Raw genomic sequence first — 60948 nt, forward strand, 5'->3', positions numbered from 1 at the left:
CTGCCAAGCGCCAGAGGGAAGTGGGCAGGGGCGGTGGTCCCCTCCACACCAGCAGTCTGGGACAGGCAGTCTGAGTGCCCCAGAGCGAGGGAAAGGGGGTGGCCTGGAGCCTGGGAATGCAGATCCTGTGTGGGCACCGCTGGCTCTGCAGGAACACAGGTGGGGGCTGGCGGGTTCCTCCAGGAAAGTGCAAGCCCTCCGGCTGCTGTGTGTGTCCCTTCTGCCCTTGAGGGCTGCTTTGTGCTGGGTCTGGGGTCTGGATTCTGAGATCTGGGTTTTTTTTCCTTTGAGAGATGTGTGTGTGTGTGTGTGTGTGTGTGTGTGTGTGTGAGAGAGAGAGAGAGAGAGAGAGAGAGAGAGAGACAGTGGTGGGGGGAAGGAGGAAGGAGAGGAATTGGCGGGAGGGAGAGAATGCAGCCGAACGGTGTTCCCACCCAGGTCTGCCCGGCTCCATTGCCTTCCTTGAGGGCATTGACCTTGTCTCTAATTCAGGAAGCGGCCACCCCCAGAAATGCCTGCCCACGTGGACAGACAGACCTAAGAACGGAGCTGTCAGGGGCATCTGGCACTTTTGACAATCGCACCGGGCATATGAAGGACCATGTGGGACCTGTCCAAGGCATAGCCCAGAGCTCAGAGCTACCTACACCTGTGATCAACTTAATCCCCTTGGAGTCTTGGTGTCCTCATCTGTAAAATGGGGGTAATGATGTCGATTTCAGGGGTTACCGCAAGGATCATGTGAGGGTGTGTTTGTAAAGTACAAACCCTCAATAAATGGCACTGTTCTTATCTTTTTCTGGGAAGAGCATGTCAGGGATGACCCAGATGCACTGGGCCATAATCCACCCATCCCACCTCCTTTGCACATGCGTGCTCCCTCCTCCGCCCAGTGGGCTCCTACTCACCCTTCAGGACCCACTATGAATGGCCCCTTCCGTAAAGCCTTTCCCGGCCACAGGGCTTCCTCGCCAGGACCCCACTTTGCTCTCTACACCTCACTGTGCAGCACTCTTCACACTAGACTGTCACCGCCTGCTGGCCCGCCGGGGTCCTGCTCACTATGGGGCCTGGGGTGGGTCCATCCACCGTCTGTGCCACGCCCAGCACTGGGCTGGTTCCCAGGAGGCTTAGCACAGGAAGGCAGGGGCGTGAGGCCTCCTGACTGAAGGCGGGTCCGGGAGGAGTAAGTCTCCCGTGAAGATGGTCAGGAAGCGGACAGAAGTCTCCCGAGGGGTTGGGGTTTGAGGGAGCCTCTCAGCCTCCCTGGGACACGGCAGCAGGTTTGCCTTGCGTGGCTGAGAAAGGGCTTTGGACCCACGTGGAGGGAGACTCGGAGAATTTCTGCACAGAACAGAATGTTCTCTTCTCAGAAATCCCTTAAGCGCCTCTTTCCCAGGCCATATTTTTCACCATGAGTTATTGTCATATATATTTTCCCACCGAAGGACGGGCCAGGCAGATCGTTGTTGGATTTCCTGCTGCAGAGACTTTGCCAGGCTACTTCTGTGAATTGCGTGTTTGACAAATGCACGTGTGGGAATTTCTGTTCTGAACTACAGTACATGTCCTGGGTGGATGGTTGGAGCCGTGGCTTTTTCAGGATGAAGTACCTGCAGGGACCGTATGACCGCAGCCCCTTCTGGAAGCTGAGGCCCAGGGAGGCGACGTGGGCTGGGAAGGACAGAACCCAGGCCCAGCCTGTGGTTCCCAGCTCCCCCCGACCTGCACCCTGGGTGGCGTGTCCTGGTAACCCTGGGGTGGTCAGCACATGGGGGTGGGCTTACCCTTATGGGAAGTGGGCTGGAGCTGGAGCCTGGATGGTGTCCAGTAGGGGCTGTGAATGTCACAAATCTCCCCTCATCACCTGTGTCAGTTTCAGTGCTTTGCTTGTCTCCTTAATGGTTTATTTATTTAACTGTTGCATGAGGGCCCTTGGCCTACAGCTGGGGGAATAAAATGGCACTGCGATTCAGGGTAAAAAATTCATGGCAAGTATTATTTGCCTATTGGTCAGGCTTAAAATGTAGCTATAATCTCAAGGAGGCTGGGAAGGCCCTGAGGACAGGTAGTGGGTTGAATAGCATCCCCCAAACTCAGGTCCACACGGAACCTCAGAATGTGACCTTGTTTGGAACTCGGGTTTTTGCAGGTGTAATTAGTTAAGGACCTGAAGATGAGATCATCCTGCATGATGCAGATGGGCCCTACATCCAAAGACCAGTCCTCATAAGAGATAGAAGAGGTGGTGACAGACGTGGAGGTTGGGGTGATGCGGCCACAGCCCAGGAACTTCTGGAGCCACCAGGAGCTGGAAGAGGCAGGAAGGATCCTCCCCTGGAGCCTTAGGAGGGAGCGGCCCTGCCAGGACGTTGATTTAGACTTCTGGCCTCCAGAACTGCGAAAGCAAACGAGTTCTAAGCCCCCAGTCCGTGATACTTTGTCTTGGCAAACAGTGAGGGCGATAGCTGTGTCCAATCTACCTTGACTCTCGGGGCCGGTAAGCCCCGCCCTGGCTTCAGTAGCCGAGAAGCCACAGGCGGCGAACAGGGGGGAGGTAACCGCCCGCCATCCTGACAGCAGGAGGGATGGCGGAGCTGGTCCTGCACCCGCCTCGGTGGTCCCCGCACGTCTGCTTCCTGGCCTCCTCAGCAAGGGAGGTATCAGAGTCGAAGCAGTGGTCCTGGAGCAGAAATAACTTTGGGGAACTTTCATATTGTTATCATGCTTTTTAAGAGGTGCTTATGGCTTTACATGTTGGACTGCGGTGCCCTCACCAGGTAGGGGCACGAGGGGCCCCTAGGGCTGGTCGCCACCTGCTTCTTGACCTGGTGGGGTGATACGGGAGTGTTGTCTGTGAAAATCCATCCAGCTATCCACCTAGGCCCTGTGCCCTTGGCCGCAGCGCGATGCTGCACTTCAGTGAGAAGACGTAAAATTGCTTCTCACTTCCCTGCAACTCACACGCCCCTCCTTGTCAAACATGGGCCCCTCCCTCTTCTGAGCCTCGGTTTAAACACCAGCCACACGGGAAGAGAAACAACGGCCCCCCGCCCCAGGGTGTGGGAGACCAGAAGTCTGAACTCCAGGTTCAGCGAGTCGTGATTGGAACTTGGGGGGGTGTTTGTCGACTGCCTCTCGTGGGCGCCCCCAAGCTCTGACAGCCTCTGACTCAAAGCCCAGCCTCCCCTACTCCCATGGGGGCTCTTTCAGTCCAGGGACATCCAGCCCGGTGTCCCCTGCACAGAATCACAACCTCCTGCAGCTGGCAGGACCCGGGGAGGGCACTCTGGCCTAACCTCAGGTTGGAGAGACACCTGCCAGCTGTGGGCCGGGGGACCAGCCACTCCCCTCTTGGACCCCGGGTTCTCATCTATAAAATGGTGATGGGAGAAGGGGTGAACACGTTTCAGAGCGACAGGAAGCGGGCGGGATGCAAACAGTGTACCTGAGAGACCTGGGTCCCATCAGTGAGGTGAGGGGTTCACGGAGCCGCTGCCGGGTGGGTGCTGGGTCTGGGGTCCTCTTGCAGCCGCTGGGAGGAACGATGCAGCACACGCTGGGGGTAAAGGCAGATGCTCCTTCCTCTCGCCATCAGACGAGGCAGACAGAAAGCAGGAAGTGGGCGCAGAGAAGGGGCTGGAAATCCCGCCTGGGGACAGGGGAGGGTTCCACAGAGGGGAAGCATTCAGGGGCCTGACTCTGTGTGACAGCCAATGTCTCCAGCTCTCAGTGCTGTCTGTGCGTCCCCAGGATGCCGTGTGTGGATGGGTGAGTGGGCGTGAGGCGGCAGCAGGTAGAGGGGCGTCCAGGGCGATTCCAGGAAGAGCCACGCCAGGGCCAGGGCCGGGCCTGCAGGGTGTGGCCGAGGGCAGGTCTGGAGGGAGGGCCCAGCCGGCAGCCGTCAGGGGGGAGGGTCTCGAGGTGAGCGGCTGCCGGCCAGACCCCAGGGGTCATCCCCGAGCACAGGCGGCTCTCCGGCCTTCCGTGCAGGACACCCTCCCCGTCACCTTCCGGGGACACTCCTCGGGCAGCAGGAACTGGGCTGTAGGGGTACCGCGCGCAGCAAATATTCTTTTAGAGGTAAGACTCCAGGATGGCAAAGGTGTGCCAAGACGGGCCCTCCTGCTGGAGGAGGGATGAACCAGTAGAACCTTTCTAGAAAGCAAGTTGGCTCTCCGTGCCAAGTCTTAAGGGAGTTTATAGCCGTGACCCCGTGACGACTCCTACAGGACTCCACCCCAAAGACACCATCACGATGCCCACAAACATTCACGCCCGGGACGTTCACCCTGGCGTCATCAGTGGCAGCGCACCGTGCGAGGAGGCGGGGTTGACTGAACAGATGACAGCACCCACCCGGCTAGGTGACACGTGGCCAGCGAAAGCATGCTTTTGAGAAGGTTTAACGAAGGGGGAGGTGGCTGCTCTGTGATGTGAGTCGATACACGTGGCGCACAGCCATGATGGGAGAGTCCAGTACGCACACCCTGCTATTCACTGACCCGGGCTTCCCCAGCGTCCCTTTATCTTCCTTATCCACCCTATGTCTGGGGGAGAAACTCCTTCAGGGCTGCCAGCCGGCTTCCAGCTGGGCTCAGCTCCCGGGAGAGTCAGGGAGGGACAGGGATCCCCAGATCTCCCCCAGCTCCGGCCAGGGGACCCCAGAGCTTGGGAACCCCCCTCCTTCCTCTGGCCCCAGGGGTGGAGGTGGCTTCGTGCACTGTTGCAGCTTTTCTGTGCCTCCATTGCTGTCCCATGACCAGTGCCTGTTCTTCATCACCTGTTTGAAATGCCGAGACTGGTGTCTGTTTTCCCAGGAGGATTTTTTTAACATTTCATTTTGAAATCATTATTGATTTGCAAGAAGTAGCAAAGATAGCACAGAGAGGTCCCACGTACCCTTCACCCAGCTGATTGCATCTTATGTAACAACGGCACAGAAACTGGCGTTAGAAGGTGTGTGTATGTGTGTGTCTGTGTCACTTTGTCACATACGCAGATTCATGCAACCACCCCGCAATCAAGACACAGAGCTAGTCCTCCCCCACGGCCATTTCCCTACGTCATGCCCTTCTCACCATCCCTAAACCCCTGCACCCACGAATCTGTTCTTCGTCTCTGATTTTGTCTTTCCAAGAAGTTTACATAAATGGATCACACAGTATGTGAAGCTGTGACACTGACTTTTTCCCTCCACATGATGTCCTGGAGGCCACCCAAGTCGTTGTGTTTATCAGTGGGTTCCTCCTTTGTGTTGGGAGTGGCGTCCACGGTGCAGATGGGATGGACGGACATACACGGTTGGCTTAACCATTCATGTAAGTCGTCGCTTTGGGCCACTACCCAGAAAGCGGCTCTGAAGGATTATGTGCAGGTTTTGTGAACACGAGTCTTCATTTCTCTGGGATGAACACCCAGGAATGCGATAGCTGAGTCCTACGTATATGTTTAGTTTAGGTTTCTTTTTTTTTTTAAGAAACTGCCGGATTATTTTCCAGAGTGGCCACACCATTTTACATGTCCTGACAAGATTTTGACCGAGGTGCACGCCTCGCAGAAAAGCACAGACATGATTATCTCTGGTTGCCATCGTCAAGTATAATGTTTATTCCTTATGTGTATATTTCTGTATCTTCCAAATTTTATGAAATACACACGTATTTTGTAATATACATTTGGTCGTCAGAAAAAAATACATTCTGTGAAAATTACTGGATAAAATGAGAAATTTTTCATGAAACTCTGTTTTTTAAAATGAAGATACTACAAAGTCTGTCAGTAAGATCTAAACTACATAACAAACTCACACACACATACACGCCCCAAGACTCAAGGCCAGAGGACAGCACCCCACCTGTCAACCAGGACCCACCCTGACTGCTGGGGTCGGAGTCAGTATTCATTTCCTGGACTTGCCATAACAAAGTACCATAAATGTGGTGATTTAAAAAGATAGAAATTGATTCTCTTACTGCCCCAGATGCCAGAAGTCCAAATAAAGGAGCCTACAGAGCCGGGCTCCCTCCAGAGGCTCTCGGGGGCTCCAGGTGTTCCTGGGTTGGGGCCCCATCACTCCAATCTCTGCCTCCCTCGGTGTGGACATCTCCCCCTCCTCCTCTGTGTGTGTTTCTTTCTTTTTTTTTTTTTTTAACACTTTTTATTATTTATTTATTTATTTATTTATTTATGGCTGTGTTGGGTCTTCGTTTCTGTGCGAGGGCTTTCTCTAGTTGCGGCAAGTGGGGGCCACTCCTCATCGCGGTGCGCGGGCCTCTCACTATCGCGGCCTCTCTTGTTGCGGAGCACAGGCTCCAGACGCGCAGGCTCAGCAGTTGTGGATCACGGGCCCAGTTGCTCCGCGGCATGTGGGATCCTCCCAGACCAGGGCTCGAACCCATGTCCCCTGCATTGGAAGGCAGACTCTCAACCACTGTGCCACCAGGGAAGCCCCTGTGTGTGTTTCTTACAAAGATACTCGTCACTGGATTTAGGGCCCTCCCAGATAACCCAGGGTGAGCTCATCTCAAGACGCTTAGCTCAATTACATCTGTAAAGACACTATTTCCTTTTTTTTCTTTTTGACTTATTTTTCGCCCCATCAAATGGCATGCAGGATCTTAGTTCCCCGACCAGGGATCAAACCCGCGCCCCCTGAATTGGAAGTGCAGAGTCTTAACCACTGGACCGCCAGGGAAGTCCTGACCTTATCTCCAAATAAGGAAGTTCACAGTCACAGGGTCTGTTGTTTTTTTTCTCTTTAATTTTTATTTTATATTGTAGTAGAGTTGAATAACAATGTTGTGTTAATTTCAGGTGTACAGCAAAGTGATTCAGTTATACATACACATATATCTATTCTTTTTCAAATTCCTTTCCCATTTAGGTTATTACAGAATATTGAGCAGAGTTCCCTGTGCTATACAGTAGGTCCTCGTTGGTTATCTACTTTATATATAGTATTGTGTGTTTGTCAATCCCAAACTCAATTTATTCCTACCGGGGTTAAGACTTGGATATATCTTTTTCAGGGCCACCATCCAACCTACTATGAGGGGGTGGCTTTAAAAACTGTCTGCTCTGGTGGCGCAGTGGTTAAGAATCCGCCTGCCAATGCAGAGGACACGGGTTCCATCCCTGGTCCGGCGGGATCCCACATGCCGTGGAGCAACTAAGCTCATGTGCCGCAACTACTAAGCCCGTGTACCACAACTGCTGAGCCTGCACTCTAGAGCCCACGAGCCACAACTACTGAAGCCCTTGCGCCTAGAGCCCCTACTCGGCAAGAAGAGAAACCACTGCAATGAGAAGGCCGCGCACCGCAACGAAGAGTAGCCCCCGCTCGCCGCAACTAGAGAAAGCCCGCACGCAGCAACGAAGACTCAACGCAGCCAAACATATATATGTACACTTACCAATAAATAAATTTTTAAAATCACTTTAAAAAATGGTCTGCCTATTCTTTGCTACTTTCTAAATGATCCACAATAATGTTTTATTATTAGACGCACCCATAGGAATCACAATACTATAAGAAATGAGTTGCATAATAATAAATTACTTTTCTCAAATTGAGAGAGAGACAGAAACAGAGAGACAGTGGAGGAGGATGGATAACAGAGGGCCAGACCCTCCCGGGTGCGCAGACATGCCCATCCCCCCCACCCCCCGGCCCTCCCGCACATGGCAGAGGGCTGGACGCTGCCTGAGCGAGTGGCTGTGTCGGCGTGCCCAGGTGACAGCATCACACAGGCATTTCCCCGGTGTGCAGGCACAGAGCGGGGGGCCCGTGGCCCGAGAGGATGGGGACATGGCGGGGGTGATGCAGGGTGTCGGGGAGTGGCAGATGGAAGGCCGTGAGCCTGTTTACTGAGCCCTGTCTGGGCAGCGCTTTGGGGAGGTCACCCTTGGCCCCACTGGGGCAGGTCAGCGTGGTCACCCCCGCTTCACAGGTGGGGACACAGCATCTCAGACAGCTGGATCGTTGCTCACGGCTGAGAGCTGGGGAGTGGCAGGGCTGCGACTTGGACAGGGCACGTGGTCTCCAGGACAATTTCCAATGCAGACTCTGGCCAAATGCAGACTGGAAACTTGTCCCTTGGCCTGTCCCGGCGGTGTACGCAGCGGTGCTCAATAAATGTTCCTGGACCTGTCTCCTCGAGGGCAGGGCTCATGTCTATTTTGTTCCCGTGCAGCCAGCGGCCAGTCTGAGGGGGAGGGACCCCTTGGGGGTGGTGGCTGAAAGGGCAGGAGCTGCAGGGCTCTGAGTCATGAGTCCTTGTGTCCCCTGTGCCGCTCACTCGCTCTCTGATTTGGGCGCAGTTCATGCCCTCCCTGGGCCTCGGTTTCCCCACTTGTACACCCCAGGTGGGTGCTTTCTGAGACCCTGCCAAGCTCTGCTCTTCTGGTCCGTGGTAACGAAGGGAAAAGCAAGTGTTTTGTCCCCGGGAAACTGACCGGCACTGCGCTCTCAGCACCCTGGCCCCCGCCCAGACCCCGCTGGAGGCCATGGGCCTCCCCGCTTCTCCTCCTCCCCTCCGGAATGAGTCCCAGGAGAGGAAGTCTGGGAAGAACTCTCTTCCTGGCCCCGGGAATGCACCTCGGGGACCAGGACTGTTTGCTGGGCGGGACACTGGCTAGAGTGTAGACGCCGACACACACCCAGGCAGAGCGTGCCCACACACGCTGCACCCAGCACACACGCCCTGCACACGCACACACATATGCATGCGTGAGCACACGTAGGTGGGCGCCTGCACACCCAAAGCAATACACACACCACATCAACACACACACACACTACACACACGTGCACGCACACACATTGCACATACGTATGCACGTGCACACATGCGCGCACACACACATCTCTATAAAACAAATATTAAAAGTTATACCCACCATACGCGTCAATGGGGAGAAAGGCAGTAAGTCAGAAAGAGAAAAATAAATATCGTATATTCACGCATATCTGTGGAATCTAGAAAAATGGTACAGATGAACCGGTTTGCAAGGCAGAAATAGAGACACAGATGGAGAGAACAAACGTACGGACACCAAGGGGGGAAAGCAGGGGTGTGGGGTATCGGGGGGTGAATTGGGGAATCGGGATTGACTAACTAATATGTATAAAGTACGTAACTAATGAGAACCCGCTGTATAGCACAGCAGGGTCCCTCCACCATGGTGCACATGTTAGAGAACTTCCTTCCAGATTTTGATAGAAAGATGTACAGGCATACATCCTGTCTAAGTTTTACCAAAATGGCATCATAGGGCGCCTCTGGGGTGTGACCTCTTTTGTCACCCTGGGAGGTAACGTGACACTGTCCACTTGCTCTGAGTGGAAGCCTGCATGCCACTGCCGTGCCCCATGGCACACCATCCCTCAGACCCCCTGCCACGTGGCGTTAAGTCACGCCTGGTTTGCAGGGTCATAAATAGCGCCGTGGGAAGCATCACAGCTCAGAATCTGTGCAAAGCCTTAACTGTTCATCTCCTCGGGATATACTCCTAGGAGCCTGCTGTGAGCAGCGTTTCGCCTGTACGAGAATCCGTCCCTGTCCATCTGTCTGTCCAGGTGTCCCCGTCCCCCGAAGGCACCCTGCACAGGTTCAGAACACAGAGGGCGCTCCCAGACGAAGCGGGCGCTCCACTTGGAGGGAAAGCAGTGTGGGCAGAGGCCTGGGGGTGACCACTGCCAGCCAAAATCTCCCCAGGTGGCGCAGAGGCGACAGACATGGGATGGCGGGGGCTGACCCCATCACAGCATGAGGCCCTTTATTGCCAGTAAACGAGGGTTGGGTCTTTTCAATTTTGGTAAAATAGATATAACACAAAGCTCACCTTTTAGATCATTTTTAGGTGTACAGTTCAGCAGCATTAAGTAATTCATAATGTTGTGCCAACGTCACCACCATCCATCTCCAGACAGATATGTCACTGCAGGGAGCCTGGCCAAGCGGGGAGGCAGAGAAGTGGGGGCTGCAGGGCCCCAGGAGATGGAGACGAGGGGCCTGAGCCCCACCCTGAGGAGGCCCTGCAGCCCAATCCACGCACTGGAGCGCCAGGCCCGGAGCGGGGGAGGGGGAAGGGGTGCGGGCAGGGGGCATGCCTCGGAGGTGAGGTCACCCAGGACGGCTGGGCCAGAGCAGGAGCCCAAGTGCTGTGTCTGCACAAAGTCAGGGAGGGCTGGGGGGTGACCGGAGCTGGCCTAGCACTGGGGCCTCACAGGGGACAGGGAACCTCGGGCCATGAGGCTGGAGCTCCCGGCCCATCCCGCAGGGAAATTATAGGGGCCCCCGGCCGCGCGCCGGATGGGAACAGCCTGGCAGGCTTTGCACGGACCGTAACCACACAGGGTGCTGAGGTTAAAGGGGCATCGTGTCTGCAGCTCAAAGCGCCGAGCCCAATGCTGGGCACCACTGGGACGCGGCCCGGATAGGCACCATCCTCGCTCAGCCCTGCCTCGCCCCTCCTGGCCACACAGCGGCCAACGCCACCCTGCAAGGACACACGTCACCTCACCCTCCAGCCCCTGCCCCCCAGGAGCCCTGCCTGGAATCTTCGGCCAGAGCCCACCTCTCCATCCCTGCCCACGCTCTGGCCACAGAGAGCCTCCTTCAGCCTCCTCCAGGGAGTGGGACATTCCGGCTATGCTGAGTGCCGCCCGGTGGGGACGTCCACGCCACCATCAGTGCCCTCTGGCTGGGCCTGGGGGGCAGGAGCTGCGCCCAGTCCCGGGCAGCACGGCCCTGGCCATGGGCACTCGGCCCAGAATCTGGATCCTGGGAAGCAGCTGGCGCCCCCGCGCTGCGAGCAGCAGCTCCGTCCCTCTGCACCTCGACTCCCTCGCGGGACACACAACTCACAGCCACCTGGCAGCTCACACGCCAGGTGGGAAGGCAGGTGTGTGCGGTGGGGCGGGGCAGTGTGCCTGCCTGTCTGCCCAGCTGGTGGGGAGACACGCTGCAGACAGCGACACGAGCCTGCCACGGGGAGGGCGAAGAGGCTGCCTGGGTCCCAGCGCCGGGGTCAGCACCTCTGTCCCCCCCCACCCCGACCCACCCCGCCCCACCCCACCCCCATAAGCTGCAAGCCTCGAGGGCAGAGTCGCTAATGAGCCAGTGTCCCCAGGGCACTGCAGAAATGCTGTGGATTCTTCCTGGTTTCAGATGTCAGCGCTGCCCCTACCTGGGCTGGGTTCCCAGCCTCACGTCAGGCTGGACACTCAGACGGTCTGCCCTCTCACCTCACCCCGCCTTTGGTCGGGTTCCCCAGAAGCAGACCTGAGCCTTTGCTCACTGTGTTGTGGATATGCAGGGGGTGCCCCTGTGCTTAGGACACGCACGCCGAGGAATTGAAGGTAAAGGGATGTCACGTCTGCACCTCGCCCTCAAATATCCCAGGAGAAAATCTGTGCGAGAGACAGAGACAGGGAGATAGAGAGAGACAGAGGTAGAGAGACAAAGAGAGACAGAGACAGAGAGCGAAGAGGAGAGAATAGGCTTTGCGAGGACTTCTTGAGGAATGGACACTAAGATCAGAGCCGCCCAAGGAAGGGAGAGGGAAATCCCCAGGACGATGGCTGACTCCAGAAAACGGGAAAGGTCAGGCCTGGTCGTCTCCAGGGGGTCTGGGACTCAGAACTGTAGCAGAGGGGCACGTGAGCAGGATAGGCGATGGACAAAGTGCTGTAAATCAGAGTGGGGAAGGGGAGAGGGTGTCAAGACCACTCAGTGGGGAGAGTATAGCCTTTTAAACAAATGGTGCTGGGACCACAGCATCCCACATGCAAATGAATGAAGTTGGGTCCCTACTTCACCCCATATACAGAAATTAACTCAAAATGGATCATAGTCCTAAATGGAAGAGCCAAAGCTATAAAACTCTTAGAAGAAAATGCAGGAATAAATCTTTGTGACCTTGGGTTACAAAGGCTTCTTAGATATGTCAGGGTTAGGCAGAGGCTTCTTAGATATGTCACCAAAAGCACAAGCAACAAAAGAGAAAATAGACAAATTGGACTCCATGTTAAAATTAAAGTCTTGTGCTTCAAAGGATACCAGTGAAAAGACAACTCACAGAATGGGAGAAAACATTTGCAAATTATATATTTCATAAAGGGATTTTATCCAGAATATATAAAGAACCCTTATAACTCAATAACAAAAAGGCATGTAACCCAGTTTAAAGTTGGGCAAATAATCTGAATAGACATTTCTCCAAAGAAAATATTCAAATGGCCAATAAGCACATGAAAAGATGCCCACAGCTGATGGGAACGTGAAATGGTGCAGTCACTCTGGAAAACAGTTCCTCACATGGTTAAACATAGAATTACCATATGACTCAGCAATTCCACTCCTAGGTATGTACCCAAGAGAATTGTAAACTTATGGCCACACAAATTTACATATGAATGTTCACAGTGTTTTCCATAACGGAAACAAGCCAAACATCCATTAATGGATAACAATGGATTACAGATGGACATGTAATATGTGGTATATCCACACGATGGAACATTACTTAGTCATAAAAAGGAATGAAGAACTGATACATGCAACAACATGGTTGAACCTTGAAAACGTGGTGCTCAGTGAAAGAAGCCAGTCACAACAGGACCACGTGTTGTATGATTCCATTTACATGAAATGTCCAGAATAGGCAAATCCATAGAGACAGAAAATAGATTAGCAGTTACCAGGGGCTGGGTGAAGGGGAAATGGAGAGCGACAGCTGACGAGTACAGGGTTTCTTTTTAGGGTGATGGAAATGTTCTAAAATTAATTGTAGGGATGGTCGTACATACTTGTGAATATATTGAAAGACCACTGAATCGTACTCTATAAAAGGGTGAATTGTATGGCATGTGAATTATATCCCGATGAAGTTGTTATATTGTTTTAAAACCAAGGAGGGGAAATTCTATGGCAGTCCACTGGTTAGGACTCAGCCGTGACTCACTGCCGTGGCCCAGGTTCAATCCCTGGTCGGGGAACTAAGATCCCACAAGCCACATGGCACAGCCAGAATAAATAGATAAAATAAAACCAAGGGGGATGGTTAGAAACTGAGATTTCAGAGGTGGAGCAGTTTCTGGCGATATAAGAGCCGGGACCAAGGAGGGCTGGAGGAGGAATTCCCTGCGGTGAGGAGTCCTGGGAACAGGTCACCAGATGTGCTGTCACACAGTCACTCGGTGGGGCTGGGGACTGACGTCCGGGGTTTGGGAGAGAGGGGTGACGTCCGGGGTTTGGGAGAGAGGGGAGGGGTGGGCTCGGGCCAGGGGAGTGGATGAGAGTCCAAGAGATGATGGGTGGGTGAGGGGCGTGTGTTTAGGCTGGAAACCGTCATCCACAGGGCTGGGAATTGTGGGGTACATTTAGTCCTGAGGTACTTAGAGGAGGCAGTACCTAGGCTGAGAAGGGGGGACGGCGGCCCTGGTTCTTTACCTCCTGTCAGCTGGTTACCTGGCGGCAGCCGAGAGCGATGTGGTGCACAGGAGGGTGAGAGCCAAGTGTGCCCTTTTTTTTTTTTAATAAATTTACTTATTTTTATTTTTGGCTGCGTTGGGTCTTCGTTGCTGCACGCGGGCTTTCTCTAGTTGCGGCGAGTGGGGGCTACTCTTCATTGCGGTTCGCGGGCTTCTCATTGCGGTGGCTTCTCTTGTTGCGGAGCACGGGCTTCAGTAGTTGTGGCGCGCAGGCTCAGTAGTTGTGGCTCGCGGGCTCTAGAGCACAGGCTCATTAGTTGTGGCTTGCGGGCTCTAGAGCACGGGCTCAGTAGTCGTGGCTCGTGGGCTCTAGAGCGCAGGCTCAGTAGTTGTGGCGCACAGGCTTCATTGCTCCGCGGCATGTGGAATCTTCCCGGACCAGGGCTCGAACCCGTGTCCCCTGCGTTGGCAGGTGGATTCTTAACCACTGCGCCACCAGGGAAGCCCAGTGTGCCCATTTTAAGGAGGAGGAAACCGAGGGTCAGAGAGGTGAAAGAGCACTGACAGGGTCACACAGCAGGACGTGGCAGAGCCTAGAACTTGAGCTTGCAGCCCCCTGCATCCTGGAGCTGGCTCATGGCTATACCATGCGCTGCCTCCCAAAGTGCCAGGCGTAGGCCATGCCCACGCCTCCTGCAGGGATGCTCAGAGCCAGCTAGCGATTCTCCCCTGACATGTGCGGTCCAGAGAGTGCCAGTGGACTTAGCAGGCTGGCTGCGCACGGTGGGGTCCACAGGGTGGGGAGCCCCATGGCCTCCCTGGTACTGGATGTCCAGTGTGGCCAGGCTCTGGGCTCCAGCACACATGCAGTGCCTGGGGACTGCCTAGGGGCAGAGAAGGGCATGGGCTCTGGAGTCAGACAGACCCAAGTTCAAATCCTAGCCTTGGGTGAGACTCGGTGATCTCTTGGTCTCAGGTCCTCACCTGCACAAAGGGAACCTTGTCATGGGGGCATAATAGAGACAGTGCCCAGCAATGGCAGGTGCTCTGTAAGTGGCAGGTGCATAACCCCCACCACTTGTCTGAGCTCTCCTCTTGAATCTATGTTTATTGTCAGGGTCTGGCTGGGCACAGCCCCTGTACAACAACCTAAGTCGCAGGTAACTGCAGGAAACTCAAATCAAGCTGACTTCAACATTACAGAGGATTTACTGGCTCAATCGACTGATAGCTTAGAAACAACAGCTTCAGGCATGGCATGATCCAGGCTCAAGACCAGCTTGCTTTCTCTCCTTTTCTCAGTTCCACTCCTCAGTTAGCTCCATTTCAAGGCAGACTGTCTCCTCAAGGTCATCAGATGGCTGTCAGTCCCACTTTTCCTGGTTCCCACGCTGAGGGAAAGTGTCTGGGCAGAAGAAAATGTTTCTTCCTAACAGTGTCAGCGAATGGTACCTTATGTGGATTGGCTCTTGTTGGGTAAAGGACCCACCCCTGAACCAATCACCATGGAAGGGGGATGGGATATGCTGACAAGCTCAACCCATCAGGGCTCACGCTTGAATGGCACTGGGTTCAGACCCACCTGAGTTTCATGACGGAGGACAGGAAACCAGGCTCCAATTGATTGGGAAAATGGCAAGTGGTTCTCAAAAAGCGCCAGGATCTGCCTCCAGAGCTTATACTGTCACAGGGTGGGTGCTGGGAGGTCTGCCCTGGGTCCAGGCTGAGAGGCTGAGGTAGCTGCGGAGAGCCCGGCCTGGCAGGAGAAACATGGGTGTGAGGTTCTGCCAGGTCAAGGAACAAAGGGGGGCGGGCTGTCCTGGAGGGTGTGTGGGAGGGGCTCCCATCCCTGAGGGGGTGCAAGCCCATCAGGAGGACGCTCACTGGGGACTCTAGACTCTTGTGGGGCTCCCTCTGGCCCGGAGCAGGTCATCTTTGTGACTGTGTGACCTCAGTCTCCAACTGGCCACCCCACAAACCAGGCCCAGCTGTGTGGCCCACCGGTCAGCACCCAGGTCTGCCGTGCCTGGCTGTGTGGCCCTGGGTGAGTCACTGCACCTCCCTAGGCCTGAAACATGGGGATGGTAAGAGTTTCTGCACAGGGACCCCCCCCCCCGGGGGTTAAACCACACCTGGGCACAGAGCATGGTGGGAACGGGTTTGACATTAGGACCATTGACGGGGCGGGGGCCTAGGGAGCACCTGTGTCCCATTAGCGGCAGGAGAGCTCGGAGCGGAGTCCCAGCGGGCCAGCAGGCGGCCTCCTCGCCCTCAGTTCTGAAGTGCTTCCTCTCTGGCTCACCTTCAGTCTAGCAGCCCGCTGGGACCGTGTGGACACAGCTCAGGGGTCCCGAAGAGCAGTGTGGCCCAGGGGCGAGGGGAAAGGGGCGCCAGATCCCTGCCCATCACTCCCAACAAGCCTGTCCATCCTGACGCCCTGGATGGCCAGAGTGACTGTTTCTGGGCATCAACTTGCCCCCCCAGCTCCGGCGAGGATGGAGGAGGGCCTCAGGGGCTGAAAGAAAGGCTGGCGGCTCCTCAGAGGGTGGACAGAGGCCCAGCAGCCTCCAGGACAGCTGCTCCGTTGGCTGGGGGGGTGAGTCGGCTGTCCAGGAAGGGCCGCCTTGCTGGACAGCATGTACCCTTCCAGGAGTGGGGTGGGCCGCTCTGGTCCAGGGGAGGGTCACGTCCAACTCCTGTCAGCATTGAGGTGGGGCAGGGTGATTTCCAAGAAGGGCTTGGGCTGCAGACAGTCAAAGCTGAGAATTGTTGTCTTAAAAGAAGGGAAAAGGACCAAGCCCTGCTGGCCAGGCGGCTCTGATTTCATCATTTCAATCAGCCGGGACCCCTTTAAGACGTCTGCCCGCTCCTTCCTTTCAGCTTTCCTTGCCTGGCCCTCATTCAGGTCTGCTGGTTCCAAACCAGCTTTTGTAGGAGAGGCACGTTGCCTGGGTTCTAATCCCGATTCTGCAGCTCCCTTGCTCGCTGTGTGACCTTGGGCAAGTTATCGAACCTCTGTGCCCTGCTCTTTTCATCTGTGAAACGGGCATGTCAATGGGAGGATGTGGTGAGGACCAGACACAGATGCTTTGTGTTGTTACGTAGTAGAGGCTCAGTCATGTGACCTTTGGTTAACAATTAGCCTGGCATCTCTGCAACCCACCTCCCCTTCTTGGGCCTCAGTTTTCCCTTCTATAAAATGGACGTGGAACAGAAGTGTGGTGCTGGGGTAAGAGCATGAACTTTGGGGTCAGATCCAACTATTTTCTAACCCTGGGTCCATTGCCTAATGGCTTCGGGGTCTTGGGAAAGCCACTCAACCTCTCCTAGCTTGGTTTTCTGCTCCCGTGAGGTGGGTGTAACTAGTGCCCGCCTTGTGGTACTTAAAGAAACTCCCCGAGAAAGGGCAGAGCTGGGCCAGCAGGCGGGGCCCAGGAGCGGCTGTCTCCGGGGCTGGGACTTGGCCCCAAGGTCTGCCTCCCCTCCTCCAGGCTGTTGTCCCCCCACCCCTCCAGCTGCTTCCCTTGACTTGCTCCCTCTGTCCCCTCAGAGTTAACGACACACTCAGCCCTCACCTCCTGTATTCATTTTCTGTGCCGCAAAACAAATCGCCACACACCTAGTGGCTGGAAACAACGCACATGTATTGTCTCATGGTATCTGTGGGGCAAGACTCCGGCACGACTTAGCTGGTCCTCGCTCAGGGTCTCACACAGTGTTGGCTGCCTGCACCCCCGACTAGAGGCTCAGCGGGGAAGACATCTTCAGGCCCTTCAGGCTGTTGGCAGAATTCATTTCCTTGCGGTTGTAGGACTGAGGTCCCCACTGTCTTGTGGACTGTCAGCTGGGGACCACTCAGCTCCTAGAGGTCACCCCAGGTCCTTGCCTTGTGGCCCCCTCCATGGGTCCCTCACACTTCCAATCTCTCTACACTTTGAGCCTCTGCCTTCAGGAAGGGCCCAGGCCCTTTTAAGGGCTCACCTGATTAGGTCAGGCCCACCCATACTCAAGGGGCATATGAAGGGTGTGTACACCGGGGACAGGAACCTTGGGGGCCATCTTACAGCCCTACCTACTGCCTCTGTTGGTCCTTAGGAACCCCAGGAGGAAGTTTCCTTCTTTTCATTCTCTAGATAGATAGAAAACTGAGGCCCAAGGTCACAAGGCAACTAATAGAGAAGAAACATGATGACCAGCCTCTGATGTTTGCAGCCTTCTTTTTTTTCTTTATTATTATTTTAAATTTTCTTTACTATTATTTTTGTTTTTTGGCTGCGTTGGGTCTTAGTTGCAGCACACGGGATCTTCACTGAAGCTCGCGAGCTCAGTAGTTGTGGCGAATGGGCTTAGTTACCCCATGGCATGTGGGATCTCAGTTCCCCCACCAGGGATCGAACCCACAACCCCTGCATTGGAAGGCGGACTCTTTACCCCCGGACCACCAGGGAAGTCCCTGAAGCCTTCTTTTGTAGATAAGGGAACTGATGTTTTTTCCACAGTCTCCTGGGGTCCAGCAAAGTTCAGAGGTGGGAATTACAGGAGCAGCATTTAGCTCAATCGAAGGAAGAACATTCTAACAACGGGAAGGATTGCCTTGATGGGTAGTGAGCTCCCCGTCACTAGAGGTGTGCAAGCAGAGTGTCCACCTCTGTGAAGGGAATGCCCAGATCTGCTGGTCTCAGTCACTGTGTAGCTTCTTTCAGCTCAGTCTCTGAGACTTACCTTCCTGCCACCTGGGACTGTCATCTGGCTGGAAAATGCTGAGCCCAGCAGGGGGTGATCAGAGCTGGACTGCAGGCAGCTGCTCCTGACTCTGCTGCCTTCGTGGTTGGGTCAGGGATGGATGTGAGAACCATCATAAGACACGCTGAGACTTTTGCTGGGACTGCAGGGGAAGAGGCCCCTTAGAGGATGTGAGTCTGGTTCTGCTGGCAGCCATCCTGCAACCCCTAGAGCCTGAGAATGAAACCAGCGCCACGGGGAGCACAGCCCAGATGGGCCAGAGGACACTGTGAGTTCCTGGATCAGGCCATACCTGACATTAGATCACCTTGCACCTTCCAGGAAGGTGCACCGATAAGCCCTCTTTTGCTGAAGCCAGTTGGAGTGGGGCTTTCTGTCGCTTACCTGCAAACAACTTGGGGCCAAGGCATCACCTTGCACCTGGATCTCTGCAGAATCCCCCGCCAGGTCCCCTACTTTTTGCACACCCCCTTCTGGCCAATCCAGGCCCTCATGTAGCCAGAGCGAGCTGTCTCAAAACAGCTGACCTTGCTGTGCTGCCCCTTCTCCTCCTCCAGGGGTCCCCACTGCCCTAGAGAGAAGGCTTGCCTTCCCTAACCCTGCTGGCCCCCTCTGCACCCCTGCACCCTCTCCTGGGGCTCCCTGTCTTCCTGCTCTGTCCAGCAAACCCCTCCCCAGCATTCAGAGCCCACTCAGGGAAGGCCCTCCTTTCCCCTGGGCCCCAGAGTGGCCCCCGTCCAGCCCCCAGGCTTCCCTCTGTCCCAGCATCCTCCGTGCGTGCTGTCACGGTGTGGTTGCCCCGAGACAGTGCAGTGAACAGGCCGTGGGCATGCGCTCTGGAGTCATATACCCTGGGTCCATATCTTGCTCCGTCTCGGGCAGGCTCTGTGCCTTTGGCCACCTTACCCCACCTCTCTGTGCCTTGGCTGCCCCACCTGCAAAATGGGGATTACAGTAGCACCTATTCCCCAGGGTCCCCCGAGCAGTCCTGAGTGCTAGCTGGTGCCTGTCCCTCCCCCTCTGCCCCTGGAGGCCAGGGGCCAGGGAGGACACAGGGGTGAGGAGGGAAGTCTCTCTCTCAGAGAGACTCACCTCCTCCAAGTGTGGTAAGGGCCAAGGGGCTGGGGGCTGAAGACAGAGCGGGTCCCACCCACCCTGACCCCCTCCCCCCCCAACCCTGTGCCGGGGGCCCACCCTCTGAGTCACCCACTAACGTGGGCTGACGAATCTTACTGCAGGCCGAGGTGCGGCTGGGATGCAAAGTCCCCAAAGTGACCTAAGTCATGACCTCATCCAATGTGAAGCCTTAGACAAAGTTCAGGTCAAAGGGCAGAGGCTTCCCAGAGCTTGGAGAGTTCGACCCGAGGACCAAGGCCCGGCCGGCTGTCCAGCTCTGTGCAGAGACGGAGGCCTGCGGTGGAGGTCCCCCAGGGCTCCCGCCTGGATGGACTCAATTCCATTCCGATCAGTGTAAGTAACCTTGGCCAACGCCCAGCCTGGCCAGTGCTGGGGAGATGAGACACTGTCCCTCTCTGTGAGGGGCTGACAACTGGAGCAGAGTCAGGCACGACCCAGGTGGTGACCATACTATGATGGCAACCTGGAGCAAGGTCACTCTCTATAGCAGGAACCCCTACCTGCAGATGCAAGACCCTGAGCCCCACAGAAAATATCCCTTTGGCCCAAGAATTCGGGGGCGTCTCCCATAGGGCGCTTCTCCTGAGCTCACAAATGAGGCAGAGTCTGCAGGGAACACGACTGCCCTCTGCCCACCGCTCGCTGCTCTGCCGGTGGTCAGGGACGTGCCAGGCAACCCCACCGGTCTCCCCGCCTGGACCCTTGGGCGCCAGGCTATGGGGAGAACGCCTCGGTCCCCTGGGCTGTGTTTTGCTAGAGGGTCCCAGAGCAGAGTGTCTGGGGCCCTCGTTGACATGGTTCTGACGGTCTTCAGTCCTCATGGCCCGCTCCCCTCTTCTGGAACCTTCTCGCCCTGCTGTGTTGTGTGCCGAGAGTCATATGGGCTGACCCAGCCCGCGCACTGAAAGGTTCGTGGAGCTCTTTCCCTGCGGTGTAGTGTGTTACGTGGGAAGGCGTTCTCACGAGCGAGTGAGGCCAGCTCTCATCAAGTTCAGTATCACAAGCTCCTGCTTCTGAATGAGGTTCTAGGATGTCCCACCAAGCTTGGGCACTTACTGCAGAGGCCCCCTGCTCCCCCTGGGCCAGGCTGAATCCCACCTGCTAAGGAATGGAGCTTCTTGTAGGATCCCTAGGCTGGCTTGCCCCTCATTCCCACTGACAGCTATTTTCTGGGGAGCCACACGGGACCGGCTGTGGAAGGTGTCAGGCCATCCTGCAGAATCCTTTCTGAGGCTCCCTGGGGACACCTCTTTCCCCTTAGTAGGGAGAAGTCAGGCTGCTTTGGAGTAATGGCTTCTTTCTGCAACATGGACATCACGTTTCCATCTTCGCCTTGGCTACCAGGAAGCCGGGAGCCAAATTTATGGGCATGCACTCAAAAATAGCATCTTGTGACAAGAATTTGCACCTTAGCTCCACCTCTGGTTTCCCATTATTTTTCTATCACTCATTTTTGCTTTACTTGATTTCTCTTCCTTCCTTTTGATCTTGTTCTTGTTTGTAAAAGGCCTTAAGTACCAACGGTGGGGGTAACGGGGAGTCAATATAAATGAATGAATAATAAATAGGAAGAGCCTCCACCTTCCTTGAAGCACCACCTGGGAGCATCCTAGGCCTTCGAGGACGTTCACCCACAGGAGGGGAGACTCAGATCCCGCGGGAGGGGTTCCTGCAGCAGGCGGGGGGAAGCCACCGAAGGTGCCCTGCTTTGCACCCAGAGGCAGGATGGAGAGGGAGCAGCAGGGGGCGTTGCTCCCTCCGTCTCCCCGGCAGCTGCACTAACATGTGGAAACAGATTCCCTTTTTACCGGCAGAGCACTCTGGGCCTGGGGCCAGCCATGCTCACTGCAGCCTCTGTGAGAGGGGCCTGCCTATTTCAGGCAAAAACAAAGGCAACCCCAGGGAGTGCACCCCAGTTTCAGAGGGGAGAAGGGAAGCGACGGATGGGTCCTTTCACTTCGGGCCTCAGTTTCCCCATCTGTACAAGGGGAATAAATATCCCCTTCGCACGACGGTTGTAAAGGTCAGATCAGGTGACCGTTGGGGGCAGTGTGGCCTTGAGGGAAGAGCATGGACTGAGTCCCAGGCTGCCACACACCGTGACACGTGCATCCCACAGCTTCCTTCAAGGATTGCGATACCCGCCTCCCAGGGCAGCCGTGAATATGGCATCAAATCATGTAAGCAGAGCACCTGAACAGCCGCAGGGCCCAAGAACAGCAGGCGTTGTCCCGTGTAAACTGTAGAGGGCTGTGAGAGCTCTGGTCTGCAGCTGTGGCCAGCCCAGGGACCTCTCTGAGACTCAGTTTCCCCACCTGCAGACAAAAGGTTTAGAAGAAATGAGCTCTCGGTCCTACCCAGGTCTCTGCTTTTCTGTGCGCTGGAGCATCCCGGCAGGGTTGGGTGTCTGGCATGCCGAGGTCCCCCAAGGAGCCTACTCTGGGTCATGGTGCCCCCAGGACGTCCTGGGCCCATGCGCCACTCCCTCTGCCCCTCAGGCCTGCACCCTCCCTAGAGGAGAGACAAACCAGGAGCCCTGGCCAGGGTTGGGGGAGGCCCAGACCAGCCCTGTGGTCCCCCACCCCTGGCATTCTGGGTTATTCCAAGAAAGGCCTGAAATTCTCCACATCTTCAAAGCAAAATGCATGTCCAGTTTTTCGAGGCAGAAGTGCATATCCCATTGCCCTTTGTCAAAGGGCCTTTTAGAAAGGGAAGACCCAGGCTCCTCCGGCCCGTTCTCCTGCTGACCTTCAACCCTACACTCACGGCCACTGCCTCTCAGGGGCCCCAGCTCCCCTTCTGTACCCCAGCCTGAGCCACTTCCTCCAGCATGCCTGTCTGATGGGCCACATCCCGTCTGACCTCTCAGCAGTGCCCAGTCCCTCAAGGACACCAAGGCCCTCAGGGACCAGACACAGTCCCTCCCCCCCCCCCCAGCTCCCTCTCCCTCCTCTGAGCCAGAGGTTCCTAACCTGGGTGTCTGAAAACTTGGATGAAGAAAGAAAAAACGTTTATTTTCACCAACCCCTCCCCTGAAGCCCAGCATATCCTTCCATGGTGAAGCAGGCCCAAGCCACAGGGCCCCTGTGACCCTGTCACCGAGAGGAACGCAGGTATTTCCCTCCATGCTGCAGCGGCTGCGGGCACCTCTAGACCCCCTTGTGCTCTGAAATCTGGCCGGGTGTCCCACTGGTGGCCAGATCTTATTTAAGGGGTTCACAGAGAAGCCATGTACTTACCGTGGATTTATTTGCAGTTTTATACGTTTAAATAACTGGATTAATAAGAGCATTACTTCCCCTAGTAACGCCGTGCAGCTTGTTTTATGCATTTAAAAGACATTATTCCGAGCAGGGCTTTCCAGACTTCACCAGGCAGCCTAAGGGCCTGCCAGAGAGGGTACAGACCCCCAGCTCCAGGGTCTGCACCCGAGGGCTTTCTTTGCCGAATGGGTCGCCACTCTGACTTGCCTTTGCTTCTGGACCCTTGGCCTAGGTGGGGCAGAGCTCCTGGCTTGACCCTGCCAGCCCCCAGGCCCATGACCACATCCAGATCCTGCACCCTCTTATTTATTTATTTATTTGGCTGCTCCAGGTCTTAGTTACGGCATGCAGGATCTTTAGTTGCGGCATACGGGATCTGGTTCCCTGACCAGGGATCGAACCTGGGCCCCCTGCATTGGCAGCACGGAGTCTTAAACACTGGACCACCAGGGAAGTCCCAGACCCTACACCCTCTTGAAGCTCACCTCCAAAGGAGGGTTCTGCCCTCTCCTCGGATCCCCACAGCCCTTGTCATGCTGATGACATCATGGTCACCAGGCTCTGGGCCCTCGGGCGGGGCCTGGGTCTGAAGTGGCTTTTCAGAGGCCATGTGCGGAATAATCAGGATGAAGCAGCCTCCCGGTCCCGTGGGCCGACCGCATGCCACGCACAAGGTGCTTGCGGACATTCCTCCGCCATCCACTGCGTGGGACTCTCCCTACATCCTGTGAGGCAGCAAGTGCTATTCCTTCCCCTTTCGTGCAGAGGAAACTGAGGCACAGAGCTGTAAGACAACTGCCAGGGCCACAGAGCACCGAGAGCCGGGCTGCAACCGGACAGACCGTGTCCAGAGCCTGGGGGAGTACATCCTCCAAGCTCTAAAGACTGAGGACAATGGGGTGGGGGGGCACTTCCTGAAGGTTCGTCCCCAGTGGAGGTGGGGAGCCAGGAGGGGTGACATCCATCCCTCCCACCAACGTGGATTGGTCCGGGTCTGTCCGGAGGGCTTCCTGGCTGAGGCGGCCTGGGGTGCGGGAGGGGCGCCGGGGGCGGAGGAGAGGGAGGGGCGGCAGGCTGGGGAGGAGGAGCTGGGACGGTCTGGCCTTGCCCATTTCTGTGAGGGGGAGGGTGATGGGGGGAGTAGCTGAGGTCACTGGAACTCAGTCATGAACTCGGCTAGCTCAGGGATTCCCAGGGGTGCCGGAGGCCTGCACACTGGCCGGCTCCTCCTCCCCAAGGCCCCTACCCGGGGGCGGGGTCGCAGAATATCCATCACACCGGTTTCCCAGACCGGGCAGGCCCAGCTTTCGGCCGCGGGTGGGTCCAGGCCCGGAAGGCCGGGCGGGGGCGGTTGGGCCGGGGCGGAGCTGGCGGAGGGGCCGGGCCGCCCCCTTCCAGCGAGGGCGGGCGGGAGGCCGGCGCCTCTAAACGCGGAGGGGCCGGCTACCCGCAGACCGTCTGCCCAGAGGGAGCGGGCGCCTCCCCAGTCCCCCGGGTTCTCCGCGCCCCGGGCATGTCTCTGCGGTCCCGGCGCCCGCCCGCCTGAGCCGCCGGCGCGTGTGGCCGCGCTCCCGCCCGCGTTCCCTCCGTCGGCGCCCGGAGCCGCGGCCTCGGTGCGCCCCTGGCCGGTCCCCCGCGCTGCCGCCCGCCGCGGGCCCGTCCGCCATGCAGGCGCGGGCGCTGCTCCTGGCCGCCCTGGTCGCGCTGGCGCTGGCCCGGGAGCCCCTGGCCACGTCGTGCCCCGCGCGCTGCGACGTGTCACGGTGCCCGAGTCCCCGCTGTCCCGGCGGCTACGTGCCCGACCTCTGCGACTGCTGCCTGGTGTGTGCCGCCGTCGAGGGCGAGCCGTGCGGCCGCGCCGTAGACCCGCCGTGCGGGGAGAGCCTGGAGTGTGTGCGCGGCGTGTGTCGGTGTCGCTGGGCGCACGCCGTGTGCGGCACCGACGGGCACACCTACGCCAACGTGTGCGCGCTGCAGGCGGCCAGCCGCCGCGCGCTGCGGCTCTCCGGGACGCCCGTGCGCCAGCTGCAGAAGGGCGCCTGCCCATCGGGTAAGCGCTCGGTCGGGCTGCTCCGCTAGCACTGCGGGGGGGTGGAATGAAGCAGTCTCCTGGGGAAACAGGCTCAGAGCCGGGGCGGAGCCTCAAGGTCCACACTTCCCCGGCACAAGGGATGGTTTTTTTGAGAAATCATCCAACCAGCCTTCTGGTCTTCCAGGTGGGGAAACTGAGGCTGGGAGAGGTAAAGTGCTGTCCCCAGGGTCACAGAAGTAGGTGAAACCCGGTGCTCTCCTAACCACCCCGAGGGGCCTGGTCTAGCTCTACATCTCTCCAGCCTCTGGCCTCATCAAAACTTACCCATGTGGTGTCTCATTTCCCCTGGTCCCCATATCCCTCCCTGCCTGGGTGTTGTATGCAAAGCAGTCTTTCCTGGCCTTAAATATCTGGTCTGGATATTCAAGAGACACCAACTGAGTGACATGTGGTGTCTTCTTTCTTGTCTTGCACTGCGCTTAAAACGCATGTCCCCGGAGGGCTGTTTAGGAATGGGGAGCGGGCTTGTGGAGCCTCTGGACCGCTTGGAGCTCCGTGGGGACCGGCCGTCGGGGTAGGAAATTTCTCAGTCCCGTCAAACCTTAGAACAGCCTCCCGTAACCTGGCCTTGGCTCTGGGTGGCTTCTTGCCACACAGGTTGACCCTGTGGAAGAAAATGCTGGAAAACCCTTATTTGTTTGGGGCACCTCTTAGGAATGCAGGCTCCGGCGTTGGTTCCGCAGGAGCTCTGAGTGCAACCACCTGCGCTGGGCCCGGAGTTCACGGCGATGGAGTTGTCAGGCCCCGTGTGTGCCCTCAGCCCGCAGCTGCCCACCAGGAGATGCTGACCGCCAGAACAGGCTCTACCGTGGGGAGCACCGCTGCCCGGGGTGCCGGGAATCCTTCAGGGGTGAGGGGCATCTAAGCTGAATCTCCAAGGATGGGGACGCGTCTTCCAGGTAGCGGGAGGGATAGGCTTTCGGGGAAGAGAAGACAGCGTGAACACCACGTGGAGGCACGTGCATGGTGAGCCACGTAGCCCAGAGCAATTGTTGTGCAGCGGATGCGTGTGCGCGCGTGCGTGCGTAGGCTTGTGAGAGATGCCCAAGGCTGGGCAGCTTGGCTGGGACAGGACCACAAGTGGCCCATAAATGTCGTGTTTTAGGCTTCATCCTGTAGGCCAGGCTTCCCGAATCATGTCTGGGATTCTGAAAATAAGTGTCCTGTGGCCCCAAAAGTTTGGGAAAGTGAACGCCAGCCCTGCAATGGGGATTCACACTCCGCTTGAGTCTATCAGAGCTTCTGAGAACACCTACAGCAAGGAAAAAAAAAAAAAAAAAACCCACAAAATGATAAAACCCAGGGTTTCCCAAGAGAACTTCAACAGAGCTCTTTCCTGGCAGGACACACGTGACCTCCTCCTGGCACACCGGGGTTCCGGGGAGCCCGGTTTGGGAAGCGTTATGTGGGATTAGCCATGATTATACGGGAGAGCCACTGAAGGGTTTTAAGAGAAGTGAGGGTGATGAGGTCAGTCTTGTGCTTGGATTGTGCCCAGGAGACTGGGAGCATGGTGCCACTCGGCATCATGGAGATGGGCATTATCATTTCTTGAGCACCCACCGCACCTTCTGACTTGGGGCTTGGAACCAGCCACCTGGTGGGTCTGGGAGGCAGAGGGCTCAGGGTGGGCCTGGCGCCTGCCCACAGCAGCTCGGTGGTGTCTGTGGGCCCCTTCCCAGTGCCAACCCCCCCAAGTAGTGGATGCTGTTAGAATCAGGCTTCAGGGTGCCGGGGGTCAGCAGGGAGGTTGGAGGTGGTCCAGGCATTTTGAAACCTTTATTCTTGACTGAGGGAGTCCACGAATGTGAAGCACCTTCTCTGTGTGTCCCGCTGGCCGTGGGCTGGTAACAAGGCCCCCTGTAATGAGGCAGACCCCATCTGTGTCCTGGAGAACCTCAGACGGTGGGGGAAACACAGGAGGGTGAGAAGAGGACGGTAGCTCCGTGACCACAGACAGACGTCTGTCCAGCACCTGGGCTCAGTAGATGCTGTGGAATGAAAGACTGGCCCACGTGGTGGGTGTCCCTCCTTGCATACCTCCAGTGATGAGGGTTCACTACCTATCCGTGGAGCTCTTGTGTACTCCCATGTCTGTGCTAGGCAGATACTACGCGGTGTGGGTGAATATCTATCAATGGGAGAGTAAAACCCAGAGAACTGTGTGCAGAGGGTCTGAGTAGAGCAGAGGTGTCCCTTTTCACAGCCTGTCTGCCTACAACTGCAGACAAATAGGCCTTCAAGCGTGCAGTTAAATCAGAATCTCAAGCCCTGGGCGGTTCACAACGTGGCATTTAATCATCAGCTTTTATTGTTCAGCCCCAGTGCAGGTGCCAACAGAGGCTCTCGGCTCTATTTATTTAAGCGCTTTGTTGGATTTCGATTTTTAATCCTCTTAGCAGCTTCCTGGGGCCTTGTGGGTCTCAGAATTCTGCATTCAGGACTCATCAGGCATCCCCACTCCTCTCACTCCCCCTGCCCAGACAGCAGAGCTGAACTGCAGCATCTGTTGGCTCCTGAGGACTCGTGAAGAGCCAGGAGTCCAGCCAAGAGGAGCTTAAGGCCCAGGGTGCTGTGCAGCTGTCCTTTTCCCTCCAGGGCTTGGCCTGGGAAGCACCCTCGCCCTCCACACTCACTGAGCTGGTCTGGAGGTGCACTGGGATCCCACAGCACCCCGTCCAGTCTGTCTTCCCAGGCCTCTCCCCTTCCCATGCACCTCCACACAGTGGCCTGAGGGGGCGGGTATGAGACGCACATCTCCCCAGCCCAGAGCCCTGTTGTGACTCTGGGACCACTGCCTTTGGGACCAAGCAGGACTTCTGATGCAGCCTGCAGGCTCAGTACGTCCTGTTCCTGGCCTCTGCAGCCTGCCCACCATCACCACCACCAGCCGAGTCCTTGTGAAATCCCTGATCATCTGTGTTGTGAGGGACAGATGACAATGTGTGGAACTCAGGGGAGGGAGAACCCATCTCCGGGATGGGGAGAGACATAGATCAGGGAGGGCTTCCTGGAGGAGGTGGCATCTAAACAGCCATGGAGAGGTTGATGCAAAGAGAGCCTGTGCTGAGGAGGACAGCAGGAAATGCTGAGCGTAAGCTGGTGCCAGATGGAGGAGCTGTGAGGGTGACCCATCTTTTGGAGGTGAGGGACCCCTGAAGGCTTATGGGTAACAGGTGTGCAGAGTGGGTACAGGGGCCCAGCTAGTGCGAGTCTGGTGCCCTGAGGAGGAAGAACTGATGAGGCCTGAGCTAGGAGGACAGCCGAGGGGGACAGGCTCCAGAGGCATTAGTATCTCCTGACTGATGGGGATAGGGGGTTAGGGTGGGTGGCGGGGCCTCTCCTGGAGCAGCGGGTTCGGAGAGTTGTGATCAGGTTCTGGCGGGGGGCTCTGGCGTGGAGGGTGTCTAGTGGGGCACGGGGTTCCCTGACAAGAGCCTGGCTGATGCGTGGCCCTGTCCGTGTGTTGGTGGCAGTACTGCTCTGTTTGTGTCACTGAGAAGGGGTGGCCTAGGTTTGGGACAGGGTAGCAGGCTTATCACCTCTCCAGGCTTTGGGGGCCCCACCATGACCTGTGAGGCCTGTGGAGCCCCACTGCCCCCCCCCCCAGCCCAAATCCAGGTCCGTCCTTGCCTTCAAGTTCACATCCGAGGGGACCCAGCAGAGGCACCCAGCCGCTTTGGGGATGAACTGCCCTGACTTGGTCACACTGCGAGCATTGTGCTGGGTGAGCTGGAGCAAGGGTGTGCCAGGCTCAACCCACTGGCTGCGTCCACCTGGCCTGACACGTACCTCTCAGCTACCGGGAGCTCTGGGGAAAATGAGGCCAAGCAGAGATTCACTTGGCCTCCTTGGAAGCCTGGGGTTCGTGCACACTGGATGACGGAGTAGCCCTCGGCTGACCGAGTGAGCCGGCGTGTCCCGCCAGAGGGTCTGAAAGCGGCCTCCTCCTGGGCCTGCTGTGAGGGTGAGAAGCCACCAGGTTTTACCAGGGTCAAGGGCGAGACCTTGTGCTCTGGGCTAAACGCACATCGTGTCTGGGTGTTTTTGTCACGGCCCTTTAGAAGAAAAGACTCATCAAGGTGTAGTGGGCTGCCCGAGGTCACCAGGTGGGGAGGCACAGCTGTGCTGAACCCGGGTCCTCCTGACTGCATCTAGTGCCCTGTACCCCGGGCAGGCCTCCAGCACCTTGAGGAAGTGGCCTCCCTGCTTGGTTTTGATAAGGGTGTTGAATAAACAGGTTGGAAAGAGAATAAAATCACAGACCCCTTGTCGTCAGTGTAGCAAAGATGTGGCCAGGACGTGTGGGTGTGTGCGCATCCCAAACTGAATGCCCGGTCTGGTGCAGAGGGTAGCAGTGCACAACCTGCCCAACTGTATTCTCTAGCCCCTCCAGCAAATAATGGGCAGAGCCACAACCGAGACCCAGGTCTGTTCCTGGCTGCTCAGGGGTGAGTCCCAGCTCTACCACTTCCCGTGGAGAGACGCTGCAAGTCTAAGCTCTCCACGCCTCAGTTTCTTCATCTGTGAAATGGGGACAACAGATCCTCCTCACTGGGTCATTGACAATCAATGAGATAATGAATTTCAAGTGCTTTGCACGATGTAAGCATTAATTAATAGGCGTTAGTGGGAATAAACCTAAATGTTAACAAGTGGACGTATCTGACATAAGTGGAGTTTGTGAGAGGAAGGTGGGGCAGTGGAGGACGGAAAGGAGCTGGAGGGCAGTGTTTGTGGAGCGGCTGCCACGTGCCAGGCCCTGCCCACGGCGGTTCCACTGGCCTCGCTTAGTACCCACGTCACAGCTGAGGAGCCTGAACCCAGAGGAGTCAGCTGATGGACCAGTCAGGGCAGGGAGGGCTTCCTGTAAGAGGAGGAGCAGGGGCTGACCCCACCGTGGCTTCCGTGGCTTGGGCGGCCCTGTGGGCAACCCGGAGTCCTGCCTGGCCTGTGGGGCCCCTTTGACAAAGCACAAACGAGCTGATAGCCGAGCCCTCTCCTCCACAGGGTTGGCTGCAGCCCCAGTGGGATTCACAGCCAGAAAAGCCAGGCTGGCCCTAAGCTGAGGACCGGCCAAGGCTGGGCTCTCCTGGGGGCGGGACAGCCAGTCACCCTGGCTGAGGACCAGCACGGGGAGAGAGACGTGCCGGGGGTCAGGGGTCTGGGACCTGGCTGCGGGCCTTGGCGGGTCTCCTGACCTCTCTGAGCCTTTTTGCTCACCTGTAAAATGGGTGAAGATTCCTGCCCTGAAGAACTGCTGTGAGAACTCCCTGCTATCATAAGTGCCCGGAACCCCAGCTGGCGTGGCCCACGGAGAGGGAGTTCCGGCTGCAGCCCTCAGCCCTGGGTTCCAGAGACGGGAGCCGGGGGGTCGCAGACAGCAGCATCGCCCCCCGGGAGCTGTAGCCACCGTCTTTGGCTGGGGGGAGACAGTTCACTCGGGGACAGGCATGTTTTCAAGAAAAAGAAAAACACAGGCAGGGAGCCATCCTGGGAACTAATCAGACCCGGAGGGCGGCTCTTGGGGCTTCGAAGCCTGCCCCTTGTGGGTGGTGGGTGGGACCTGGGGTGAGGGCGAGAGGCTGTGGAGGAGGCCCTGGTAATTCCCCTGCTCCCCTGCTGCTCTCCGCTCACCACTGTGGGTCAGGGGCGCCCAGCCCACGGGGACAGTCTCGAAGGACAGGTCTGGGAGGGGTCGCCAGGTGCCTTGGGCCCCAGACGAGTGAGCTCGGTCACTGAGCCCACTGAGTCAGGGCAGGCTCCCCAGGGGAGGTGTGTTGGCCTGGGCCTGGGGGTGATGAGGGAGGGACTGATTACAAAGGTTTGTGGGGGGCACTTCAGAGCACGCCTGCTTGGGGCACCAGAGCCGAGGGTACCGGGTCGGGGGCGTGCGGCAGTAGCAAGGCTGCAGATGTAAATGGGACCTGGACACCCAGGTCCGTGAGCCCTGCTGAGACGTTGCCATCTGGCCTGCAGGCTGTAGTCAGCGTTATGGACAGATGGGCACAGCCTGGGACCTTGTGGGCACCTGCGGATGGCCCTTCCATTCCCAGCTCTTACCTAACTACTGGTTGACGCAGGGGCGGTGTCTTCTGATTGCAGGAGGCAATAGAAGAAGGGGCAGTGACCTCGGAGTTAGAGGAAAGAACTGGGTCTCAGTCCTGGCTCTGCCCATTGTGCGCTGGACGGGTAATGCATACGGTTGTGCAGGTTGCGCACTGCACAATTCCAAGGGAGGTAGTCACGCTGTGACGTTTGTTAAGAATGGTCCTGGAGCTGTGCAGTACACAACCCGTGCAGCAGTATCAGTGGCCCTGCGGGGTGTCTGGGCCAGTCAGTGTCCCACCCTGGGCCTCGATTTCCCCATCCATTCCATGGCAGTCGTGACTGTCCAGAGCTGGGACATCATAGGTCCTCTTTCAGGGTCTGCCGCTGTGCCGGAAGCCCTGCCATGCAGAAATGTGGGAGGCGGAGCCCCGGGCCCCACCTGGCTCCCTGCCAGCCCTTCTCCCCGTCCCTTTCCGCTCTGGCTGTGCCCCTTCCTCTTGCGGGAGGGCGCTACCGCTGGACACCTGGCCTTGTTTGCTTTGCTCTGTGTCAAGTTCTTCCTGACTAGAACTTCCAAAGCCTGTGGATTGCAGCTTATTTTTGAAAACAAACAAAAAAAATGCTAACAGCTGAATCTGGTCAAGACTGACTGTTGACTTCAGAACTTTGGCTCCAGGACAGTGTGAGGGTGGGGATGGGGGTTGTCAAAACCCCCAAATAAACAGAGTCTGCCTCCCAGCCGTGGGGCCCGAGGTTTTCATGTGGAAAGAGGCAGTGGGAACCACGTCTTCCCTTCCCGCTGATTCATGGGATGATTCATCTCTGTGTGGGGAGGAGGACCAGGAAGCAGGCCCTGCCCGCCTCCCACCTCCTCCCCGCCACCCACCTCGCCGGCTTAAAGGGACAGGGCCTGGCGGGGCCTGTGGCACCAGCCGGCTGACCCAGGAGCTCCGCACGGGAGCCCCAGGCCGTGGGGTCAGGGCGGGCGCGGGCTCTGAAGTCCATGGGACCGGGCGCTAGCTCCAGGCCTGTCTCCACCCTAAACCATCTTTGTCTCCGGCCTGTTTCCTGGGACACACTGACGCTGCTCTTGTGAGGCTACTCCCCCCAAAAGCTGGTTAACAGGCTGAACAATGTTCTTTGTGGCGGTGTTTGCAGACCTACTGTGTGCTGGGCCGGATGGGGTCAAGCAGAGCATGCTCGTCCTTGGGTTAGGGTTAGGGTTAGGCCCTCCCTCCCATGCCCCCTCTCAAGGGCTGCCTTGGGGGTTCACGTATGCTGGTTACAGCTGGGCTGTCGGGGGATCCGGACATGTCTGTGTCCCAGAGGAGCTGGTGCCTGGGTGGGAGGTGAGCCCCGCCCGGCTTCTCCTTGGAGCTTCCACAGCCCGCCAGTCACCAGGGCCCTGCCGGGGACGGTGGGAAACACAGCCCGGCCTCTCGCTGTCTCACACCCCAGCCCAGCTCACAGCCCGTCCAGGCCTTCCTCTCTCCCTTCTGTTTCTTTCTATATCTAACTTGCTTACGGGAGAACATTTGGAAAATCCACAAAAGGAAACAAAATCACTCATAACTTTACCTCTGCCCCCGAATATCCACCATGAAATATTCTGATGTGTTTCCCGCCAGCCTTTGGCCTATGAATATTTTACAGAGGGTTTTTGTTTTTAAATCGTCATATGAAATTGAATGTCGCCTATTTTAAGTGATCTCTGGAGAGGCCACATTGGAAAGAAAAGCATTTGGAGGGAGGCCGCCGTGCCGTCCAGATCTGCGGGTGGCCAGGTCAGCTCCTTGGCTGCTTGGGCAGCTCAGGGCGCGCAGCCTGCGGGACCTGGGCTGGGTCAGCCAGGGGCTGGACAGACGCGCCTAAAGCTTTGGAGTCACTGAGATCTGGGATCGAGTCACGTGGCAACGCAGCCTCTTCTGATCAGATGTTTTCACCCCTCCTCTGTCTTATTCACACTGGGCCCGGTTTGGAGTCGGCCGAATCCACCCATAGCTGCCCTCATGCGTGATGCTGTGTCTTTGCATCTCTGTTCCCCTCCCGGTGTGCTCTTCCAGGCCTGGATTAGGGGTGCCACTGGACTCCCCCATCTCACCCTGGGCCTCCCCCCGTCCCGTCACTGGTCACACAGTGCTGTGCCTGGCTGGTCACTGGCCTGTCCCCAGCACTGAGCACACACATGGAAGGCACTCAGCCTCCCTATGAGAGCGAGTGTGGTGGGTGAGGCATTATGCTGGGAGCCCCAAGGAGAGCTGGAAGAAGACTGCCAGGGGGGCTGCCTGGAGGAGGAGAGATTTGAGCTGCACCCAGGACAGGCCAGAGCATCGTGGTAGGGAAAACTGGGGAGTGGTCCACGTGGGAATGGTGGATGATGGAGCAGAGACTGGGGGTAAGTGGCCCCCACGGTTTACAGAGCAGGGAGGGGTGACACCTGGCCTCACCCGCCTGGGCTTGCCTGTTCCAGCATGGCATGGTGGGCACGAGCCTTGGCCAGAGGAAATCCAGGCCTGGTGCTGAGTCCTCCCCCTTGCCTGGAGTCCTCCGGGACCTTGGTGACGTGGGGGTTGCCTGGCGGGGGAGCTTTCTTGTCAGAAAGCAGAACCTGGAAGGGGCAACAAGGTTGGTGGCTGGCTTCCTTCCCTGCGCCTTTAAGATAGAGCATGAATGCAGGTTCCCAGTGCCCTTGGGATTGGGCAGGCAGAGCTAGGCTCGGGCCCCACGGGCTAGCTGACGGGTAGCTTCTCCTCCAGAGTTTCAGGGACTGTTGGCTATCCACGTGGAAATAAACGTGCCTGGCACCCACGTGTTCTGGGAGAGGCAGAGCCGTGGCCCGGCATGGGCCTTGCCCACAAACACAACCTCTGAATCTTAGATGCCACCCCTCCACTGGGCTTTGCCTCTGGGAGGAGGGCTCTGGGCACAGCGGCCCCTGGCGGCCGCAGTTTGATCATCAGGGAGCCACGAGGTGGCCCGCCGCGGGCCACGTCTCCCAGCCAGTCTCCAGCCACCCCGCATAGGCGGCCTTTGATTCAGGCTGACCGCAGGGGGCTGGGCCCACCGTGGCCGGCGCCCACAGGCTGGTTGAGAGGCAGACATCACAGGATCCGTGGGGTGGGCCCTGCTCACCTCCCCGGCCCGAGGAGCCCAAGGCAAGCTCTCCTCTGGGCCCCGAGTCCCAGCTCAGGCTTAATTCACAGTCAGGGCCTTGAGGGGCCACGGGGGGCAGGGGAGGGCCCTAAGGAAGGGAGCCCTGCAGCCCCTGTCCTGGTTCTCCTCGAACTGAGCCTCAAGTTTCCCCACCTTTAGGATGGAGCTGATGACCCCTGCCCTGGCTGCCCCCCTGGACAGCTGCGGAGACGAGTCGGGCCGTGGATGGGGACCGCACTTGTCCACGGATGTTTATGAGGCGCCGACTGTGGGCTTGCACGCTGCTCCTGTGCTGCACCCAACCTGCTCCCTCCCGTCCCTTTGGACAACCAGGAAAACCAGATTTTCACTAGATCCTGATTATCGGTCACTTCCCAGAGACCATCGAGAGACATCAGCTGCAAAGCTGGACCTTACAGGCCGAGCCCTCTTTGTTCACCAGCATCAGGGAGCAGGGTGGGTGGTGGGCTCCCCCCTTCCCCTCCCACCCCTGCCGAGGCAGGAAGCATTTCAGTTTGCAAGTCACAGCCTATTCCCACAGCTCCCTGGGGGATGGGGGTGGAGAGGCACCTTTGGTCTCACATTTCAGGTGAGGTGTCGAGGCCCAGAGAGGGTAAGTGATTTGCCTAAAGCCACACAGCTGGAGCTCAATGGTGCTCAGCCCAGTACTCATTTCAGGCCCTGGGAGCCCTTACAAGCAGGGCTGCGCTGGGTTCCAGACAGCGCCGGTCTCTGGCGGGGACCTGGGAGACCCCAGCATGTGCCCGAACAGGGAGACCAAAGGGGTGTGGGCCTTGTGCCACCCACACGTCTCAGGCCTGTGGTCCTGGCGAGCAGCAGCCCCACTGCTGACGGCAGCAGAAATCTGAGCCGGCGAATGTTCCAGGGAAGGTCGTGAGCTGCCTGGCAAGCCAGCCTGGGGCCTGGCTAAGTTAGACACAGATCAGGGTCGGGGTTGGGGGGGGGGGCCCTGGCGACTCAGACAGCGGCAGCCGACCTGGCCCAGATGGGGGCCACACCATGGCCAGGAGCGGGCAGCTCAGAAGGGACCACCCAGGGGCTTCTGCTGTAACCTTGTCCAGCCACTGCAGTAGCCCAAGGCCTTGAGGGACAGGCCAGAGCTGGCAAGGGGAAGGGTCGGTTTCCTCACGCCAGGGCATTGCTGTATCTGAGAGAAAGGGCAAGGGCCCAGGGGGACTAGCCCAGATCCAGCGTGAGCGTCACATCAGTGCTGTGTGGCCCAGGGCAAGTGTTCTGACCTCTCTGAGCCTCCTGGCCGGGCTGGTGATGTAAGGTGAGGAGGCTCAGCATTAACCATCCTTGGGGCGAGTGAGCGCCCCTTCCCAAATGTCTGGGCCGCACTAAAGCACCTGGTTCTTCTGCCAGTACAGGTCTCCACCAGCTGACCAGCCCGCGGTACAAGTTCAACTTCATCGCTGACGTGGTGGAGAAGATCGCGCCGGCCGTGGTCCACATAGAACTCTTCCTGAGGTACGTGGAGCCCCCCTCGCCTCTCCAAGGTCTCCTCCCCCATCTGCTGGGCCCAAAGTAGACTCAATCCTAGCATTGGGGGGCAGTAGAAAGCAGAGCGGGCGTGGGGTCCGGCGGGCCTCGCTCAGACTGCCGGACTGCTGTAGCCCTTGCTGGGGATGCCCCCTGCCTGACCCTGACCTCCTCACCTAAGGAGACAGGAAGCACCCCTCAGGTGACCGGGCTGTGGCACGAGCAGGTGTGAGGTGGGGGGTTGCTGAGGTGTCACAGGGACACTGCAGACCGCTGGCTCCCGTGGAATCCTGGGGTCTAGTCCCAAATTGACTTACACCCCGCAAAGAGAAGACACGAAGAGCATGACTTTTCTCACATTTAAAGTATTTCTTCCATCGAGTTTCCTAACCTTTTGGCCAGTAGCAGCCCAGATGAGACACACAGGGTCAGAACCCCACTCCATCCTGTTGGAATCGGAGGGAGCCAGGCCCCCGTGTGCCGCGCTGCCCGAGGGGACGGTCACTGAGGCCTCGGCCACGACCCCAGGGCCTCGCTTGACTTCACAGCACTCTCCCCAGGTGGTGGAAGCCGGCCAGTGTCATTAAGCCCGCCTGAGGCACAGAGGACCAGGTGGCCCTGGGGGTTCCCAGGAGTGGGCAGACTTGCTCGCGCCCTGACTCCTGGCCCCAGCACAGGGCCCCCTGCTCGCTGGCCGTGGAGCTTGATTAGTGGGAGCCCTTGTCACTGGGCGTCGCTGCCCCCCATCTCTGGAGGGCAGGGACCGTGCTCACCACTGACGGTGCTCCGTGCGGGGCGGGGCGGGGGAGACTGACGGTGTGGGCTCAGCAACGTCCTCAGGCGCCTGCTGTGTGCCCATCGCCGCACGGGCTGCCTTTCCTACAGCTCCTGTGCTGCTCCAAACAGCCCTGCTGTGTGCCCGCCTCCTAAAGGAGACACCAGGACCGGGCAGCCTGTCGCTTAGCGCTGGCTGACAGCTTATGCACCTTCCCATGAATCCAGAAGGCGGGCTCCCATGTTCCCATTTTCTGGATGTGGAAACAGAGGCCCGGGGAACTGCCCCAGGCTCAGAGCTGCAGAGCTGCCCCAAGTCTCTTGGACCTCAGAGCTGAGCCCATCCCCCTGCGATAACGCTGACCCCTCGCTGTCCTTTCCACGGGCCCCAGACCCTGAGACGTGTCATTAAGGAAATGACAACTGGACATGTGAGTGGCACGTCCCTGGCCTTGCAGGTGGCTTGGAGGGGGCAGCGTCTTTCCAGAAGGCCCCAGGCATCAGACCCCCAAACCAGCAGGGCAGGCGGTGATGCCATTTCCAAGTCAGCCTTGGAGGCTGATGTCCGCGTGGTGAGGCCGAGGCGGGCGAGATCCCAGACACCAGAAAATGATCCTCCAGCACAGGCACCTCTGGCTGTGACCCTGGAGCCGGAGAGGAGGCCCTGGGCTGCCTGGGGCCCTTCTGCAGACACTCGACAAATCCTACACATGGCAGCCCCGCGGGGCTCAGGTGCGGCTGCCACTCAGGGACCCACGTGGAACTAGGCGGGGGCAGAGGCTGGTTGCTGGCGTGAGCGGACAGATGCTCTGGTCACCCTGCAGAGGGGCCAAGTGACCAGGCTGCCTGGTTCAGACCCCTGCTGTGCCCTTTTCCTGCCTGACCCGGGCAGCTGGTTCGTGTCACTGGTCCTGTTTCCCCACCTGCGAACTGGAGGCCTGCCTACCTTATAGGGCGGCTGTGAGCGCGAAATGACTTGGTCCCTGGCTCAGAGGGAGCCCTTAGTGACATTAGTTGTCCCTGGTCCTGCTGGTGGTGAGGTGGTGTTTCTGCACCTCCCAGAGACCCACTCCCCGGAGACTTCCCGGCCATCCCTGCTCCTTCCCTCCCGTCGTCTCTGCCAAGCAGCCTCCGGCACTGATGATCTGCTCCATCCAGGCCCTGCACTGGGGTCCCAGAGGCGACTGACCCCCCTCCCGGGGTAGGTCCCAAGCTGTGTCAGGCATACTGGGAGCTGAGGTTGCTTCTCAGAGGGCTCCAGCCGCGGCGGGGTGTTGTCCCCCACCAGAGAATACTGACTCGGGCCCCATGCCAGCTGCATCACCTGTTCCATCCCATTTTACGGAGGCAGATGCTCAGGCCGGTGTCCCTGCCCTGCCACGTCCAGGGCTCCCCCTGTAGGCGCGTGGTGTGGGATTCACAGAACGGAGCCTCGCCAGCTCTGCTTATGCCATCTGGGGCTTCAGAGTAGGCAGCAGTGGGGAGGCGCCAGAGGGAGGTGGGAGCACGCTCCCCTCGGTGTTTAGACCCTCTCTCTGCGCAGCCAGAGACCTGGGACACTGACATTCCCTGGGGACCTGCTGTGTGACAGTCCACGGAGTCCCGGTACACATCCCTGCGTCTTCCCTGTGCCAGGAGCAGCCCTGCTCGTTGACCGACTGCCTGCAGGCCCCCGGCTCAGTGCAGCAGGTGCTGTTAGCCCATTTCCTAGATGGGGAGACTGAGGCTCAGAGGGGTCGGCCTCCTGCCCACAGTCAGGCAGATGTACGTGGGGACTGGACTTGAGGTTAGAATCCTGGTCTGTCTAGCTCCAGGGCAGGAAGTGCCTGCTGTATCGTCATGGGTCTGACATTCACGGGCCTCCTGACTCATCCTCGCAGATGGCAAGTCACAGATCATGGGCCCCTCTTTGCGGCTGTGAAGTGGGTCTAGACTTAATGACCTGGCCAAGGCCACAGCCAGGAGGTGGCAGAGCTGGGATTCGACGCTGGGCCTGGTGGACGCCAAGCCCAGGCACTAGCTCTGCTCCTTTCCCCCCGGCCCACTGCTGTGGCCGACCCCCACCCCAGTCCTGAACGCCCGCCTGCTTGCCTCCCCGCAGACACCCTCTGTTCGGCCGCAACGTGCCCCTGTCCAGCGGCTCAGGCTTCATCATGTCGGAGGCTGGCTTGATCGTCACCAACGCCCACGTGGTGTCCAGCACCAACACCGTCTCGGGCCGGCAGCAGCTCAAGGTGCAGCTGCAGAACGGTGACACCTACGAGGCCACCATCAAAGACATCGACAAGAAGTCGGACATCGCCACCATCAAGATCCACCCCAAGGTGAGTGGGCGGTGAGGGAGGGGGGAGCCCTTCCTGGACCCCGGGGCTCTGAGACGCGCTGGCACAGCCCTCCCGTCGGACACTCGGAGGAACTGAGACCCCCGGGGACCGGCGATGTGTCCCCAGTCTTGGGTCTAGTCAGACTAGAACCCGGGCGTCCGGACATCGCCCTGTGCCTCCCCTGAGCCGCCCGTGCAGGGCAGAGCAGGTTCTGTGCTGCCCATAGCCACTCCCACACGGAGGGTCTCCGAGGCCCAGGACACTTCCGTTGTCCCTCCCGGGCCCATTCCTGGGGATGCCGCTGTCCCCGTGGGGGTGACAGAGGCCAGTGGGGAGCACTTGGGATACTTGACCCCCTCCATCCCCCCACTTCCACATCGGCACCCCAGCTGAGCAGGCAGACCTACCCCGGGGCCACAGTGCTCCTCCGTGACTACCACTGGCCATTCCTGGGAGGCCAGCCTGAGCACACCCCCCAATCCCCACCACAGCCCTTGGCGGGAGGGACGCCAGGGTCCGGCTATTTCAGAGGGGAAACTGAGGCCTGGGGAGTCAGGTGATTGCCCGAGGTCAGTCTAACCAAGGGCAGGTTGGGCCCACTCGGCTAAGTTCTAGACTCCCTCCAGCGTGTTTCTTGTCGTCCAGCGTTGTGGTCACGACTCTGGGGGCCACTGCGGGCTCACCTGCGGTGACCTGTGCCCTGCCTATGCCATGAGGTCCCTGAGGGGCGGGCCCATCTGGGCTGGCGAGTCCAGCTTGGCTGAGTCTGAACCTGGCTTCTGCTCTCTCTGAATAAAGTTGCCAGCACTTGAGATGATCGGTCTTTTGCAAGGAGGTGTCCTCTTGCCCGATCACGGGAGAGGAGATTTAGTGGCTCCACGCCGCTATCCTAACGGAGACCCTTGCCCACTTTTGAGCCCTTTCCCAGTAGTTATTGACTCTGGGAACACCACCTCCATTTTAAAGACGAGAAAACTGGGGCTGGGGGAGGAGGGATGTACTCAAGGACAGAGGCTGGCACACTTTTTCTGTGAAGCGCCAGGTAGTAAATGATTTAGACTTCGCGGGCCCCGTGGTCTCTGTAGCAACTTCTCTGCACTGGACTGGGAAAATAGCCACAGGCCAGATGGCTGGGCTGTGGTCCAAGAAAAGATTATTTACAGAAGAGGCTGCTGGATTGGGCTGGATTTGCCCAAGGGCCACAGTTTGCGACCCCTGCCCAAGGACCCCTGTGGGGAGAGACAGAGCTGGATTAGACCCCAGGTCTGGCTGTCTCTGGGTCTCTCCCCTTCCAGGCACTGGAATCCCAGGGGGGGCAGGGGCGCACCCCAGCGGCCACGTGGGGCCAAAGATGCCAGCAGAGTCACTAAGACCCAGGTGCCCTGGTGCCCAGAGATGCCCAACGCCTGCAGCGGTTCTCCTGACAGCAGGTCTGCCTCTTAGCCTCCGAGCCCTGCACGCGGCATCAAACCAAGCTTTGGGGAAAGCTGCCAACCCGCGTTGTCTCTCTGGGTCCTCACCCCGATTGCAGCGCCCGGGTCCTCCACCTGGGACCCTTTGTGCCACTTACTGAGGCTTCGCCATCCAGCGGCACAGAAAGTGGAGCGTCGAGACCCCACGTCTCCCACGTGGGCACAGCCGCTTGGCGTCTCCTTAACCCGCCCGGAGGTCCCCTCACTCCGTTTACAGGCGTTTACCTTTCTACCTTTATTGAGAGCTGCTATGAAAAACAGGGAAAAATTCTTATTTGACGTGGTGGCACTGCGTAAAAAGGGGAAACTCCTGACATGGGAGCAGAGAGCAGAGGCCAGATGGAACCCACAGCCCCGAGGGTCCACAGTGCAGGATCCTGCCCCCCGACTTCCAGAGTTAGCCGAGCCCCCTGTGATCTGAGCGCGGCCATCTCCGGGGCTTTTCTTCCTTTTTCCATTGTGTAGTCTAGAAGCTTTACTCCCCTCCACAATTAGCACATGCATTTCATGTTATTTAGTTCACCTGGAAGTTCGCTTCCTGTAGTTGCCTTTGTCACTGACGCACCATTGGTGGGGAAACTCCAGCACCTTGTGAAGAAGACTTTTTATCTGGAAATAAGAACAGACCCACAGGAAGCTGCAGAAGTGGTGCTGAGGGGTCCCACATGCCGCCCCTCCCCCCGGGGTGACATCCGACATGAGGGGTGCAGCATCAAAACCAGGAAACCCTCCAAGTTCACGGGCATCTCCTCCTCTGAGCTTGCTCCCTGCAGCTTCCAGAACATGGAGACAAATAAGGCACGGCCCCCCTCAGAGCTCCCAGTCCAGATGCAGAGTCACACAGACAGACAGACAGGCTCCGCTGGCCCCAGGAGAAAACAGGAGAGGAGAGTGCAGGTGTCCTCGGTGTGCAGGGGCGGGACGGGGACGCAGAGCGTGGTTAAGTCGCTTTATCTCTCTGGCCTCAGCTTCCCTGTGTGTCTATATTGGGAGATCAGGTTGAGCTGCATCGGATTCCAAAACCAGTATCGCGGGTCCCCACTGGGCTCCAGGGCTCCCGCAGACCCCATTCCACACATCAGTGTGTGCATTTTCCGGGTGCTGCTGTCCGTGGCTTTTGTTGGATTTTCAGAGGGATCTGGGACCCCTGAACCACTGGGCTCAGTGACCTCGGAGGCCGTGCCCGGCTGGACCCTCTGTGCACTCTCCCTATGACGGACCCCTGAGGCCTGCCCTAGGGACACCTGTGGCCACTGGGGGGCTGAGCCTCTGCTCTGTGAACGCCAGCCCTGGGTCTCGTGGCCACCACAGGGCAGCCAGACTTGCCTTGGTCTGCAGCCCTGACGGCTCTGTCCAGCTGCTCCAGGGACCACCCTGCCGGGGGCCTGGACATGATCTGGCTCTGGTCCCACCGAAGGCCGACAGCTGAGCCTCCCTCCCCATGTCCTCCCCACCTCCCCCCCTCCCAGAAAAAGCTCCCGGCGCTGTCGCTGGGCCACTCGGCAGACCTGCGGCCCGGCGAGTTTGTGGTGGCCATTGGTAGCCCCTTCGCCCTGCAGAACACCGTGACCACGGGCATCGTCAGCACGGCCCAGCGGGACGGCCGGGAGCTGGGCCTCCGGGACTCGGACATGGACTACATCCAGACAGACGCCATCATCAACGTGAGCGCCCGCCGTAGCCACGGGGCTCTGTCCCCAGAGCCCTCCCCAGCACTGGGCGCAGCCATTGGCTAGAAAGTTCTTTCTTTAGATGAAGCGGAGCTCTGACTCCCTGTGACTTCTACCCATGGGTGCCAGGCTGGCCCTGGGAGTTAGAGGCTGCTGGCCTGACCCGGGACAGCCCTTCAGGGAGGTAGAGGCATAGCCGAGGCCCCTGAAATATCTTTGCCCAAATACACACCCCGGTCAACATTGATTATTACTACTATTGTTATTATTACTATTATGTTGGATGGCACCTTTTGCATTCACAAAGCACTTTGACGGCCGGCGCCTGCCTCTCTGGCTTTGCCGTGGTTCAGACCCTCTTCTGGAAGCGTTAGTCTTTGAGAGACTCCTCGAGGCTGGTGGGATGAGAAATGGTGCCCCATCCTGCATCCGCCTGCTGCTGCCCTTCCTGTGGAGGTGAGGCTGGAGGGAGCCCACGAGGTCTGTGCAGACAGCACGGGGCAGGTCAGACCCTGATGATCAGACGGCCGTGCACTTGGCCTCTGTGGGCCTCAGCTTTCTTATCTATGAAATGGGAGACAGTGATGAGGCCTTTCGACGTTGTCCGGGGATGACATTCAATTACATGTTTCTGTGCTTGTTGGAATGGTAGTTGGAAGAAAAAGCTTCAGGAACCCTCGGGGTCGGGGGGCCCAGGGCACAGCTAATGTCGAATTTCTTCGCCCTGCAGTATGGGAACTCCGGGGGACCCCTGGTGAACCTGGTAAGTGTCCCCTAGAGCAGGGGCCTCGAGTTTTCGGGGGCTCTGCTCACATGGCGGGTGGGGCACAGCCTCGAGGCAGGCGTGGGACCCAGAACACAGCCAACAGCCTGGAGGCCCGGGCGGAGGATATGACCCCGAGCACGAGCTGCCCCGTGCCCCCAGGGGAGCTGGTGCTGTCAGAGGAGTGAGGGATGCCCCGAGAACAGCAGCCCAGGCCAGGGCTGTGTGCCTGTGGTGGACCTGGGACAGGGGACACAGGTTGGGGACGAGTCACCCCCTCTGGGTCCCCCTGTTGTCGTGTTGACAGGAGACGAGATGGGCGTGCCACGCACCTCGGCACCCAGGCTCCCTGGGTTTGGTCCCTGCGTCTGGGTCGTGTAAGGATAGACCAGGCCAGCTGAGGTCCAGCCCTCTCTAAGACACAGATGCCTGTTCCCCCAGTGCCAGATCTCAGGGGAATGCCTTAGCCTTGCCATTCAGACAGTGCTCAGGAGGGGGTCCCATCCAAGGAGGGGGTCAGGCAGGGACACACCCAAGCACAGTGTGAGGAGCAGGGAGGGCTCCAGAGGGACACTGGGCCGGGGGACCTGGCAGCTGACGTGATATCAGGGAGGGCTTCCTGGAGGCGGGAGCATCTCATCTGGGCTGTGGAGATGGAGGGTTTGGGTGGATGGGGACATGCAGGAGAAAGATATTCCAGGGAGAGGGCAGAGCATGGGCACGGGGTGGAGGCGTACAGGCAGGTGTCGCTGCTGGAGCAACAGGTGGGAAACAGTGCAAGGAGGCTGGTGCGCCACGTCCTGACGCGGAGGGTGCGTCTCCCCGCGCCCTGACAAGCCCTAGGCTCTTCCAGCAGTGCTGAGGCCATAGCGCTGGTGTTCAAGAAAGCTCGTGTGGGAGGACCTTAGGCCAGAGGTCAGGAGGCCACGCCCTGTGGTCCAGGCGGAGGGGGATGGGCATACAGGGCCGATGAGAGACTCTCCATCCCTGGATCCTCTCCTCGCCTGGTCCTCCCACCTCATGGCTCCTGGGGAACAGGTGGGGATGGGCACTTGGGGGACCAGGCAGGCGAAGTATGCCTTTGTCCAAAGCTCTGAGGCAGGCCCCAGAGGGGACCCCTGGTGACCAGGCCAGGCCCTGGCCTGGGTGTCGTGTGCAGGTGTCACCCCCGAGGTGAACGGGAGAGCCAGGGCAGGGGTGCCTGCCGGGCTGAGGGAGGGGCTAGGTCCAGGAGAGGGGCCTCAGGCTGCAGATCCGGCCAAGCTGCAGCAGCCTCGCGGCGGGCAGGGCAGGGCAGGGTGGGAGCCCAGCTCCAAAGGGACAGAAAGGAGGAGGGGGGATGCTGGGGGCGGCCCTGGGCCCACTTGTCCCACCCTGCTTCTAGAAGGAGGGGATGGGGGGGTCCCACAGTCCTCATCACGTCCCTCTTGGCTCCAGCCCCTCAGAATGCTGCCTGGGGGTGTCCTCGGTCAGCGGGCTCTGCTTCTCAGGGGCAGACTGCAAGCTTCCCCAGCCGACACTCTCCAGCGATGGGGGCAGGGTCAGCTTTGGAGGCAAATGGCGGGAGAGGTCGGGGTCCCTGACCCAGGTGTGAACCCCAGAACACCTTTTCGGAGCTTCTCAGGGAGGGCGCTGATGGCCAGGGTCCCCTCTGGGAGCCGAGCCGCGGACACGCTGCTCTGCTGCTGAGGGCAGAGGTCGCTGGGGCTCCCCGAGTGACCACCCGCTCTGATCACCTGCCCAGGACGGCGAGGTCATTGGCATCAACACGCTCAAGGTTGCGGCCGGCATCTCCTTTGCCATCCCCTCAGACCGCATCACGCGCTTCCTCACGGAGTTCCAGGACAAGCACGGCAAAGGTACGGAGCTCCCACGTGGAGGCAGGGAGGCTGTCCCAGGGCTGAGCCTACAGCCTCCAGCCGGGCCAGGAGATCCTGTGGTGCTGTGTGCCCACGCTCACTCCTGACCCAGTCCTGACATCCTGAGACAGCCCCGCCCCGGGATACCTCAGCCTCTTTCAGGTCTTCCACTTCATGGCCACGTTCACGCCTACCCCTCCAGACTGGCCCCTCCGGCTGGGGATCATCAACCTCACCTCCCACCTCCAGGGGTTTGGCTCTTGGGCTTCACTTGTCTGGGCTGCTCCGTAGCTGTCAGAACCCAGTGCTTCCTTCCTTGCATCCCCCCACCCACTCACCAACCCACCCACCCATCTGCCCATCCACCCACCCATCCCTTCACCCACCAACACACCCATCCCTTCACCCACCAACACATCCATCCAACCACCCACCCACTCACCAACCCACCCACCCATCTGCCCATCCACCCACCCATCCCTTCACCCACCAACACACCCATCCCTTCACCCACCAATACACCCATCCCTTCACCCACCAACACACCCATCCCTTCACCCACCAACACATCCATCCAACCACCCACCCCCCTATCCACCCATCCATTCTTCTCCCCACCCACCCATCCATGCACCCACTCATACATCCGTTCATCCATCCATCCACTCATTCCTTCATCCATCTATCCTTCCTTTCTTCCTTCCTTTTCCTTCTTTCTTTCCTTCCATCCCTCCTTCCTTCTGTTCATCCATCCACCTATTCACCCTTCCTTCCTTCCTTCCACCCATCCACCAGAGCCCGAGGTCCTGATGCTTGGACATCACCCTCTTCTCGTCCTCCATCTCCTACCCCCCACACACAGGCGTGTCCAGCCCACCCTGCCCGCTCCCAGGTGGCCACGAGCATCCATCTGGGAGAGGCCTTGACAAGGCCAGGTGACTGTCCCCTGTCCCTAGTAAGGACAGGCCAGCCGCTTTCCCAAAGTCGGTGGTCACGGCCACTCTCCAGAGGAGGGCCGCGTTTCTGATCTCAGGACCTTTCCTGGCGGCCTCCACCTTCCCACCATTCTCTTCACCTGAGCAACTTCTCCTTCCGCCCAGTTTGTCTCCCATGACCCCTCGTGGCCAGCACGCAGACCTGACTCAGCCCTCCTGCTCACACCTTCACGTTGCTCCCTGTCTCCTCCCAGCCCCTTCGCCAGCAGTCCACTGAGGGCAGGGGCACTTCTTCACGCTTGCCCCATCCTCCATGCCCCCACCAGCCAAGTATACAGACTCCAGTACAGCCCAGACCAGGGCTCGGAGGACTGGTCCCGTGAAGAACCGCAGTTGAGGACCCCGTTTGGTTCATCCGTGTCCCTTATGTGAAGACAGCCTGAAGCCAGGGCACAGCCGGTCTTCCCTAAAGAAGCTGAAGGCTTCTGTTGGCCAGGGGATCATCTCACCTCTTGAGCCCTTTTCTCCTTGGCTGCTAGGAAGCTCAGAACTTGATCCAGGGCTGCACCTTCGTACCACACTTGGTTTTTTTCTCTAATAACCAAGTTTTCCAGTTTAATTTTCCTCTGCTCCAGGGGTGCCTTTGACTTTGGCCACCTTCCTGGAAATCAGTGGGGCTGTACTTGGCACAGATTGAGCTGTGGGGTGACTGTTTTGTTGGAAATGGGGTGATAACATCCTCTTCTTTTTTCTCTCTTCCTCTGTTGTTGTGCAGGGACTGTCCCCATCCTTTGTTGTACGGGGACTGTCCCCTTCAGAACTGACCTCACCCCAGGCCCCAGGGAACACTCGTCCCCTGTCCCCAGAGCTGTCACCTCCCTGAGGACATGTGGACTAATGAAAGAGCCCAACAAATTTTAGCTGAATGACTGAATTTATAATTTTAAGGCCTTCTGAAATTGACTGATGTTCACTTTTAAGGTTTTTTTTTGAAATAAAAATACCAAATCATCCAAACCCAGTTAATCTAAATTTCTTTAAGACTAACCGTCTTTTTATTATAGTGAGGGGATGTTAGTTAAGGTGCGTTTCTTGTTTCCATCTAGGGATTGGGGGGCAGAGCCCTCTGGGGGACTTTCAAGGTAAGAGTGGCCCCAGGAGTGTCTGGGGGTTCAGCCAGTCTTAGGACTGACGTGTACCCACCCCGGGTGATTGAGTTAGTGGGCTGGGCCATCCTAGGTGTCCGCCCAGAAGGTAGGCAGATAGTACACAAACTTATGCCCAGGACTGAGGGGCAGAAAAACAATGGTTCAGCTCAACTCCCTGAGTCATGTGTGACCCTGGACTGGTCCTGTCCTTCCTGGAAGCCTCAGAGAGTTGGAGAGGGGGGAAAGGGAAGAGGGCCAGTTATGCTTACACATAAGTCTAACCCTGACCACACTTGCCACTGTCATTCAACATGGTCTAGGAAGTCCTAGCCATAATAATTAAATGAAAAAAAAAAAAGAAAGAAATAAGAGGAATCCAATGGCAGAGGAAAAAGGAAAACTGTCACTCTTTGTAGATGACATGGTACTCTATATAGAAAATGCTGAAGGCGACACCCAGAAACAAATAGAACCCGTCCGAAAACTCAGTTAAGTTGCAGGATACAACATTAATCTACAGAGTCCATTTCGGGGAGACAAGAGTCGATGCCGGAGACCAGTTAGGGGCCCACAGCAGCCTTTCTGGCGGCCAGGCTCGGGGGTGGCAGCTGTGGGGCGAGGGCTGGTTGGGTCCGGGATCTGCTTTGCACTTGGAGCCAATAGGACCCGCTGGACCGTGGGGTGTCGACTATACACCGACATGGCGAAGGCCCGAGCAAGGGGGAGTGAGGGGCATTTCCTGGGAGGGGGGCCCTGGGGCAAATCAGAGATCAGTCTTGATGCCAAGAAGTCCAGGTGTGTGCATCAGTCTCGTGTCTGCTTGTTTGTTGAAGTGAGAGTCAGTTCACGTGGCGTGCAGTTGACCGTGTGAAAATGTACCCTTTGGTGCATTCCTCCTTCCCCGGAGACCATCCGCCCCCTTCAGGCAATCACTTCCCCTCCCCGCCCGCACCGTTGTTTTGTTACCGTCTTTGATGTACTTGCCTCACTTTGGATCAGCGTGGTTCCGTGACATGTTTAGAAAGAAACAGGGCACCCAGCCTCCCTCCAAGCCTTGTTTCCAGCATCGGACACGCATCCCTTAGGTGATTTTCCAATAAGGACGGGAAGACGAAGGGTTGCAGTTATGATTCTGTTTCTGGAAAGCCCGCGAGTGGGCGGGGCCCGCTGCTCCGGGGTCGGTGGAAGGTCAGGAATCTCCTGCCCCAGGAGATCTAACAGGACAGCCGCTGGCCTCAGGTGACCCTGGGCTACGCTTCTCGAAGCCGCGGCTTTCTTCCTCTTTGGTAAGCATGACCTTGGGGCTGTGAGCAAAGCTGACCAGTGGCCAGTACTCATGTCAGGAGCAGGATGGAGGGCTGAGGCCTCAGTTCCCGGGCCCTACCCCTCTCCTCTGAGGACCTCATCCAGTCTTGTGGATTTAAGTGCCATCTAGAGAGTGACTCCCCCAAATTTACACCTCCAGCCTGACCCTCTCCCCAAACCCTAGACTCAGATGTACAACTGCTTGTCACCCCCACACCCCCACAATCTGTGTGTCCCCATCACCATTCCCCTTCTCAGTTACGGCAGCTCCATCCTTCCAGATTTCCCCACCTGCATCCAATCCATCAGGCAGCCCCGCTGGCCCTACCTTGGGGATCTGTCCGTCCCCTACTTCCCTCTTGCCATCTCCAGCTTCACACCCCAAGCCAGCCACCAGGGGCACTCATCTCCTCTCTGCTCCTCTGTCCCTGCCCTTGCCCCCCACCCCGACCCCAGACTCTTCCCACTGCCAGAGGAGCTTCTTTCAAACTTTAAGGCAGACCGTGGCGTGTCTCTGTGCAAACCCTCCCCAGGCTCCACCTCCCTGGGAGTAAAACCCCAAACCCAAAGCCCACCAGATCGATGGGGTCAGGGCTCCCATGTGCTCTGACCTCATCTCCCACAGGGTTCCACCATCTGGAACATCCATCAGTCTTCCTTGGTGACATGTCTGTTTACAGAATTTGCCCATTTTTAAAATTGGACTTGTTCGTGTTGTTAAGTTTTGAGAATTCTTTATGCATTCTGGATAGGATCCCTTTGTCAGATAAATGAATTGCAAATATCTTTTCCTGGTGGCTTGTCTTTTCATTCTCTTAAGAGCAGAAGTTTTGTAAATTTTGATAAAGTCTAATTTACCAATTTTTGTAAATGGATTGTGAATCTAGTGTTATATCAAAGAGATCTTTGCTAACCAAAGGTCCAGGAAGATTTTCTCTTACATTTTCTCCCAAAAGTTTTACTTTGTGAGGTTTTAGACCTAGGACTATTATTTGCTTTGAATTAATTTTTTAAAATAGTGCCAAATATGAATCAAGTTATTTTTTCTTTTCTTGCTTTGGATATTCAGTTGTTCCAGCATCACTTGTTGAAAAGACTGCCCTTCTTAACTGAATCACCTTTGCGCCTTTGTCAAAAACAAAATAAGTATATTCCGTTCCACTTGTCTTTTTGTCCCTCTTTATACCAACATTACTGTCCTCTTTACTGTAGCTTTATGATGAGTCTTGAAGTCAGTCCTCCAACAGGTCTTCCTTTTCAAATTTGCTTTGGTTTTTCTAAATCCTCTGCATTTCCATACAAATTTTAGAATCAGCTAGTCAATTTCTACCCCCCAAACAAACCCTGCTGGTATTTTGATTGGGATGTGCTGAATCTATAGATTAATTGGGGGAAAATTGTCATTTTACCTATATTAAATCTTCTGGCCCCTGAACAGAGATACTGCCTCACTATTTAGGTCTTCTTTGATTTCTCTCAGCAGAGTTTTCTAGTTTTCGGAGCACAGGTTTTACACATCTTTCATCAGATTTATTCCTGAGTATTTTGTAATTTTGATGCTATTCAAAATTATCCTTCTATATTTCAATGTCTGATTGTTTGTTACTAGAATGTGCAAATAAAATTGATTTTTGTATGTTGATCATAAGAGATCCTGCAACTTTGATAACTCACTGATTAGTTCTTTTTGGTAGATTCCACCAGGTTTTCTAAATAGGTGATTATGCAGTCTGTGAATAAAGACAGTTTTACTTCTTTCCAATCTGAATGCTTTTTTTTATTGCCTGGCTAGACCCTTCTATAAAAATATTGAATAAAAGTAGTGAGAGTGGACATCCTTGCCTCATTAATGGTGTTAGGGAGAAATCTTCAGTTTTTCACCATTAAGTATGATATTAACTAAAGGCTTTTCATAGATGTTCATTATCAGGTTGAAAAAGATCCCTTTTATTTGTAGTTGTTACTAGGAGTAGATGTGAGATTTTGTCAGATGCTTTTTCTGCATCTTTTGAGACACTAGTTTTCCTTTTTAGTCTGTTAATATGGTAAATTTCATTGGTTGGTTTTTAAATATTAAACCGTCCCTGCATTCCTGGAATAAACCTCACTTAGTCATGACGTATTATCCTTTTTATATATTGTTGGATTTGATTTGCTGAAAACATTTAAAGATTTTTTTCTCATATATCTTCATGAGGGATATTGGTCTAGTTTTCTGGTTTTGGTATTGGGATAATGAGTTGAGAAGTTGTTTAGGAAAAAAACTCCCTCTGTCAGTCTCTTCTGCTCTCAATTTTCTACTGCGATACTATTTCACTTCTGACACATCTGGTCAGCAGTGTGAGGGGTTTCCCCACGCCAAGCTGGGTGCCTTACAATTTAACTCAAGTCTGACACCGTCTACCTGGAGATAGCATCAGACCCCACAAGTTAAGGGCTCAGTCCTACAAGACTGCCCCCTTACCCTGCTTTCAGATGCCAGTTGCACACCTGTGACTATAAATCGGAATCGCCCATGACCCCCTTTTCGGGTTGGATCATTTGCTAGAGCAGGAAAACTGTTTACTCACTAGATTACCAATTTATTATGAAAGGATATGTCTGAGGAACAGCCTGATGAAAGAGATGAATAGGGCAAGGTATGGGGGAGGGGTGCAGAGTCCATGCTCTCTGGGTGCACTGTTCTCCTTGCATCTCCACATATCACCAACCCAGCAGCTCTGCGAACCCATCTTTTTGGGGTTTTATGGAGGCTCCATGACATAGGCATGATTGAATAAATCATTGGCCATTGGCAATTGATTCAACCTGTAGCCCCTCTCCCCTCCCCAGAGTCAGGGTAGGGAAGGCTGGGGCTGAAATTTCCAATCCTCTAATTACGTGGTTGTTTCCTCTGGCAACCAGCCCCCATCCTTAGGAGCTTTGCAAAAGTCACCTCATTAACATAAAGTCAAGTGTGATTGAAAGGGACTTGTTATGAATAACAGAAACCCATTTCACCTTTATTGTTCTGGAACTATTTCAGGAACTGAGAGCAAAAGATGCCCCCTGTAGCTCTAATCACTTTAGGAGCTTACAGAAGTTTCAGGAGCTATGTGTTAGGAACTCTGGGCAAAGACCAAAATATATATTTCTTATTATAAGTCACAATGTCACAGGAGTACCATTTTCCATTTTCTAGAGCCACTTGTGTAGAATTGATATGATATCTTCCTTAAACATTAGTTAGAATTCTCCTGTGAGGCCGTCTGGGTCTGAAGTTTCTTTGTGGAAAGATTTTTAACTACAATCTCAATTTCTTTAATAGATATAGGGCTATTGAGGTTATCTATTTCTTCTTGAGTGAACTTTGGTAGTTTGGAAATTTCAAGAAATTTGTCCAGTTTACCTAAGTTGTCAAATTTATTGACATTGAGTTGTTCATATTAGTCTCTTATTCTCTTAATACGTGTAGAATCTGTAGTGATGTCACCTCTCCCACTCCTGATATTGATGATTGTGTCTTTTCTCTTGTTTTCCTAATCAGTTTCCTGTCAATTTTATTGATCTCAAGGAATCAACTTTTGGTTTTCATTTATTTTCTCCACTATTTCTGTTTTCTATTTCTTTGATTTCTACTCTTTATTATTTCTTTTCTTCTGCCTGTATTAGATTTCATTTGATCTTCTTTTTCTAGTTTTTAAGGAGAGAGCCGACGTTATTGATTTGATATCTTTCTCTTTTTCTAATATTGGTACTTTAGTACTATTAATTTCCCTCAAAGTACCACTTTACCTACATCCCACAAAGTTTGGTACATTGTATTTTCATTTTTATTCAGTTTAAAATACTTTCCAATTTCCCTTTTGATTTATCTTTAAAGATGAGTTATTTAGAAATATATATTTGGTTTCTAAGTTATTGGGAATCTTGTAGATACCTTTCTATTAGTGATTTCTAGTTTAATTCCACTGTGGCCAGAGAGCGTATTTTTATGATATGACATTTTAAAAATGTACTGAAACTTGTTTGGTATGGTTTAAAATATGTAAATGCTATTTCTGGGTCTAAGTCACAGGCGGGAGCAGCTGGGGGCAAAGAGGTACCATCTTAGCCTATTATGTGTATAGTGCTCCAACCAGAGGGCCTGCCACATGGTTAGAGCTCACTGGGTATTATCAATTAATATATTATTTATGGAGAAGGCAGGGGAAGGTGACGAGTTCAGACCAGAGTAAGGTGAGTTTGGGGAACCTGTGGGATGGAGGCTGGAGAGAAGAGCCCCACTGTCCACTGGGGTTTGGATGTGGGGCTTAGCAGGAGAGCAGATGTCAGAGCTGAGGTGGTTGGATGGTGCCTGAGAGGGTGAGGGTGGGCACGAAGCCACAAGATTAGAGCCAGGACGTCTCCCAGCTCCTCAAGAGCAGCCAAGTGGAGAGAGGTAACTCTAGGTGCCTGATCACAAGGGGGCTGGGCTGGTCCAAGCAGGGTGGCTCCTGCTGCCTTCTACTACTGGTGTAGGGGGTGGGGGAATTCTGCCCCTGCCTGGCTCCTCACTGGGGACAGAGACTTTCATGGTGGCTCTAACCAAGTCCCGACATGTTCGGTTTCTAGACTGGAAGAAGCGCTTCATTGGCATACGGATGCGGACCATCACACCAAGGTGAGTGCTGAAGGACGCTGCCCCCTGCCACCCCTCCGTTCTCATCCCTCACCTCGAGCTTCCTCCCAGACCCTGGCCCCGACATGCCCGGCCACCTGCAGGTGCTCCAGCAGACCAGACACACTCAGGCTTCTGAGCCTTTGCTCACGCCGGTCCCTCTGCCTGGAATGCCTTTCCCCCTTTGCCTGATAGGTTCCTTTGGCTTCCGTAGGACTCCATTCAGGTGCCCCTCCTCCAGGAAGCCTCCCAGATTAGTTTCCTGTGGCTTCCATAACAAATTACCACAAACTCGGTGGCTTAAATAGAAATTCATTCTCTCACAGTTCTGGAAGCCCACAGCCCAAAATCAAGGTGTCAGCAGGGCTGCACTCCCCCCAGACGCTCCAGGGGAGGATCCTTCCTTGTACCTCCCAGCTTCTGGTGGTTCCAGGTGTTTCTTGGATTGTAGTTGCATCACTGCAAGCTCTGCCTTTCTCATTGCATGGCGTCTTCTTCCTGTGTGTCTGTGTCCAATCTCCCTCTTATTTCTCTTATAAAAACACCAGCCATTGGATTAAGGGCCCACCCTAAGCCAGGCTGATCTCATCTAGAGATTCTTAACCAACCACATCTGCAAAGACCCTATTTCCAAACAAGGTTACGTTCTGAGGCCCTAGGTGGACGTGAATTTTGGGGGTGGGAGGGACACTATTCTACCTCCCCAGGCTACTCGAGTGGGAGGAGGTGCCTCCTCTTCACTTGCAAAGCTGTGCTTCCCTCGCCAGCATCGCATTGGTCCCATGGTGTCAGAATTGCCCATCCTCAACCTTGACCATGAGCTCCTTGGGAGCAGGGACTGGGTCCTGCTCATCTGTCTGCTCCCCACCCCTCCCAGAACCCGGTCTACAGCAGAGTGGGTGCCTGGAAATACTAAGTGAGTGAAATAGAGAAGGGAGTGGGGAAGAGGAGGGAGAGGGAGGAAGGAAAGGAAGCTGAAGGGAAGAAAATGCAACGTCAAGACCAAAGTTTGAAGAAGGAAGAGGTTACTGCACTGGGGAGCTCTGGGAAGAGATAAGCTCACCTGACTGACCTTCCCACCCCCTCAGTCCCTAAAATGACCTTCCTCCTGTTTCAGCAACTGTTCACCTAGGGAATAAATCTGAAAGCAATTTGGAATCAAGACCAATATGCCAATTTATCTTCTAAAGGTGTTCTTTCTCTCTCCCTGTCATCCATCCATTCATCCATCGCACCATCCATCCAGTCTTCTGTCTCTCCACAGCATTATTCACCCATTGTCTGTTCATCCTCCTCTACCTTTCCTCCCTCCCTCATCCTTCCTCCCCCCATCCTCCCATCTATCTGTCCGTCACCCTCCCCTCTTTACACTTCTAACCATCCACCTTCACCAAGGTTTCTCTTGAGGAGCCCATGTTGAGTAGGGGACACAGACAAGAATCAGTGACAACCCAGAGTGGTCAGTGGCAGGACGGGGCAATGTGGGAGCCCAGAGGAGACGCCTGGTGTGGCCTGGGTGGTGGAGAGAAGGAAGAGTCAGTTTAGAGGCTCAGAAGAAGTGCCTTAACAGTGGAACTGCCTTTTCAGTTTGGTGGAGGAACTAAAGGCCAGCAACCCAGACTTCCCGGCGGTCAGCAGTGGAATTTACGTGCAAGAGGTTGTCCCGAATTCACCTTCTCAGAGGTAGGCTCCACCAGAGGAAGCAGGGAGACTGGGCAGGTGGGTACAGGGCCTGGGCTGGGCTTCACTGATTTGCATGACCTTTAGCTTCCTGGCAGCATGACGCAATGTGGAGTGGCAGGTGGGATTCTGGCCAGTCGTCTAAGCCAGAGGCAGGCTGGAGAGGTGAAAGCCGTGCCCTTCCTTGGCCCAGAATGTCCTTTCCTTGGGTCTGGGGAGACAGGGTAGCAGAGGTCACCCTGAGCTGAGAACTCTGCGTCAGCCTGGCTCTCACCAGCCCAGTGGGCCAGCCTGGGTCTTTCTGGGCCAGTGTTCTCATCTACAAAATGGGCATGATTCAGCCCACTCTTCCTGTCCCGTGAGACATTGTCAAGATCAAATGAGATAAAGCCTCGTTTTCTTGGAAACCATCAACTACTAGAGAAAGGTCGAATGTTGCAGCCCTGGGAGCTGAGGCGGGCAGTGCGGTGGGTGGGGTCTGACGCACTTGCACGGCTGATCCTGTGCCCTAGACCAGCTCTGAGCAAGCGCCTTCCCCTCCTCTGCCTCAGGGCTCCATCTGTGCAGTGGGTGGGCTGCATCAGATCCTGCTTTTAACTGTAACGCCGGGAGCTGGAGATAGTCCACGCTGAGGTCTTGGGCTGCTGTAAGGGGTGAGGGCAGAGTGCGGAGTGGAGCTGGGCAGGTGGGCCCCCCAGCCCCTGTGGCCCCTTCAACCCAGCAGGACCCCTCCTTTCTGTTTTGTGTGCTGGGCTGGAAGACGCGGACCCCTTGTGTCCTTCCGCCGTGAACACGGCACACGTGCTCAGCCCGCAGCCGACCTGCAGTAAAAATTGTCGAAATACCGATCCATGAAGCCAAAGAATAACCACCCCAACTCAAGCTCTTTATTCCGAGTTGCTGCACCCCACTGATTCAGCAGACAGCAGTCACCGAGAGCGGCCACACGCAGGGCACCCCGAGAGCCAGACAGGGGAGCTCGGTGGTGATGGTGGCCGCCGCTGACCAAGGCTGCATGTGAGCTGTGCGCTCCACATGCATCATCTCAGTTAATCCTCACTGCAGCCTGGGACACGCAGGCTGCTGCTCTCGCCCCATTGCTCAGATGGGAAGACTAAGGCTGGGCAAAGTCACTCCTCCGAGGTCACGCAGCCCACACGTGTGGATCTGGGAGCTATCACCCATGCATCTAACCACGGTGCCACCCTGCCCGCCCTCTGGGTGGAGGGGAAGGTCACGGTGAGTCAGGTGCAGAAATGGGGGGGCCAGCCCAGCTCGCTCTGTCTCTGATGGGAAAGTCTTACGTTAGAATCAACCCCCTGGACCTCGTAATTTGCAAGGCATGTTCCCACATAGGGCTGTAGGTGTGGAAACTGAGGCTCTAAGGGGCCGAGCACCTGGCCCAAGGCAGCCCAGCTAGGGAGGCTGCAGCCAGCACGTGACCCCGGCCCTTCTGATGTAGAGAAGTAGACCGACAAAGCGCTAGTCCGTTGTAGGACAGTGCTTTCCGTCTGGTGTGAGAGCCTTGCGGTCAGGGCCCCGTTCTTCCCTGTTGAAATGAATTTTCTTAACGTGCTGCTGTTAAAGCCCACTGTGCCCAGACCCGGGCCCGGGCGTCTCGGGGCGGTGCTGTGACCCTGTGTCTCTCCTGTTGGCAGAGGGGGCATCCAAGATGGCGACATCATCGTCAAGGTCAACGGGCGCCCTCTGGCCGACTCGAGCGAGCTGCAGGAGGCCGTCCTGACCGAGTCCCCCCTGCTGCTGCAGGTGCGGCGGGGGAACGATGACCTGCTCTTCAGCATTGTGCCCGAGGTGGTCCTGTGAGGGTGGGGCCACCTCCCTCCATCGCCGACTGGAGCCTGCAGCCGGGACAGGGGCCAGCAGACGGGTTCCGCCCAGAGCCGCTGCCTCCCATGGGGTCGGGACAAAGGACCGAGGTCGGTCCTCAGCAGAGCCAGAGGCCTCCTCGCGGCCGTCCAGGGCCAGAGCCACAGGCTGGGCTTGGCCAGGGGTCCGCATCTCAGCCTTCTGGGAGGATTGGCTCCAGCATCACAGTGCCCCTGGGGGCAGCCCAATGTCCCCCCCCGCCCACCAAATGCTCCTGAGGGCCCTTCCAAGTTCCCAGATCTAGAAAACTCTTCTATTTCCCCGGAGGAAGTCCCATCCTCTCTCCCGCCTTCCTGCCTTTGCACCTGTTGATAGGATACCTCTCTGAAATGCCCGCTGCTCCTCCCCTCCCCTCACTGACCCTCACCTGTTCAGGTCTCAGCCCCCAGCCTCCTCCTCTCCCAGGTGCGCCTCCCTGGCCTCCCACACCCAATAGCACCGTGCCCACCACATTGAATGACCAGGGCTGTCTGCCCGGCCAATCTGCTCCCCTTGAGGAGTCAGGTGTGACGGGTCTGGCCCGGAGCTGGCACCGCGGGATGTCCCCTGGCTGTCCAGCCAAGCCCCGGGGCTTGGCGATGAGGTTCGCCTTCCCAGGCGCAAGAGAGGCTGGCAGGGAGCAGAGCGTGTCTGACCCCCGGGAAGGCCGCCCGTCCTCCGGGAGCGGACCCTGGGGTGGAGGGCAGAGGGCAGAAGGCAGAGGACGCTGGGACCTGCAGGGGGAGGGGAGGGGAGGACTGAGCCGGCTGCACCTCCCCGGGCTGTTCTGTGCGGAGCGGGACTCACGGCATCGCCCCGGAGCAGGCGAGGTGCTCCCCTCTCCGCAGGGAGCCTGTTTCCAGGCGGCCCCGTGAGCTTCACTGTGCGGTCGGTCCCCCGTGTTGCTTGTACTGTACGTTTCTCTACTGTATGGGAATTAAAGTTTACAAGCGCACGGTCCTGTGCCAGCAGGGGCGTCTGGGGCAGCCCACCCGCCGCTGTGCAGCTTCTCCTGGCCCAGAGCTGACACATCGGTGGGCACGGAGACCCGGGGCCAACCGCCTGGAGCACGCCCCGGCCACCCCACCACTCAGCCCTGGCTCCCCACTTACTCCCAGCCCCCCGGTCCCCGGCAAGACCCCTCCCCTCCCCGTGCCGTGGCCTCTCCCCCCAGGCAGGAGGGTCCTGAGACCACCGACCTCCTGGCAGTCGGGCAGAGCCCTTGGAGAGGCGCCCGGCTGGCAGCGGCGAGCCCGCTGAGTGTGCAGAGTGTGGGCGGCCAGGCCGTGTGATAAAGGCTTCCCTGCATCTGTGCTGTGCCATCCTCACTGCAGACCACCCAGCAACAGGGAATGAGGCAGAACGGGAGGGACAAAGCTCGCTGCCCAGGGACACCGCGGGGCTGCCCAGGGATGGCGGGAGCTGTGAACTTGCCCAGGGCCAGCTCCCAGGGTCACAAGTGGGGTTGTGAGGGTGAGGGGCGCCCATCAGGGCTGAGAGGGAGGGGCCCAGCCCTGTGTTCTGGACCACCGGCCTGAAAGGATCGAGGCCCCTTGGTTCCAAACCTCACAGAGCGGCAGGGTCTGTCGCCAGCCGGCCTCTGTGTGACCGCGGCCACCTTCTGCCTCGGGGGTGGGGCGGGGGAGTGACCTCAGACTGCAGACTTCAAGTTTTTCCGAGCTCCGAGAGCCTGAGGTTCAATAGGTCCAGACTTAAATGACCCGCCACGGGGCGAATTTCAGGAGATGGTCTCAGACGGCCATGGCGGCAGCCGGAATCCTGCTCAGTACCGAGAAGGGCTCACAGGAGATACGTGGAGACAGGCACGTGGGCGCTGGAGATGCTGAGTGTGGCCAGCTGGCCGGATGGGGGAAGGGAAATCAGACCAAAAAGCACTCAGCACCCACACGCAGAAAAGAACCAGAAACCGTCACAGGCGGCTTTCTAATGACAGCTCTGGGATCTGGTTCACCATCCCAGTTTTGCAATCCCAGGGCTCAGATGATCATGTGAACTGAGGACCCTTCTCAGTCCCCACCCCTGGGGTGTACCCAGGCCCTGCTGGGGAAAGAGGGGGCCAGGCATAGAGGCAGCCCTGCGAGGCACGTCCCAACCCCTACCAGGCCGCGGTCCCCACTGCCTGCCTGCCTGCCGGCCCGCCCCCTCCCGTCCCCCCTGCGCTGGACTCCCACAGTTAGAGCGGTGCCAGCATCCTCCGAAAACATCAGAGCACGGCCCCCGAGCCTGGTTCAGCCCACGCCGTGGGGCAGCCCCCCTCCCAGCCAGCCCCCATCCCTCCCCTCCCATCCAGAGTGGGCCACACCGTCCCCACAGAGCAGGCCCTGTGCCACCCCACCCCTCAACCTAGAACAGCCCGAACGTCCGAAGTCTGTCCGCCCTCTGAGGTCTCTGCTTTCACTCCCACCGGGCAGGCCCCCTGCTTTGCACACTCACAACGGCCCGCGCAGCGTGGTCCTTGCTCTCCATCGTCAGCCGCCCCGAGCGCATGCCCAGCGGCCACTTGGTCCCCCCTGAGAGTAAGGAGCCCGGGGCTGTGGAAGCGGCAGTCCAGGACACGGCCGCTGGCGTGTGGGCCTGCACTTGGGCAGAGGGTGAGCTGGAAGCAGGGCACTGAGAGTAGAGCCTCAGGCTTGACCAGGGCCAGGCATCTGAGAGGGATCTGGGGTCCAAGATCAAGGGGATCCACTCGGTTCCCAGCTGCCGAGGTCGCTGCTCCTGCGTGCACACGTGGCGCGGGGGGCTGCCCACAGGGCCGGCAATCCCACCGTGAAGTCCCCACCCTCACCGAGCCCTGCTCGCCCCCAGGCCCCAACTCTCCCTACCATCACGCTGCGGGTAGGGCTTCAGCATATGAATGTGGGGGACACAATCCGGCCCTTAGCACAGCAGCGGGCGTGGGGAAGGGAGAGAAGCCGACTGAGGCCTGCGGTGGTGAGCTGGTGGGCTCAGGCAACGGGGCGGACCCGGCTGGGACCCTCCAAAGAGCTGTGCAAAATGGAAAGCGGGGTGGTCGTCCACAGACCCCACCCTCCCTCATTCCAGGGGGCGGAGCTAGTGTCCGCTATGCCCGAAGGGAGCCCCCAGGCCAAAGGCAGAGGGACGCAGGCCCTGGAGGTAAGGCTGACAGCGAGCCCAGAACTGCTCTGACCTCAGCGGTGGGGCAACGTGGGGGACACCGACAGCCCCTCCTGCCCGAGACCTTGAGAGACAGACGTCGGGCGTGCCCAGCACTTGCCCGGCAGGTCCAGTCGGGTCACGTGCTTGCCGTGCCCCAGGCAGGTCGCCGGCTCCCTCTGGACATTTCAGGGAACCGTCTTCCCCTGAGGCGTGGAGCTGGGGTGGACCGGGCTCCCTGAGCGTGGCCTCTGCGGGCAGCAACGGTGACCAATCCATCAGCATCCCCCCTTCTCCACCGCCACCCAGAGACCCTCGGGTTTGGAGGGGAGGGAGGAAGCGGGCAGACGTGGGACGCAGCCCCGCTGCCCAGAGAGGGCGGGGTGAGACCCATCTGTCCCTAAAGCGGCTTTGCTGCAGTAAGTGCTGAATTAAATGTCACATAGGGCACTTCCCTGGCAGTCCAGCGGTTAGGACTCGGCGCTTTCACTTAGGTGGCCTGGTTCGATCCCTGACCCGGGAACTAAGACCCTGCGAGCGGCATGGCACCGCCAAAAAAAAGTGTCGCACAGGGCGTTCCTGACTCACAGTCTGGCCCCAAAGTGCCCAAAGTGTCACTTCACATCCGCTTGCTCCCTGCCGCCAGCCCCCGGGGTGACATGGCTCCCCTACCCTCCGTGACCTCAGGCTGTCCATGTGTGAAACGGGAGGTAGGAGGTGGGGCTCTCAGCTCAGGAGTCAGCTGGGCCTGGGCCGTGGTCTCGGCTCGGCCCCTCCCTGGCTGACCTCTGTCGGGGCCCTTGACTCTACGCTTCTGCATCCAGGGAGGCCTATGGATGCCACCTCCCGGGCGGAGGGACCCCTCGCCTGATGCTGGGGGCCGCCTGCTCGCCCGCCCCAGCCGGCCCTGCAGTGGTGGGCTCTGTGGCAGTCAAGGCCTCTGTCCTCCGCCAGCCACTCAGCCCTGACCGCCCCCCGCTGGGCAGAGCTGGCCTCTCCGCGGCTACTCCGGCTGCTCCTGGAGAAGAACAACTTTCTCAGAGCCCGCCAGCTGCCGCCCAAGCCGTGTGCAACCCCCAGGCTCCTGACGCAGCCCCTGGTGGCTGAGCTCACAGCCCACCCCCTACTCTGCGTCCCAGGAGCTGTAAACAAGGTGCTGAGAAGGTCAGAGCCCCGTGGGGAGAGGGACCCCCGCTTCCAGCCTCGGGGTCCCGCCCTAAACACCTGGAGTTCCAGAAGGATGGGACTGAAAGGGGCATCACAGCTTACCAAACAACCCATTGCACAGAAGCTGAAACTGAGGCCCAGAGAGGAGAAGGACCTGGGGTCACACATGAGGTGGGGGCTGGCCTGCAGGGGACAGGGCTGGGCCGGAGCAGACAGCTGTGGCCACAGCTGCAGCTGGACAAACATCCATCTGCCCGAGCACGTGGGACCGGGCCAGGAGCTCCCAGAGCCAGCGTTCCGGGGTAGGATCGCTGTGAGCAACAGACCTGCAGGTCATGGCATCTTCCTCCCAGAGTTCCTCCGCAGCCCCCTCCGGGATTAGTGGATCCAGAACACAGAGACCAAAGATGCAACTTCTGGAATGGGTCAGAAACATGCGAGGGAAACAGCAGAGGACCTGGCACTGATACCCCAGCCTTGAGCCGTGCCTGGGGGAGACCAGGCTGGGGCCCACCTGCCAACACTGCCCAGCTCTGTGTCTCCATAGGGCGGGTCCCGCCTCCCATCACCCCCTGCCCTCCACCGCAGGCGTGGACCCTCGCCTCCCCGCCTCCCCGCAGCCCCCATGGCTGCCCCGCTCTTGTTGCATGTTTATCAGGTCTTTCGGGATCTGGCTCTGCTCTCATCTCCCTCCGCTCACTTTCCCCCGTCCCGCCTTTGTGCGAGCCGCTCCCTCTCCCTGGACACTCTCCCAGGCTGCCCTGTGCCTGCTTCTTTCTACTGACCATCCCCTCCATGGTAGGCTGAAAAATGGTCCCACGGGTGTTCACG

At 57.5% G+C, this 60948-nt stretch overlaps 1 protein-coding gene and 1 non-coding gene across 3 annotated transcripts; one reads left to right on the forward strand and one right to left on the reverse strand.

The window, feature by feature from the left end:
- Positions 1-22961: 22961 nt before the first annotated feature.
- On the reverse strand, positions 22962-23034 carry TRNAG-GCC (transfer RNA glycine (anticodon GCC)). Its single transcript has one exon. It is a non-coding gene; the product is annotated as a tRNA-Gly (tRNA).
- Positions 23035-24246: 1212 nt separating this feature from the next.
- HTRA3 (HtrA serine peptidase 3) lies at positions 24247-56770 on the forward strand. 2 transcript variants are annotated; one of them, XM_059923668.1, is made up of 9 exons: positions 24247-24631; positions 35269-35368; positions 38256-38478; positions 41420-41614; positions 42351-42383; positions 44128-44242; positions 52224-52272; positions 53857-53952; positions 55608-56770. In XM_059923668.1, the coding sequence occupies exons 1-9, from the start codon at positions 24247-24249 to the stop codon at positions 55771-55773; spliced, it is 1362 nt and encodes a 453-aa protein (XP_059779651.1). In that variant the 3' UTR covers positions 55774-56770. The 2 variants fall into 2 exon arrangements, with proteins under 2 accessions (XP_059779651.1, XP_059779652.1); XM_059923669.1 differs by lacking the exons at positions 52224-52272; positions 53857-53952; positions 55608-56770 and adding an exon at positions 45432-46194.
- The last annotated feature ends 4178 nt before the right edge of the window (positions 56771-60948 follow it).

The sequence above is a fragment of the Balaenoptera ricei genome, chromosome 5, assembly GCF_028023285.1.
Source record: "Balaenoptera ricei isolate mBalRic1 chromosome 5, mBalRic1.hap2, whole genome shotgun sequence".
Lineage (NCBI taxonomy): Eukaryota > Metazoa > Chordata > Mammalia > Artiodactyla > Balaenopteridae > Balaenoptera > Balaenoptera ricei.

Coding starts and splice junctions, on each gene's coding strand:
- HTRA3 (XM_059923668.1), top strand. CDS start 24,247: ATGCAGGCGCGGGCGCTGCTCCTGGCCGCCCTGGTCGCGCTGGCGCTG. Junction 35,369..38,255: donor CACATAGAACTCTTCCTGAG/GTACGTGGAGCC, acceptor GCCTCCCCGCAG/ACACCCTCTGTTCGGCCGCA. Junction 53,953..55,607: donor CCGAATTCACCTTCTCAGAG/GTAGGCTCCACC, acceptor TCCTGTTGGCAG/AGGGGGCATCCAAGATGGCG.